The sequence below is a fragment of the Andrographis paniculata genome, unplaced genomic scaffold (genome assembly GCF_009805555.1).
Source record: "Andrographis paniculata isolate CXL003 unplaced genomic scaffold, ASM980555v1 Contig54END, whole genome shotgun sequence".
Classification (NCBI taxonomy): domain Eukaryota; kingdom Viridiplantae; phylum Streptophyta; class Magnoliopsida; order Lamiales; family Acanthaceae; genus Andrographis; species Andrographis paniculata.
The window spans coordinates 2,745,849-2,806,957 of record NW_026137589.1 but is presented as its reverse complement, the minus strand read 5'-3'; the positions used below and the strand labels follow the sequence as shown (position 1 = coordinate 2,806,957).

Genomic DNA, 61,109 nt, shown 5'->3' with positions numbered 1-61,109 from the left:
GAATAATGTCGGTAATATAAAAATAATATTTTATATTGAATGTTAATTTTGTGACAGAATAATATATATATATATATATATAGAATTGTGTTAGAAAAAAAAAAATCTTGAACTAATCTTTAAAGTTTTACTTATCCATAAAAATATTACTTTTATAATAATTTTATTTATTTAAATTAATCCAATTTTTTTAATAAACATATTATTAAAAATATATCAAAAACTTCAAACCGGGACGGCCGGAAATTGCCACCTCTAGTTAGCCTTAGCCATCCAAATAAACAAGAATCGATGGCTTTAACTTATCCCCAAAATTGCTTGGAGGTGATTATTTTATCAGTTTCTAGGATGAGATTCTATTTTAATTAATTAATTAATTAAGAATCTCTTATTGCCTTTATAATAATTTAATCACACGAATAAGCCAATGGAGCTGGTCTGCAGTGAAGACGTGAGAACATTTCTGAGATACCAATGAAAAGCAGATGACAACAATTACAAAAATCTAATCTGAAATAATCCTTATCTAATCCAATCTGAACGAAATCCAACTTCTCTGCAACAACACAATTTTTACAATGTCATTACAATGTCCGCCCGCACATTTGTCTCATTACAGCTCTTCAAATCCTAAGTGCACTTGTATAAAAAGATTTCACTTTAGGCCTATGATCTAACTTGCTTTGTTTTTCCATCTCCTCAGTCTTTCCCAATAAAATTCTAATCGAAAATCCGCCTGCGAATGGAGCATCCTACGGCCAAGAAAACAACGATGAACACGAATGGATTTAGCGCGAGCCCGGGTCATGGGACAGGCGACACTTCTATCTCCAGACATCGTAAGAAGGCAGCATCGGTCAAGTCTCAAGGCTTCTGCAGGCGGTTCAGCGACTGCATTGTAATGGGCCCGGCGCAACCCCAGAACATGAACATGGATAGAAGTGCAATAAAGCTTAGTAAACTTGCACGACAGGTATGAGCATAATGGAAACACACTTGATATTAGAGGTGGCAATTCTGAGTCGGTTCGGTTTTTTGTTCCGGCCCGTCCCGGCCTGGTTTTAAATTGGGCCTCGGATCCGAGGCCCTGACACGGCCTGGTTCAAACCATGCCCGGCCGGGCTAGTCCAATTTTTAAAAAAAATTTACTTTGAGATTTGTTTTGCATAATTTTTTTTTTCTTAAAAATAAGTTGTATTAGTGTAAATATATACAATTATGATAATAATATTATTTTTATTAATAATTAAAAATTTAAACATTAAATATATAATTATTGTGTTCTTTTTGTGTTTTTTTTATACATTCTCAATTAAATTAATACATTACATTATTCATTATTTTTATATTAATTATTCTTATACTTCACATATAAAAATATTCAATCAAAACTATTTCACAAACAAACTTACTATTTTAATATATATTTATAACATATTTAAAGAAATATTTAAATTTAAAATTAATTCAATAAATTGTGCCGATTTTTAACTGTATGAGATTGGCCCGGCCTAAAAGCTATTTGAGCCTAATTTTGATGCTCAAGTACTTATTTTTCGTACTGTGCTTATTTTTTCTGGCTATCTTAGATAGTGTAGTAATGATTCTTTATGGAAATCATGAATTTTGTGCTTGTGTTTCATTATAAGGTTGAGGAAATCGACAAAGAACTTAATAAGGAGAAAGAGATGAATGGGATGTACAAAATGAAGCTCGAAAAGACTCAAGTTTTACTAAAATACTGCCTTCAAGTTGCACAAGACCACGGTTTCTTGGACGCCATTGTTAGCAAGGACAAGGAACAACATTTGCCCCTTTCTCCCGCGATCGCGTATTCAAGCATAGGTTCAAGTAGCCCTTGTCCGAGTCAATGCCATCCGGATCTTGTTTCCGTCATGCGTCAAGCTAAAACTGGTGGATGGTACATCGAACCCGACGAGGTTAGCTTGATGATATTGTCTACATTTTCTTCATTATGTAAGGTCATTAGTGAAATATTATATGAAGATTTGAATTGTCGATATTCATAGTGATATCTCAAACCAATTTTCTTACCATGCAACCCATCGTTCCCAATAAAAATATATTATTTTCTCTGATAAAACATTACACTAAAATACTACTTAGACTCAAATTTTAAAAAATAAATAAAACTCCAACACAAACCAAACAATTTACCCAAAGTTTTAGGACGACTTTACTTGTGTTTTGAAATGTCTTTGATATTTGGGACCGTGTTTATTTGTGTTTTGGAATGCCTTTGATATTTGGAGGCGTTTTATATAATAATAATTTTTTAATTTTGGCGCTATTCAATTTTCAAATATATTGTTCTCTCACAAAATATTATATCAATTAGTAATATGTTATTATTAAAAAAAATCCAAAACCCCCCAAAATTTTGACTAAACAACTTTGAACTTTGGGGTGGAAGCGATTGGATGTGGACACTTTTATCGTTATTATTATTTTTTAAAATGAAGTCTTGGTGTTGAAAATAATTTTTTTTTGTGAACAGAAAAATCTTGTTCAAATAATTTTCTGAACACTCTTAACTACAATAAATTTGACATATTTATGCTTTGTTTACACAGCAAAATTTTAAATTTTGGCACTATTCTTTTTCTAAAATTATAGCATCAAATATATATTTTTTTTTTCATACAAAATATTACATCAAATACTAACATTTCACTATTTTCAAAATTCCAAATTCTCTCATCTAAATAAAACTTGAAAAGTTTGTTTTGTACAATTGGTTATTAGAACCAAAAGATCGATTGTTAAAAAGACAACACTGCACTAATCTTTTGGTAGCCCCAAAATCAGAATTGCCATTCCTTCAAAGGACATGGAAGGGACATCAAACCATCAATTAATTTCATTCTTTAGCAGCCTAAAGATGGCATTTTAGACTTCATTTAATAAAATTGTATCATAGTAATATATTTCCTTTACACAAACTTAATCAAAAAATAAATGCAGATCGAAATGCTTCACCTATGGGATCAAGGAAGCACAGCAGACATATACAAGGGGAAATGGCGAGGCGTCGATGTAGCCGTCAAGTGCATGTACTCTGACTTTCTTCGATCCAACGAGAATGGAATGAGCTTCTTTGCTCAAGAAGTCGAGACCCTGTCGAGGCAGCGCCACCCATTTGTTTTGCAACTTATGGGGACCTGCCTTGCGCCTCCTCATAATTGCTGGATTGTCACTGAATTTCTAAACACAAACCTTAAAGAGTGGCTGCACGGCCCGGGACCAAGGATGAAGGATAGAACGATACCACTCCCACCATTGAATGATAGGACAGAAAAGGCATTGGAGATTGCTCAAGCAATGCAGTATCTTCACGAAAGCAAACCCCGGATTCTTCATCGCGATCTCAAGCCTAGCAACATTTTCTTGGACGATGCCTTGCATGTACGAGTGGCTGATTTTGGTCATGCTCGATACTTATATGACGAAGAAAAGGCACTAACCGGAGAAACAGGTAGGCCAACTTAGTTAATGTGATTACTTGATGGATAACCATGTTAAATGAATATTTCAAGCATTTATAGGATTCAATTATTAAATGAAGTTTTCATTGATATATTAGGCTTTGTTTACAAAACACATTTTCACTCATTTGGCACTATTCATTTTTAAAAAAACATCACATTAAATACATTTTTTCTCTCACAAAACATCAAGTCAAGTACTAACTTTTTATTTTTTCAAACTTCCAAATTTTCAAAAACCTCCGAAAACCTCTATCTAAACAAAGCCTATTATTTGCAAGCTTTAATGAATCATTAGATTTGATCTAAGTCTTCATAATTAAAGTCTATCAAGTTTAACTATTCAAATTAAACTGTGTTTTATGTATAGGATATCTACCTGATTACTAACCTCCTAGATTTTTACTTTTTTTTTTTTTTGAAAAGGTACATTTGTGTATATGGCACCTGAGGTGATTCGTTGCTGTCCATACGATGAAAAGTGCGACGTCTATAGCTTTGGCGTAATATTGAATGAACTCTTGACAGGCGAATACCCTTATATCGACTCAGAATATGGTCCTTCAAAGGTTAGAATACTTACTAAGATCTTATGCTTACATAATCCAGTGAAGAAGTCCAAAGAAGCCATCATTTACCTTTTTTTTCTTGGGCATGGATCTACAGATAGCCATGGAAGTTGCGGAGAATGGGTTTAGACCAACAATCATCGCTAACCAGGACGAGGCAATAATCGAACTCATAAAGCAATCATGGGATCAAGAGCCTGAAGCCAGGCCAAACTTTGCAGAAATCACTTCTGCTTTGAGAATTATACAGAAGAGGTTAACAGGGAGCCCTGCACACTAGAATACTTTGAGATTGTTGTTGAAAAAATGAACTTGATTTATTCTTGGGATTTGGGAATAAATTTTACTATTAGCCCATTTTTCTTCCAAATGAGAATTGGTGATTCGTTTTATTTTCCAAGTATTGATGTGTTAAAACAATTTTCAAACATGATTCATGTTTAGAACTTTGTTAATTACTTTTGTGTGTTTTAATGTATTTAAGTTGTGTGGTAGGAGATTTTTTTTTTCTCGATGTAAAAATGTAAGGCATTTTAAGTGAGTCAAAATCATGAGTTTCATTTTACTGTTGCTTTTCTTCCTTCTAACGAACTTGTGTTCATAGCTCGTTTATGTAACTAATTAGTTGAATTAAGACAAAAATGCACACAACCTAGTTCAGAAAATCTACGTCTCGAGACGATCAAGTTAGATATTGTCATTAGTATGTTTTAGTCTTAAGTTTAGAGAGTGTACATTTTGCAGCTACCTCTGTTATTTTAATGTATTTGCATTTTGTTGTCGACAAAACAACTAAATTTTGCAGCTTTGAAGTCCATGAGATTGTTGTCTTTCATAAGTAAACACACATCCATATGTGTTCTTCATTATATTTTAATCGTTTCTTGATAAATCGACATCCATAAATCCAACTAACAAAGCCTTCCTTTGCTTAAGGATCAATGCCTTCTTAAGATGTGGTCCTTCTTATGAAAATGCTATGTTTAAAAAAAAAAAAAAAGAAAAGAAAGTTGCCAAAAGAATTATAAGCCACCAAATAAAAATATTTTCCTCTTAGGGAGCAAAAGTTCTAGGGAGACTTAATTCACAGTTAGCTTAGCTCAATAAAGTTCTAATAGTTTAAGGATCACTCATATTTTACTTAAGATTCACTCTTATTCACACTAGGCGAACCATATGTGGCAGGTGATACGAGGCGTCGGGGGTTTGAACCCATGACCTTACGGTCACACGTCCAACCCCCATACCAACAAGCCATCCCTTACGGGACTTAAATTATGCTTTCTTTTAATTCTACTTTACCTTGCACACCACCGGCAAAGACTCACTGTGAGTATTACATTTAATTTATTTCTCGACTTGAAACTCCCTGAATTTGACCTGAAACTGATCAGTAAAAAGAATATAAATCTATCTTTAATATCACTTAAAGCAACTAAGAGTTCAAATTTATTTTATTCTATATTTGCCACCATTTATTGGCTATAAGCGCAAGTTTATCTCTTTATATTTCCGACAACTCCCTTCCACATCAAAGGGGAAATCTTCTCTCTTATTTAATTGTTCATATACATTCTATCAATCTTCTAGTCTGCTAATCTATTGTATTTTATTTTTTTTTTACTCTATTTTCATAACAATTGGATCTTTGGGAGTTTAATTAAATTCTAATATTATCAGGGTAGGATTAGTCATAGACATGACTAGCAGGGTAGTGCAATGCTTAAATTTCCTTTTCTTTATACTTCAATTTCACCAATTTTCTTATTTGTTTCTTGCATATTTGAAATAAACAATATTGTACAAATAAAATAGAATTCGACCAAATAAACTATATATCACTTTTAATGTAAACATATATCAGGTGGTGATTTCTATCTATCATTTACCTCCAAGATTACAAACATCAACTGGACTCAGTGAAATTCATGTGTAGTAAATCTGGACAGCAGTTGTTACCTCATTGTTCTAACAACGAGTGAACAATTCTTCTATGCTTTTCTCTTGTACAATCACCACAAGTAGAACTTGCATTTTAAAAAATTTAGGTAGACCTCTGACTGTACCGATCTTACTGATCCTCGTAGACTCTAGGAATTGACATGAACTAGCCTAGTATGCCATGGCATCGGTTCATCATCCTTAAGATCAATCAATGCTTGCAATTTCGGATTCTCCAAAAATTAACAATTTTTTCTCCATCGAGTCCTAGTCATCAAACATTTTTGTTCAGCATTGTACACCTCACAAGAAGTTCACTTTCCGGACACAAAGTCACTTGGAAGATTGCTTTCTTGGGCCATTGATCGCTTGAATCCGCGTAAGTGAAACTCCCTTGAATTATATAGCTCTTTCGTGTGAATTTTTATCTTGGCATCTTCGATCATCTCAAGTGATAATGTTGTTATAATGGGCCTTAATTTAGATATTGTGATCATTTTTACATAAACACAGATAGAAGCCATATTTGATGAAGAGACTATATGCTAAATATTCAGATTATTACACTCAACATGGTGTGTTCGAACAGTGGCATGCTTAATTCAACACGTCCATATTTTGTATCTATATATATTTCACTATTTTAATTCGAAATGGGCATATTTAATTCATCATGACATAGAATTTAAATTCTCATTGTAAAATTATTTTATATGTAGTACTATGTAATCACACAAACAAAAAAATTATTCTCGACATATTTTTTCTTTATAAAAACAATAGTCCAACTAATTATTATTTTAAAGTAAAATATTGTAATACCTCGAAGTTGGGCCGATGTTAGACCAACTTCTATGTATGGATGATCATTTGCTAGGCATCTAAGAGTGAATAAAGAATATATTGATTTATTAGACTGCTCATATAAATAATCTACATTTTTTTATTTTTTTTCCGAAAACACATTTGAAAAAACTTTAAACTGGTTATCTTCTAACAAGTCTATCGGGATGCAAAAAACACACGTGGAAAGATTTCTGTTGATCTGTAAAATCAATCTACGATCTCAAAACACTGGATTTGTGTGGCTTGCGGGGCTGGAATGTTATAAATATATGATAATAAATCAAAATTTTCAACCAAATATACAAATTCATAATTAAAATATTTTAAACCACAAAATATATAGAAAAACAATAATAATAATAACAAGTATTACGTTTTGTATTTTTAAAAATTACGAAATAAAATGTCAAGGTAAATATAATTTTAAAAACTACCATTAATAATCGTATTTTTTTAATGTTATTATCATCATTCTATATCATTTTTAAAATCATAATTACATCTTGTAATTTCTTCAAAATATCTAAAAATGATAACTTATACATAATAAATATAACTTTTTTCTGAAAAATTATAGGGAAATTTTTAAAGAAAACTTTAACTTATAGTTATGATTCGATGTGTGTTGTTTTGAGTATTAAGTTCGGCCGAGAGTTTACCGAGTGCGCATTTTCGGGTAGCGGCTGCGGTTCTCACGTCATATATAAAAATAAAAAAAATAAAAAAAAAAAGAAAAAAGAAAAAAAAAAAGAGTATTAATATATAACCAATTACATTAATGATATGGGCCACTATATAAATGTCTAGAAGTATATTTCAACTAACACGTTTGTGTTGGATGAACCTATATTTCGTTCCATTTCCCTTTCACTTCATAAATACTCATTAAGGAATTTTTTTTCTATTTTTACATGGTTATCTTAAAATTCATATTTGATGACACTATAAGAAAATATTATTTTTGTAACGAGATTTTTTCGTCTTTAAATTCATTTTTTCCGTTACTAATGATATTAGAGAGACGGAATTAATAATAGAATTATGTTAGCTACGTGATCTTTAGGGATGGAATTTCATTACAAATATTTTTTTTTTGTAGTGTGAAGTAAACATAAATTACGATGAGAGAAGTAATAATGAGAATTTTTATTCTAAATCTATATATATATATATATAATTAAGCTATAGACTAAGATGGTAAATTATATAAAATTTTCGTATTTTAGTAAAAATGTATAAAATAAATACTCCCTCAGTCCCTTAACTATCTATTCAATTTTTTATTTTTTTTTGGTCTATCCTGTAAGTAAGTATTCATTTCTTTTTCTTTTTTTACGGTAACTATACTGTCTACCTAACATTATAAACACCCTTCCAATTTACAATATATTACACAAATGTCATGATCTTTGTATTATACAATACTAACCAGGTTAGTTTAGTCTTTTAACCTTTATTTCTACTACATTTCAATATAATACTAATATTTTTAAAACTCCATACAAAAAACGATCGGATAGATAGATATAAGATGGGGAGAGTATTGTTTAATTTATTGCATGAAACATCTTGTCTTAAATTAAAATATATATAAAAGATTTTATTCATTCAAATATGAAACTACCTTTGTCCGCCACTAAGGGTCACATTTACTTTTTCTATCATTGTATTTAACATTAAAAATATCTTTATATTTGTATATAAGACACTAACTTAAGTATTTTTGCAGTTTTTTCTTAATATTTTGATATAATAATTAGTATTCAAATATCAACATCCAAAAAATAAATAAGATCCTTAGAGCCAAACGAATATAATATTTTATTATAAATGCACACCTAATTATGCAAATTTTGTACAAATCAAAAAATAAAATATCTTAAATAGTGTTTTTTTTTAATCAAATAAATAATTAAATAATTTATCAGTTACTTATTTAATATTTATTTTTAGATGAATTATTATTTTATTTATTTATTTATTATTTTATTCCAATAAAGTTATTTATGATATTTTACATCTTTTATATGTATACAAATTATATAATTATATGCATATTTACGATTAACATTTAAAAAAAATAGTATATTTGTAAGGGAATTTCGTTCCTAAAGATCACGTAGCTAACATAATTCCATTATTAATTTCGTCTCTAATATCATTAATAACGAAAAAAGTAAATTTAAAGACAAAAAAATCTCGTTACAAAAATGATATTTTTTCTTATAATGTAAACATCAGCTTTAAATAAAAATAATATTTTGTGCATATTATAATTTAATACAATTAATTTTTTTGCAATAAAAATATATATATTGTAAAACACAATAAAATATTATATAATTTACACTTTAATGTATGCAAAAAGTTATTTTGTAACTCTACCTTTATTCTAAAAATAATGACTCAATGATATCGCTTCGGTTAGCTTGCTGATTATATCAAATATATAATATATTTAATAATATATTATATAATTACATATAGCTAAATATATCTTGATTTCAACAAACTATAGTATAATTTCAGTATAATAGTAATTTGATTTAATTAACAAATGTCTATATATATAAAGAAAGTAGCAAATCGTAATATAATATATAACACAACATATATATATATTTTGTGACGATTTGCTAACTGTTTCAAATTAATATGCAAATTTGGTAATACGATATTTGTCGTGTAATGATTATTTAATTATTTCATATTAGTTTACTTATTTGGTCAAAACAACACAGTGCCGATTTCTTTGACCGCCGCCTAACGATATACTCCCTTCTCCCTTGTCCGTTTCATAAAAGATGATCTCTTTTTATTTTTAATAGATTTATTCATATTAAACATACTTAACAAATATAAATCAATTTAAATTATATTTCTAACTTTTTAAATGCAGAGTCACTCAAAACCCTTATTTTCATTCATCTCCTCAATAAACAAATATTTTATCTATATTTAAAACTTTTCATTTTTAAATTAATTATAAATAAATAATATATATTTTATTTATTGTATTATATAATTTTTTATTATCTACAAATTGATATATAATCGTAAAAATATTTAATATACACAAAACACTATTTATATAAAATAATAATAAAATAATATAATAACTTAGTTATTTATACTACCTAAAATATGGTGTTTCTAACAAAATGACTAATATTCTCCGGGGGAGGAGAGAGTATTTTCTTTGTCTTAGACAACATGTAATATTTTCTTTTGGTATGTTCCAAATACCTTGTAATATTTTTAAAATAAAAAATAATTAATTATATTTAGTCTTTATTTTATATTTCATTTCATCACATCATCAAAATAAAAAATAAAAATAAAAATAAAATTTTACCTCCATCTGCCATTAAGGGTTATATTTACATTTGCGTATTTGTATTAACTTTGAAAATATTATTATATTTATATAAATATTTTTCTATTAGTATTATAAGACACTAATTGAAGTATTTTTACAATTTTTTAAATTTATATTATATTTTGATATAATAATTAATATTTAAATACTAATACGCAAAAAATAAATGAGACACTTAAAACCGAACGGAGGTAATAGTAACGGAAATTGACTAATGATGGATAGGAAGACGCATCAATTGTACCATGCACTGTTAAAAAATAATTAGATATAGATAGAGTTGTTAACGATCCAAGTCAAACCAAATTTTAAGTGTTCGTTAACGTTCGCGAACAAGGCTCGTGTTCGTTCATTAATCAAACGACTCTGTTTATATTGTTTGGTTCGACTCGTTAACGTTCGCGAACGTGCCGAACCGAGCCGAGTTCACGAACGGCTCGGTTCGTTTAACAGCTTTAGATACGTTCGCGAACAAAGCTCGGACTCGTTCGTTAACCAAACGAATCTGTTTATATTGTTCGACTCGATTCGTTAACGTTCGCAAACGAGCCGAATAGAGCCGAGTTCACGAACGGCTCGGTTCATCTACCCGCTCTAGATATAGATATACAACCTTAATTTAAAATATAGATATATATATATTTTAAATCAAACCCATCAGTCGGCTTCAATAAAACAAAATAAAATAAAATAATACTTTGAATAATCGGACAATTGGGCAAAAATCCCTCTGTCCATTTATCATTTGGGATTCAGTCCCTAAAGATAAAAACTTGCTCTGCACTCCCCCCTTTTTCCTTCTTCCTTCTTCTTCCTCCCTAATCGTATTTCTCTTCATTCTGTTTCTTTTCGCGCAAAAAATTCTTGTGAAGCCGTTGTCCTCTTCCGTGAGCTCGAAAGCCACATCCCGCACAGGTAAGCTTCTTGTCTGGTTCGATTGAAAAATTTCCTAGGGCACTCTCCGAATCCTGTTCCGGTTCCCTGTCGTCGGCAGTCGGTTGATTCGGTCGAAGAACTACCGAAGGCTGTCACCGGTTCCGTGGCCCGTATTTCTTGGTCTCCGGTGAAATTAGATGTACCAAGTGTGTTGTGTCGATTGATTCGGTCGAAGAACTACCGAAGGCTGTCACCGGTTCCCTGGCCCGTCTTTCTTGTTCTCCGGCGAAATTAGATGTACCAGGTGTGTTTTTGTATCGATATCTTAGTTGGAAAATTATTATCTGGAAGAAAATGTTTGGGTATTATCTTGGGTGATTTTGATAATAAATTTTGTTGCTATTTAGGGTTTAAGGGTAATATTTATTTTGTGAAATGGGTAATTTGTTGCTATTGAGGATCAAGACATTACTAGAATTCCGTAAGAACATATGATTTTAGTGTATTTTGTGTAAGATTATCTAATCGCCCATACGACCTAATATAGTTCATACGTTCATCGGTTGGATCGCTAGGTTCCGATGGACATGGAGCAAAGTAGTCTGAAATTATTAATTATATGTTCCTACGAAGGTGAGCATCATGTAATTCGTTTAGAAGAGGGCACCACGCTGGAGGATCTTTACCGGAATATATCGAAAAGATGGAATAAAGTGAGTATTGAGGCGGTAAAACTCCAATATATTGCACCTATTCAGAAAAGCTACGTGACGTTATTGTGTGACGATGATGTCGCAAATATGTGGAGAATGCATATCTTGTTAAAGGTAATGTTTGTGGATATGATTGCACGGTGCAGAAGCGAGCACCAGAGCATGCCTCTCCGAAGCACGGTTGGACGCAGGTACGTTACTCATCATTTGTAATTAAGTAGTCTTTATTAAACTTTGTTATAGAATGCAGTCACAATTGTTCCTTATGAAAGAATGCAGTCTGTAAGCACTTATAATGCAGTATGTAAGAATGCAGTCTGTAAGCGCTTATAATGTCATGTTCAACACATCTAAAAACATATTGTTTATAGGTTACGTTAGTAATAATTCTTTCATGATATTGGCATACAACAATACCGTGGTATATTGTTGCGATGTTGTTTGTAGGTAGTAAGTATCCACCTCCGCGATTTTGTAGTAGCGCGGTGCAGAACGAACCACTGAAGAGATTGTAAAGATATGTAGTGGGGATATAACGTCTTGAAGGTATTTAACGATTTTCACTCCTTCTTCACACGCCACTGTCAATATCCTCTAGCAATCCGGTTTAGGTAGGTGTACCATGATCGATGCGTTGAAATTTCTGTAGCCCATGGCATTTACTGCATCACGTAGCCTGCTGCGGTGAATAGATGCAGTTGTTCTTTTAAATACCCTGGATGACACGGTAGGTAACCATAGACACCGTGGACATACTCGGTCGAGTAAGATGGGTACCCATGTTTTTCCCTTTACTCTGAAAATATCTATTACCATATAAAATTAGAACTACTTACATCTGATATAATTTTCATTCTTATTATTGTATTTGCAATGTAGGGGTGAAGCCGAATGTTCTGGATTGAACGAAGATTGCGCCGATGGTATCTTTATTCCCGACGAAAGTACTAGTCTAATTGCAATGCAGAGATGCATTGTCGGGGAAGGGCAGACATTCAAGGGACCGCAGGAGTTTAGAAAGTTACTGAAGAATTATTCTATTGCCACTCAGAAACACTTCAGGTACCAAAAGAATGATTCGAGCAAAATTATTGCGGTGTGCATCGACAAAGGCTGTGGTTGGCGTATTTATGCATCCTTCCATGCTCGTGATGCATCATTCAGCATTCGTAAGTGCAATTTACATCACACATGTACTATGAGTCTATTGCAATCAAGAGATCATCCAGCAGCCGATGCGAACTGGATTTCTGAGGTGTACAAAGATAAGATACGTTCTATGCCAGCGTATAAGGCATCCGACATCCGGGAGCATATCCAAACAGATTATGGGATTGACGTGAAATATCATAAAGCATGGCGTGGCAAAGAGAATGCGATAAGGGCAATTAATGGTGGAGGTAGAGACAGTTTCTCACAACTTCCGTGGTACTGTCATGCACTTCGGGAGTCAAATCCGGGAAGTATTATAGACTGCGAAGTTGAGCAGGCAACCAAACGTTTCCAACGCCTTTTTGTTTGTTTAGGTGCATGCCGGCTGGGTTTTTTGAGGGGTTGCAGGCCCCTACTCTTTCTTGATGGGACACATATAAAAAACAAACACAAAGGGTGTCTGCTAAGTGCAATTGCAGTGGATGGGGATGATGGGATGTTTACTTTAGCATTTTCTGGTACGTAATTTGATATTAGCTACAGTTGTCATTTTGGTAGAATGCTGAGTATAGGTGTTCGTGTATGCTGTTTTCCATGCTCTCTTTAGGCACGTATGTACCCTTATACGTTGGAAACCTTTGTAGTTATTTGTGTTCTAATTTGTTGACTTGCAGCTGTGTCTACGGAAAATGATGAAAATTGGGAGTGGTTTTGCTGGAAGCTGCGATCTGTTTTAGAATGTGAGGGACGCACGGATTGGAAACAGTACACATTCTTCTCGGATCGGCACTCGGGTTTACTAAAGTCAATCTCGTGCGTCTTTCCCGGAGCACATCATGCGTACTGTCTCCGACACTTAGTGGACAACTTCCGTACCCAGGTATATGTACGTCAATAGTAATTTGTAATGAACATCACTGGTTATGATCAGCCATAAAATGTCTTTTTTTTAGGTTATGCGGAGATACCCAATGCATAATAAGAAGCGATGGACCGCTGTCTTCAATAAGGCCGCCTATGCTCCGTTGAGGAGAGATTTCGAAAACCACATTAGTTCTGTGGTCGAATCAATGCCATTGGCCAGGGACTTCATTACCCAATCACACCCAGAATGTTGGGCAAATTCACTATTCAGAGGCACTCGTTGGGGAATAATAAATAATAACATTGCTGAGTCATGGAATAGTTGGGTGAGGTCCGCGAGGTCAATGCCATTCGTTGGGATGTTGGATACCATTAGAAGGCAAGTGATGGTAATGATGAATGAACGCCGCGAAAAGTCGGAGATAATGCACGGAAGGCTCTGTCCAAAACAGGAGAGCAAGTTGGCACTATCGTACATGGCGTCTCGACGGCTACAGTGCAGTTCATCCTCTAGAACTGTATTCGAGGTAACAGATTGTAATGAAAGATACGCAGTCGATTTGGAGGCGCGCAAATGCTCTTGTCGAGAATGGCAAATGTTCCGATTGCCCTGCAAGCATGCCTGCGCTTGCATTGAAAAATGCAGTATGTCAATTTATGATTTTTGCGATCTTTACTATAGCATTGAATGCTACAGAAAAACGTACCAGGAGCCAATAAATCCCGTACCGACGCATGATATGGACGTGATTGTTGAAATTGAGGCGGACCAAATTCACCCTCCTCCGTCGTCTGTCCAACCAGGCCGGCCAAAGAAGCGAAGGTTCGAGTCCCAGCAGGTAAAGAATGCACGAAAATGTGGTCGTTGTGGGCGTCTTGGACATAATAGAAGAAGTTGCAAGCAACGAATAGATTAGCGAACCTTTTTTTCATTGTACATCTTTTTGGCTTCCAGGAGTATATATTAAGACAGTAGGTACATATTCAATAGCTATATTGTAATTGTTTTTTGTGTCTCTAGGATGTAACCGGTTGGATCCATCGACTTATTTGCAGTAGTAAGTGGTATGTAGCCCTCTCACGCAGGTATATGATGAAGTTGTGAAGGTTCATAGTTATATTCTGCAGGTATATTTTTCATGTACTGAGGCATTTGATTATGTAGCTCTGTAGGGACGGATGGTTAATGTAATATCTAATTGTTTTGAAAGTACATGCTATCCTATTTTTGGGTTATTACTAGGAGGTATAGTTGTTGTATTAAACTCGTCATACTAACCAACTGCATGTGTCATACAACTTAAGTATTTGTTGATGCCTTCTTTAACCATCAGCAGTAAATACATGCTATTTGAAGAAAAGAAAAAAAAAGACCGTTTCCCCAGCCACAGGTAACCAGGGCATACATAATTGCAACTGAAGTATAATGTCACGGTTGTTTTAAGTACGCAATAGCTTACAGAGGGTATATGAATAATGATTCCAACATATAGGGTTGCGGTCCGAGTAGTAACCATATTTTATTTTGTTTATACAGTATTCAAATTGTATTACCGTGTAATAACTTGGAGGCGTAGTATTGATTAAAATTCAGCACACAGCTACGTACCAGACTTCCATATGCCACACAACTATATTGTGGTTATATTATCGTGTCTATTCTATTGTGTTCTAATTCAATTAACGGGTAAGCGATGTAAGTATAATCTGTGGCCTAAAACACGTATGTCAAGATTATGGGGTTGACGAGAAACGCTACCATGGTTAAGCCAATACACTCTTACCATCAGTTCATGAATATTTTAAGAGAAAAGGCCGAGTCCCCACCCGCAGGGCACCAGAGCATTTGAAATGGTAACGGAAGTATAAAGGCTATTTCCGTAGGTACATAATAGATACTATAGGGTATTTTTAGTAATGACTCCGTTACTTATGCATCTGAGCTAAGTACCAGACTCGCTGAACGGGGTACACAGATTGCGTATGCGGGCATCTGTGTTGTAGTTGTAGGTATCGTAGTTGTAGGTATAGTAGCACTTATCTGTAACCACGTGTTGCTTAGCATTCCGCAGGAAATAGTTGATTGTAATCTAGACGTTGGCCCACACGCAATTACCAGACACCTATGTCCCGCACAAATATTTTGTTGTAATATTATCATGTTTTTTTAGTATTGTTTGTTTTAAATTAACGAGTAAGCCCTTGCAGTATCTCCGGTCGATTAAAACATGGCGTCCAGTAGGGTTTTATGAGAAACGCCGACACGGTTGAACTGATTCAAAGTGAACGCTATTTCAGTGATCAGTGCAAAAGAAATGACCAGTCCCACAAACGCAAATGACTGGAGCATGTAATATATAAATGGAAGTACATACTAGTTTTCCGTAGGCACATAAAAGCTATCAACGGGTATCACCACACAACGCATGTATATAATGAAGATGACAAATCAATCCACATAAAAGACATTTACCAATTCCATCACCTCGATACACAATGCAATAACTTCCCAGATCAATCCAAATTGAAGACATTAAACAAATCCATCACCTCCACACAACACAATAACTTCCCAGATCAATCCAAACTGAAGACATTCAACAAATCCATCACCTCGCCACACAACGCAAAAACTTCCCAAATCAATCCAAATTCATTACATGTGTTAACCTGCCCTATTTTTCCATCGGGGTCTACGTTTCAGAAGGGGGGACCTTTCAATATCCTCGCCGCAATCGTGCCTCGGTAGCTCTTGACATCGCCGAAGTCCTCGCCGAGGACACCAACGACATTGACATCTGGACCTGCCCGCGCATAACACTCTGCGAACATGCAGACTAAAGGTCCACAGTCCAACGTTTCACCCTGGTGTCGGCATCTAATGTACTCGGGCATGTCGCTGACCATAGGCCATAGTCGTGACGCGTTCATATACAACGATAAAAATCGCGTCTGCACAAATAACGTTACTCTTTCGTTAAGGCATTCACCCTACCCATAGGCAATTAATTATGATCATTCGAAATACGTACCAATTTCTTTGCATTCCCCTGCCCGAAGGGGTCGCGCATTGAGTTACACTCCAACACAACACGTTTGACGGTATCCAGTATGCAGAGATGCCAGTGGAACCGGGTGTGTACGGGTAGAAATATGTACCGGCACCCAGACCGGATTTTGTCCATGATTCCGGCAATCTCTTGGCCTACGGTCACTTGCAGCGAGTTGGCAAACGCGAGTACATTACCCTTATTGATGCTCGGCTTTTTCGCTCCCCTGCTTGGTCGTGATAGCGCGTCGTTCACGGCTTTCTGAAAATCGAACACAGCAATCAACGCAATAATAACAATGTGATTTGTAATACTAACCGTATAAATTCCAAACAGGATACTCACCGCTACGAACCATGGCACACAACCACACCGCACCTGCGGATTGTGTTGGAGCTGATATTCATTGCTGCATAGATGATATAGGTACGCGTCGATGACTTCGCCTTTCACAGCTTCGTCAAACAGTAGTTCTAAAACGGCATCGGCCGAGACAGACACGACGCCCTGCTGCCATACAGTGTCCCTACAACATGATAGTCGCAAACGGATAAATACATTGATTGAGAAAAATATATAAAGCCGTAAGAGTGAATAGCAATACCGGACAGCGAATGACGCGAGAAAATGTTCAATGGTGTTCGTCTCATCCTCAGATAAGGAACCCTTTCCACAGTAGCTGTCGTTATTGCGATATCCCTCCCACTTTTGTGCTCCAGGGTCTGCTACAACCTTAGCATCCGAGTCCCCGTCGTCGCCGACGACAAATGGTTCCTGAACCAACAATTAAGATAATCATGTTTCCGTAGGTATCTGTATTTATTGTACAGGTATTGACGCAGAAACACTAGGTATTTATGAATCTATCTGAAGTATTTTGAGCCAGACGACTTATATTTGTATGGAACTACGTACCTGCTCATTATTGACGTCGACCGCTGACTTTCCTTTCGCCCTCCGTGTTCTTCTCGCTTTCTCAATTCGCGGTGTCGACACGGGTGTCACGAATTCAGGCTTCTTCTTTCTCTTCCGATCCTTACGTGCCATTACACCACGTACAATCGATGAATCTGCGGCCCTGCTACAAGTCTCACGGTCGGAGTCATCGCCCTGCTACAATTTCAACAAAGCAAATAATCATTCAACAAATAGACAACTACGACCGGACAAATTGTAATTACTATATTAATTAGCTTACCTTGACATCTATCGGTGCAACATAAGGAACAATGGCCATCAATTGGTTAAACTCTAGCAGGCTACCAACCCCTTCGTCATCTGACTCGTTTATCGGATCAACTTCGGCCAAAAGGATGTCCATTTTTTTTTTGCTTCGGCGCTCGGTATTCGCTTGCTCTTCCGCTGCCTCCTCGGGATCCTCCTCAGTCTGCCTCTCCTCCTCCCCAGTTTTTTCCTCCTTCTCCTCCTCCTCCTCCTCTTCACCCTGACTCTCCTCCTCCTGACCTTGCTTCTCCTCCATGTCGGCCTGCTTCTCTTTCCTCTCAGACTCCACAGCCATCCGGTCTGCTGTCTCTTCATCCCCATAGTTTGCATCACCCTCCTCGCCATCGCTCTCGTCCTCACCCTCACCTTCACTGTCGTCATCGACAACACCGGCTCTAGATCTTTGTAATTTATGAGCAAGTCTGGCAATTGCAGTGTCTTTCTTCCGCAGCTCCACCTTCAAAGCCGCAATTTCCTGCGCTGCTTCCTGCAACATATGTTAATAATGTCATATAAGAAATTATTTTATCCATTTACAACGGTAGCAACATTGAATAATGCATTTACCTCTGAAGCATGACAAATAGCACGAACGAACTTTTCTTCCGTGCCTATCCGATAGAATTCCTGAACATCGGACCGTTTTATGGAAGTCAGTTCATCAACTGCATGAACCCTGGACATTGGACCGAGGCTATTCAGCCACCGAAAGAGACGCGGTACCTTCGGAAGGCACCGTGCCTTGTCCAGAGTTGGGACCCTCTCATTGAACCAGGCCTGCACATATTGTAATAGACATTACTGCCAACAATAATACATATTGTGCAATATACCAAAATAAGTAGAAAAAATTAACAAATCCGATATTACATTGCTTACCAACAAACCCGCGGTGCAGCCTGTCAAATATTTTTTCCCGGACTTGAAGTCGCTTATAGACTTCAACAGATAACGGTGACTCGCGGGTCCCCACGCGTAGTCACCAATCGCACTCAGGTCTTCCACATACGGTAACAAAAAAAGGGGTACAGAATAATTCGCAGAACAAAATAAAATATTTGCAAAAACAAACATAATAAAAAGACGAGCAACATCCGCAACAGAAAGAGGCTCCAGCCCCTGCAACAGAGCCTCACGCAGCTTCTGCAACACCTGCCCGCGGGTTACAGAACGTGGCTTGCTCCCAAAAATTCGAACAAACCATTCGCTTTCGACCGATGTATTTTCGGTCACGTAGACTCCTTTCGCGTGTAGTCCTATGACTACAGAATATTCTTCAACTTCAAACGGAAGCTCAATGTCACTTCCAATCTTGAAGGACATAGATTCCGAACTGAAGCTATTGACGAGGGCAACAAGTCGGTGCCATGGAAACTTCATTTTCGGGCAATCCAGAAAATGCCCGAATGGTGTCATGTTTATAGCTGCGATGTGTTGGTCTCTCATGTGTTGCTTCAGTTTGGCCAGCTCATTATGAAAAAAAGGTAATGCAAATCGGCTGATCACCGATTTGTGCTCCTTGCCTGGCCTGTAAGTAAAAACCATAAGTCCACGTTACCCAAATCTCTAATTTAGTTAAAAGTTTTTCACAATTTAGCAGGAGTAAAAACGCATTCCGAGTATACAACAGTGCCGTTCAGGTATATTAATTGGCAAATTAGACCAAACAAATGAAACTCCTGGTGCCTAATATTACCGCATTTATCAACCCACAAATATGACTATTTACCGAACAATCCACCAAAAAACCTAAAATATGCAACTTCGAGTAACTAAACAAAATATACATCTCCAAAATTAACAAAATCAAAGATAAAAACAGATAAAATCACCCAAAATCGGCCGAACCGGGTTTCCTGGCCAAAAATTCGAACAATTTCAAACCACCCGTTGAACTAACACAACACCGAACACCCAGGGCTCCTCATCACTAAACCGAGGCATACAAACACGGGACCAAGGCTTCTACCCCAAACAATCGAGTAAACTACGATATAAAATTCGATTGTCAACAAAATCATAAAACGAAAAGGGTTTCGACCAGACACTTACTTTTTTGAACTCCTCGTGGGGGATCGCGGCGGATTCGCGGTTTTTCTCACCATTTCGCTGAACAAAATGTCTTACTGCTGATCGTCGAGTTCGCGAGGGACGATTTCCTTCTCGAAGAACTAGGGCTTGAACGGAGAGTGAGTGAGGGGAGTTAGGGAATGTTTCAGTTTCTATATCGTGCATATTTTCTGTGATTTTTTTTTAAAAAAAATCACAAAATAAGGTACGCAGTATTTAAATGGAATTATCTAATCATATACTGGGGGTAGAGCGGGAGGTAATGTAGGTATATATTATAAAATTGGGAGTATTTATTAATCAATCGTAAGTACATGTTGCATATACAATGGTGATTGAGTAGAAAATACAAGAAGGGAGTTATAACATATCTAATCAATAAAGTAGGGACTGCAGATCAATTAATTTACAATGGGGACTGAATTGCAAGCAAAATACACTGACAGGGATTTTAGTCCAAGTCTCCCTTGAATAATTAGGTGCATTTCGTGTTGCGTGCACGTTATTCATTCTCCAAACAACCATAATATTTACTTGAATAATAATAATAATAATAATAATAATAATAACTGAAAGCAGAATATGTTGACTTTAAAATTCCAATATGTAAATAGTAGTAACGATCTTCAATCCAGATCTTTATAAAAATATATATATATATATATATATATTTGAATTAGTCTATTGTTGTGAGTTAATTTCATTCATTTCATAAATACAAATGATTATGTTGGTTTACTTCCATTTTGTACATAAATTAATTAATTATATGTAAATTTTAAAAATTTAAATTTTTAGATGAGACGATCATTTATATCATCTAATATGATATTTAAATTTTTAAGTGAGACCGTAATTTATATTATATAACATGGTATCAAAATTAAGAATCTTGTGTTCGAATCAAGTTTTGTATAGTGATATTTCCTTACACATGAGGGGACGTGTTGGTTATTTACATCATTTAATAATGTTACTCTACCTGATAATATATATTCCCTTTATCCTAATTTAAAGTATTCTTGTACTATTTTCGCATATCTCATCTTAAAGTATCACATTCATATTTTTTATTAAAAATTAATTATATGCTAATAAAAAAAAATCTTTAATTTATAGTTAAATTACAAATATACTATTAATATGCAATTACGTTATATATAAAATAAAATAGCAAAAATATCAAAACTTTTTAAACTACCACTATTTTTTTTTTATTTTTTTTTAGTGGGTAGTAATATAAGAAACTTGGGGTTTGTTTAGACATGGATTTTTGGAAATTTGGAAGTTCGGAAAAAATAAAAAAATTAATATTTAATTTGATATTTTATGAGAGAAAAAACATATTTGATGTGATATTTTTTTAAAAATGAATAATATCAAATGAATGAAAGTATATTATGTAAACAAAGCGCAAATGATTGATAGGAAGGTGCATCGATTGTAGCATGCAATGTTAAAATTATACTCCCTCCGTCCCACATAATTTGTTCCTATTTTCTATTTTCGTCCGTCTCACATAACTTGTCATTTTTATTTTTGGAAATATAATTATGCACTTTAATCGCATTTTAAAATTTTAAATTTTATAATTTTCTTAATTTTAATTAAACTATTTATTTATCTTAATCTTAATCTATAATTATTTTTACTAAATAATAATTATTTTTACTAATACACTTTTTAATTACTTATTAATTATACTTTACCTAAATTTTCATGTCTACTGTAATACACCCATATTACATAGGACGGAGGGAGTAAGAAAATAGAAACTGAACAAAATTTTTAGACAATTTATATAATTATAAGAATAGAAAAAAAAAATGTTTTACTTCTAAAAGTTGGAACAATAATTTTAATATAAGTTTATTCTTACACCAACAGACCATCTCGAATAGTTTTAATTTTGATATCTATATAGATATATATATATATATATACATATATTTTGTATTCGGACACTCACTCATTTTCACCCTTTCTTTCTTGCGTTTGCACACGCAAGTATATTGTATTCTTTTTTTTTGTCCGGTCATATTTAGTTTTTTTGCGCTATGCATGACATTAAAAAAATAAATATTTAATTAAAAAAATAAGAAAAAAAAAAGAAAAAAGTTAAATGTATTTTTTAAAATTTAATTAATAATTAAAAAATATAATAAAATTAATGATATTTGTGATAAGTAATTATTAAATAAAGAGTAATAAATAAATATTTATTTTTTTATTTTTTTAAATATAATAATATGATAAATTTACTAGAGGAATGGGATAGAAAAAAAAAAAGCAGAAATTGAATTTGAGGAAGGAATAAAATATACTTCCACCTTCCCATATCTATATATCCATTTGTTTTTTACACAGAGTTTTAGAAATATTAGTATTATATTAGGATAAAGTAGAAATAAAAGTAAAAAGACTAAATTAACCATATTAGTATTGTATGACATATTTGTAACGTTAGGTAGATAGTACAATTACTAAAAAAAATAGATATTTTGTTATGGGACGATCAAAATAAAAAAAAATGAATAAATTATTAAAGGACGGAGAAAGTATATATCTCTTAATTAATAGCGCAACACGATTTTATTTTATTTTATTTTTGGCGCACTACACTTTCAATTCATATGTTTCACGTCAAGAAACGGAAGACCATGATAAATTATGGGTGAGAATAATTATCTTTAATTAGTAAAATGATTAAAATTAAATATAAAATTAGATTGGATACATAAAATTATCGATTTTAATTAGGGATGATAATGGGTCGAGTTCGGTCAAACCCGAGACCGATCTAAATATACATTATTAAACTCGAGATTCGAATTGGACTGGGTTATATTTGGACTCAATCATACAGATCCGACCCGAGAAGACATGATGGACTCGACAAACTCGCAAAAAGCTTTTACAATTTTTAAATTTTAATTTAAAATTAGATCCAAATACAGGTCCAACATATATTAAAATTTATGTATTTTATTTAAAAATATTATAATATAATAATAAATAATAAATAAATTAAACTAAAAAATATTTTTAAATATAATACTCTATTCGTTCTATTTATTTTGTCATTTTCTATTTTGGAAAAAAATTATATGCTGTTAATCTCATTTTAAATTTTTAAATTTTAATTAAATTAATTAATTATCTTAATATATAATTATTTTTATCGTATGATAATTATTTTTACTAATACATTTTTAATTATTTAGTAACTATACGCCTTCCAAATTACCTACTGTAAATGAACACCATAGCCCAAACAAAAGGAATATTATAAATTACTTTATATATATAATAAAATATTATTAATAAATTAATCGAGTCCATATCAGAATTCGAGTAGGATCTACCGTTGGATCCACCCGACTTGGACTCGATAAAGATACACAATATTGATCCGATATCCGAATATTTGAATTTGATCTAAAATAAATGAATCCAATTCGAGTCGAATTTCATGTCTACTCGAAAACACACGTAATTACACAAAATAATAATAATAATAATAATAATAAATAAATAAATAAATAAATGGAAAGGTGGTAGTTGGAGCAAAATTGACTAACAACTACCCTTAGCATTATTTAAACATAAAACCCTAAAACACAAGTCATCTTTATTTAAAAAACAATAATAAAATAATGTTGTGGAGAGGGGCAAAAGCGCCTCTCTAGACAACTATTCAAAAGAGCCGTTGTCTATTTTTCTTTTTACAATCTATCGCAATAAAAATAAAAAATAGGTATTTTAATTAAAAATAAATAATTTTTTTATTAATGATAAAATATTTAAAAAATAATAATTAATAAATAATAATAAATTATGTATTTTATTATTTTGTATATAATTAAAAAAAAGGTAAACTGTAAATAATAATATACTTTTTATTATAATAATTATACAATAAATTTAATATATAATTTAAAAATTAAAATATATATTTAAATATTTTAAAATTATAAAATATGAATATTATTTTATGGAGAATAAAATTTTCTATCGTACAAGTAAATAAATAATAATTTAATTTGTTTATAATTAATTAACATATACTATTAACTTTATATAAAAATAGAGTTTTAAATTAAGATAAAAATATTTAATTTTTTATGAGAGAGATAAAAATTAAGAGGTTTTGAATGGGTCTGTGTATGATGTATATGTATTGTACAGATAAATTAATTTATATTTATTAAATATATTTTGATTTAATAATTTTTATTTAAAATTAAAAAAAATATCAATTTTTACAGGACGGGAAGAGCAATAAATATTTTGAAATTTAGAAAATTAAAATTTTAATATTATTAAAAATATTTATACAAAAATTATAATAATTTAAATTTAATATAAATAATTATAATTATTTTATCATAATTAATTAACTATAACTATCAATAAACATAATAAATCAATAAATATATAATTTATTATAAATATTATTACAAAATTTAAATATACCACCAAAATTGAATACTTTCTACTTAATTTGATTATTTTTTCAATATAAATTGTTTTTCTAAAATATAATCATACATTCTAATCACATTTTACAATTTAATATTTATAATTATTTTTACTAATATATTTTTTAATTACTTATTAATTATATAATATATAAAATTTTGTGCCTAGCTAAAATTGATAAATTAGCTGAAACGGATGAAGTAAAAAACATATTTTATCCGAGAGGAAAAATTATTTTTGGTCTTATTCAATATCATAATTATTAATTTTGGTCTTATTCAATATCATAATTATCAATTTTGGTCTTATTTAATTTTTTCTTATCAATTTTGGTCTCACTCAAATGAAAGTTTATTACTTTAGTCCCAAGATAGTTGACTGGATTGAACACAACCGTGTTGGAGGATTCAAAAGGTGAATGGGCGTCCCAACAGTCAACAATATTTTTTTTTGCAGTAATTTTTTAAAAATATTAAAAATTGATTATTTTTTATATTATGAAATAATTGTAAAAAATATTTTTGATGACTTATAAATATATATATTAAATAATTTTAACTAATAAGTGAAAATAATAATAAAATGACCTACAATATAATTATATTGAAAATATTATCGTGAACATAACCTAAAACATGGTTGTGTTGATAACATGGTTGTGAACATGGCCTATAACATAGTTGTGTTGAGCACAGAGCAGTGAACATAAACATGACCTGACTGTGTTGAGAACATGACAGAAATATAGCTGTGTTCAGAAGACGGGCAGGAATACGGCCGTGTTCAGAAGTGAAGAGTAATCAACACGACCGTGTTGACTTCCTGGGACATCCAGTCACCTTCTTCCGAGTAATCCAAAACGGCCGTGTTCAGTCCCAATCAACCATCTCTGAATTAAAATTTATAAATTTTTTTTTGAGTGGGATCAAAATTGATAAAAAATTTATTTTAAAAAAATCAAAAATTGATAATTATGATATTGAATAAATAATAACTTTTGTTCTTTATTCCACCACACTTGTGTCTTGTCCCAATCAAATTAAATATTAGAAAATTCTAACTCTCCCTTTAATACGGAGTGGGTCTCACAAACACACCCAATTATTCATGTCGCATCACCTTTTTCTCTGGACCATCACTAGACAACAACAGCAAATAATAATTATGAAATTCTTAAATTGAACAATCAAAAGAAAATTTATGTGTATGGTAGTATTATCTAACAGAGCAGCCAATTAATAATAGGTTCTATTTAATTTGGGATTTTTAAATTTATTTACTGTGAAATTTCTTTTTTATAAAAAATAAAAAAATTACATTGTATTGATCGTTAAAATAAGAGGTCTATATATATAGACAATACAAAGTTGAGACATAAATTTAAATAGTCTAATATATGATAAGACCAAATCTAAATATACTGAATCTAAAACTGAATTTCTAAAATATGAACAGAAACCAATTTGAGTTTAAAAAGAAAGTTGAATACAGACACAAAAGACGCAAATAAAAATAATAATTACTTGTTTGCAGTTTCTGTCGCCGTTCCACCGTGTCAAAGCTAGAAATAATATTTTTAACTGAATTAGAGTCGAAAACAATAAGACTCACAACGGAGTCAGAAACGACAGAACTTTCACTGGAGCCGGAAACGACGAGAGTACTCTCCATAAAGTCGAAAACAACGAGACTCTAAACAAAATTAGAAACAACGAAATTCTCAATGCAATTGGACATATGACTATAGAGAAACATGGCAAACCGATTGCAGACAAATACGGAGACAAAATTCTCAAATGGAAAAATAAGCAAACAAAACATTCAAATCGAAATGCAGACAGAAACTAAGACTCTAAACAAAAAAATTAATGACGAAATCTCAATTTTTTTAGACCTTAGGTACATTTCAAGTTGACAACATAAAACAAACTCGATACACAAAATAAAACAGATTGGATAAACTTAAATTTAAATATTGATAAGACCAAATTTAAATCTACTAAATTTGAAACGGAATATATAAAATATCTACTATCTAATCCTCCGATTAATTATTAATAAAAATACATATTATTATCTTATGGAGCATCGTATTGGACTATTATTATTTAAATGAAGATGCCAAATACAAAAAGTAAACAAACCCAAATTGGTCCAACACTCAACTTAAAACCTTTATGTTCAAATTGTTTAATTTAGAAAATGGCCAACCTAATTTGAATGCAAAAGAATGTATTTGATTTTTTGTTTATTACATTGATATTGTTGTATTTTTTGTTCCATTCAATGATTGATGGCCTTTTTTAACGATCCTTTGTAAATACAAAAATACACGAGTTAGTTAGAAAATAAAAATAAAAGTTCCAAATCAATAATGTCTAATCAAAACTTATACTTCTTTTTTCTTAACAAATTATTTATTTTTTCACGTTAAAAAACTCTTACAATTTATAATATATTATATAAATGTCATTATTTTTATATCATAAAGGTTAAGTTTGTCATTTTATCTTAATTTATACTCCCTCCGTCCGGCTCGTCTCATTTACATTTTGTGTATTAATATTTGAATATTAATTATTATATAAAAACGTAATACAAATCAAGAGAAAATAAGTACTTCTTATAATACTATTATAATGATATTTAAACAAAAAAATTATACAAATACAAAAATATTTTTAATATTAATTAAAATTATGCAAAAGATAATTGGACCCTCCGGATGAGAAAATACTATATATTAATGTTATACTAATATTAAATAGTTTAAGAAACGGATGAAATATTTATTACTCCCACTGTCCCATAAATATAGTATTAATTAGATTGGATACGAAATTTAAGGATATTGATATTATATTGATAGTTGGTAAAAAATATTCTCCTTGCAAGCGTGTTAGTGTAAAAAGTAACGACAATTGTGTAATAAAAATGAAAAAATAGAATTAGTTTTATGATGATATGGTTATTTATGAAAATAAGATTATTGTTTTGAGACCGAAAAAAATAATAAATAAGACTATTGTATTAAGACGGAAAGAATATTAAAAATAAATTAAGGTTAAAAGGTATGAACACATACACTGAAAATTAGAAAAATAACCAAACAAACAGATAGATAAACCAAACACTCTCTGCTTTGTGGTTTACGGGTGAGACGAACAGATTCAATTATCTTTTCATCATGCCGATGGAAGAGCAGTAGTAGATCGCGGCTTCGGCAACATTTTCCTACCCGGCGACAGACTCCTTCGAGACAAATTCGAACAGCTTCGGATAACATTGTTCGTGTCCCCCGAACAGCAGCTGTCTTTTCTTGCGGATCATTCTTGGTCAAGAATTTGGCATACCACTTGGCTGATTGTTTAAGGTATCGTTTTTGGTTGTCCAAATAGTCGACGTAAACCATGCCCATTCTAACGGTGTATCCACTATTCCATTCGAAGTTGTCGCACCAAGACCATACGAAATATCCCTTTACATTGACTCTATCCCTACATGAAAGAAAAACAATCTTAAGGTTGTTTTTTCTTTGTTCTTTTAATGACGTAGGAATCAGTAGTCGCTACTTTTTTTTAGTGCACTTTGAATAAATTTTCAGCCGAATATAATAGTCTGGCGTAGAGGGATTTTGAATCCATGACCTCATGGCCCCTCACAGTACTACTAGGTCACCCTTACAAGACATATTGTTATGGCTGCGAATCAGGTATGCTGATTTGATCAGATCAATATATCAAATAAAGATATATTTATGATATAACATATGCTATATTATAATTTAGCATATGATATTTTATAACACATCAAATGCAGTGTTATGTAAAAATATATGTTGTATATCTTTATGTGATATGCTAACTCGGTCAAATTAGCACCATGCTGATTTAATTGGATCAACACCTGGTCCGCGCCCTATTGTTATTACTTGATAAAAGAGTGAATATATGTAGTGATAACTTACTCTTTGATTGCTAGGAGTACATTTTGAATATGGTCACGGAAATAATTCTCACGCCACGGATCATTGCACGCCTCCTCTGCAGTGAGCCTTCCATCATTCGGTTGAGTCACACCTGAAAAAAAATGTCAAAAATATGAAAACACAGTCGAAGTTACAGATAAATTTTATTAAAGCTAGAATTACCATTTTCGGTAATGTAGATAGTCGGGAGGTTGTATGTGGAGTTTTCATATTTATTCTTCATGTAATTCAACAGTTTTCGGATTCCCCATGGGACTATGTAAAGCCAGATCGAACCTGGAGCCTGAAGCACAGATCAAGACATAAAGAATTAAAGATTATATCGATCTTCATCAAAGTATTAATTATTCCATTAATTGGTAGCTTACCAATGGACCAATTTGCTGACATCCATCTCTTTCAACTGAGAGCAGAATATTTAGATCAATTATTCATATCTAAAATGTAATAAACAACAGAGTCTGCAAGAATTGTGTCGAAAACTTACTTAAAGTCGAGACTTTCTGATCGAAATCGAAGGGAGTTGCCTTTGTAGGGTGTGGATTATCAGCTACATAGTAGGATGTGTAATAATTTAATCCTAAAAAGTCGATGGAGCCTTTGAGCAGCTTCGATTCTTCTTCAGTAAACGGCTTCAAATTTTCAGGTGAAACAAGTTCTAACATTGATGCTGGGTACTGACCCCCCAACACTGGCTCCAAGAACCTACATCAATTTAATTTAATAATATGATTTTTTTTTAAAAAAAAAAAGTATTTAATTATAATTAGAGAAATTAAAGGTTAATCACCATCCAATTTGGAAGTCGGTTGCTCTTTGGTTAGCTGCAATGTCTTCTGGTTTATCAGAGTAAGGCTCATTCCAGTTGCTGCTAATGATCATTCCTATAATACCTTTTTGCTGTTTCTGTTATAGTTAACCAATAATTTGAGTCCCCCCAAAAAAAAATAAAAAATAATATGATGATGTTAATTGAAAAAATTAATATACTAACTTGAAATTTGGTTCTGTAAGATTGAACTGCCTTTCCATGAGCAAGGAGCAAGTTTCTTCCCACAGTGTACACTTCTTGAATGTAATTAGAATGAATTAGAATGTCCTCTTTGGTGCCATATTGGAAAATAGGTTGGGGACGACTAGGAGCATAAATCCCAATAACATATCCAAAGGTAGCAAACATATATGCTTCGTTCAAAGTTACCCATTTCTTGACCCGATCGCCAAAATGCCGAAAGCAAAGTTCCGCATAGTCTACATAATCCTTCCTGAAATGAGGAACCAAGAATATTGTGACTAGGATCAATGATCGAATAACAATAGAAACACATAAAAAATACAGATTTACGTGGTTTACCAACAACGGTGTTGTTGGCTAAGTGAAAAGGGGACAGATTTATTGAAGATGGCTAGGTTACAAATTACATATTTCATATCTTTAAATTTATTCAAATAAACTAGGGGTAAAGGGCGTTTGGTACAGAGAAATGGAAGTATACTTCCATTTCTCTTGTTTTATTTACGAGGATTTGTATTTTTTTTTACATTTCTCAATTGAATTATCTATTTTATCAAACAAAAGAATTAATTCTCTTTCTCTATAGAATTCATTTTCTCTGTAATTATATTTTGAACTATCAGCCAACCCCCCCCCCCCACCCATGCCAAGGGGAACTTCGCCCCCAGCCAAAGGGAAATTGATCATTTTCAAGTGTTTTCATGATGTAATGAAGAAGAGAAATGGTTCACAACTTACACAATGTTTTCACTCATAAATCCACCGTACTCTTGTTGCAAAAACTGAGGAAGATCCCAGTGAAACAAAGTAACAATTGGTTCGATACCTGCACATATTTAATGGAAATGAATGCAGAGAGAGAGAGAGATTGAGGGAGAGAGAGAGACAGATATTTGTCATTAATTTGGACACCTTTGTCGATGAGGGAGTTTATCATTTTATTGTAGAAATCGACTCCTTCCTGGTTAATTCCAAGGCTAATTTTTCCCTCTAATTAACAAATAAACATCAACCAACAAACATGTGAGCTTCGATTAGAAACAAGATTGTGATTGAGCATGTGTAGCTCATAAACTAAAAATAACGTACTAGGTAAGACTCTGGACCATGAAATTGAAAATCTGTAAGAATCCAGACCCATGGCTTGCATCATCCTAAAGTCATCCTGTAATCAGCACCGCTATCAGAGAAAAAATATCTATATACATATCTATATATATACACATATATATATAGAGAGAGAGAGAGAGAGAGAGTGGACAACTTCAGAACCTCATATTTGTGATACATATCAGCAGCAACATCCCCACTGGATCCATCAACAATTCTATCTTTAACCCTTCAAGGAAATAATCAGTATACATACATACAGATAGATACAGAAAATTGGAGAGAGAGAGATGAACCAGGGGTCTGCAAGGCGAAAACATCCCAAATGCTTGGGCCTCTACCTCCTTCGCTCGCGGCTCCTTCAACCTGAAAAGTAAGAAAATATATGAATTAAAATGGAAGCCCTTGTTGAACTTGTCTGAAGAATGATTGAGAATTAAGGATGCTCCATAGCCATAGACATAGACAGACCTGGTAAGCAGAAGTTGAAGTCCCAAAAATGAAATCAGAAGGGAAATCATTGCGACTGATGTTCGTGAATTCTGATTCCACCGACACTGCAGAAACGCCATTTCCAGACATTATGATGAGAAATTCAATAAAGCAATGAAAGAGTGGGGAACAAAAATTCTTGAAAAATGCAATTGCATAAAAGTTGTGATCACTTCTATTTATAGCCTTTTTTTTGAACTAATTACGTCTAAATTTGATTACTATATAGCTAGTATTTCTTTGTCATTACTCTTTTAAAAAATCTTCTAAATCCTTTTTAAGTATGGCATGTCAAAATGCTGAAAATTGACATACAGTGAAATGATAAATTTTTACCCAATGACTATGGTGGGCAAAAAAATTTAATCAAACTGTAAACCGAATCGAATTTTCGGTTAATCGAATAAATTCGGTTCGAATATAAATACTGCATATTTGATATTTGTTCGATTTAGTTTGGTTTTTATTTTTGATATTTTTTCGGTTCGATTTCGGTTCGGATATTTGAAGTATTTGTAAATATTTTGATTTAATTAGAATTTTAATATATATATTTTTTTAATTTCGAATTATTTGCAATATTACAAATATTTTTGGTTAATCGAAAATTCAATTAACCAAAATTTTCGGTTCGAATATGATTTGCAATTTGGGATATTTGTTCGATTCGAATATCAAATATCTGCATATTTGCAGATACACGCGTATAACCAAACCGCGACCACTCCTACTAATGACTTCATATGTATGAAAAGAAAAATGTGAGAAAGAGAAAGAAAGAGAGCATAGAGACAAGAAGAAGAGAAAGAACAACAATAAATACAAAACCGCAAAAGAGAGAGAGGAGCTTTTTTTGTACTGAATATTAAAGTCACTTGAATCAGATGGTGAGACCTGCCAACAATGAGCCATTACAATTGCTTTAAAATATATATTTATCCGTTCAATAACAAAATATTAATTTTTTTATTTTAATCCATTTTATAAAAAAATATTTATTTATTTTTTTAATAATTTTACTATCTATCTAACATTACAAATACCTTCACAACTTACAATATATTACACAAATATTATTACATTTATATCACACGTACTAATAAGGTTATTTTAGTTATTTATACTTTATTCATACTATATCCTGGGACGGAGGAGTATATATATTGAATTTGCTTTTCTTTTTTTCATAAAAAAAAATTATTCTCTTTCATCCTGGTGCAAAGTAATCATTTATTTTTTCACGTAGATTTTTTAATATTAATATTATAATAAATTGTAGTAAGAAAACAAAAATAATCCTATTACTATTGTATAATATAAAAGTAATGGCATTTGTGTAATATAGTAGAAGTTGGAAAAATATTTATTATGTTAGGGTGGTAGTATAATTACTAAATTAGGAAATAATAATACAAAAATAAAAAATGACAATATTTCAATAGGACGAAGGTAGTATACATCTTTTTATCTAAAATAAATAGAGAATCCTATTTAATAGTATTAAAAATAATACTCTCTTCGTCCACCTCTAAGGGTCACAATTACTTTTTGCGTAATTGTCCTTAAAATTTAAAATATTCTTATATTTGAATAATTTTTTTGTACAATATCTTTTTATTAGTATTATAAGACACTGATGAAAGTATTTTTACAATTTTTTCTTAATTTATACTACGATTTTGATATAATAATTAATATATAAAAATCAATACGTAACAAAGTAAATGAGACCTTTAAAGCTGGACGGAAGTAGTATTTAATGTTAAATATTGATTTTCTTTTCTTTCGTGAGATGTAGGATAGAAGAGGATGGGGCAAACAAACTGATCATATCGGGAATGTTTTTTTTTTTTTATTGGTTTTGATGGAGAAAGTATTAAAAATAATATTTTATGTTAAATATTAAAAAACCGTGAGGTGTCATATAAAAGAGGATGGGGCAAACAAAATTGATCATATCGGGAATATTTCTTTTTATTGATTTGAAAAAAAAAAAAATTGGTTTAAGTTTGATACTAAATGAGATATTTTATAATAAGAAAAAATATATTTTTTTTGGATTAGAAACTTGGGATTTCGTGGCAAAAGAAACAAATTCATTATTTACGTTAGAGTAAATTATATAAGACTCTCTTATGTTTTTAGTAAAAATGCATAAACAAATTTTGCTTTATTTATTAAGTGAAATTTTATTTTTTTTAAATGTAAAATTTGCACAAAATATCTTCTTCATCCAAAACTAATGTTTGGTTTTAAATAAAGACTAAAATTATACAAATTTTATACAAATAAAAAAAATATATTTAATAATTATTTTGAAATAAAATAAATAAATAATTGATTGTTTTTAAAAAAAAACCTATAAAGATAAATAATTCATCAATTATTCATTTATTTATTCAAAAAAATTAATAAAATATTTTATTTTTTTTATTTGTATAAAACTGCGTAATAACTAAATATGAATGTTGAACAGAAATGATGTTTCGTATCATTTTTACATTAACAAAAAAAAAAGATTTCATATAATAAATAAAATATAAAATATTTTGTATATTTTTCTTAAAAATATAAGGAAGTGTATATAATTTACTTTTACATTAATGTAAATTGGCGTACTATTTCTATCATGTAAATTAGTATATTTTTTGCATGCCTGGTATCTATGTTATGGTAAAGATATAAATTTAAATAAAATATAATTAGTAAGTAATTAAAAAATTTATTAGTATAAATAATTATTATATAATAAAAATAATTATAAATTAAAATTAAAATAATTAGATAGTTTAATTAAGATTAAAAAAATTATATATTATAATATTTAAATGTAATTAAAATATATAATCATATTTTTAAAAAACAAAAATGACATTATATAAAACAATCGTAAATAAAAAAAATGGATACTTCATGTGGGACGGGCGGAGTATACAATAAAAAATAATTTAAAAATATTAAAATTTTGGTATATAAAAAGTTTTTGGTATCAAATTTTTTTAATTATTTATTTTTTTGTTATAAAAAATACAAAATTGTTGGTAATTCAAAATTTACAATAAATATTTAAATATTCAACATATACCAAGTCATCCCCACACAACCAGATTGGATAGGAAGATGCATGTATTGTAACATGCATCCTTAAAATCTTTACTTTATTATTATTATTATTGCTATTATTTATAACGTGGGAATCGCAACTGCTATTTTTCGAGTGTATTTTGAGTAAATCATCAAATTTAATAGCTTGTAAAATAGATTCGACAAAGCAAGTTGTACTAGGTGAATCATTTATGATAGACAAATATTATTGAAATCATGAAGGCAAATAAAATCGATAAAGACTTTTAGAGATTTATTTAATTATGAAAAGATACTTCATCCGTCTGTCTCTAAGGGTCATATTTATTTTTTACGTTATTATACTTAATATAAAAAATATTCTTATATTTGTATAATTTTTTGTACAAATATCTTTCTATTAGTATTATAGATATTTTTGTAACTTTGTCTTAATTTGTACTATTTTGATATAATAATTAATACTCAGATATCAACATACAAACAGTAAATGAGACTCCTATAACCGGACGGAAGCAGTGATATAATATTGAAACGAAAAAGACATTTTATACAACTCATGGCTGGTCCCATAACCCAATCAAATTAATTAAATATTTAGAAAATTCTAAGTTTAAATAATTAAGGTGAGTCTCACAAACACACCAATTCATGTTATTCCCCTGCCGACACGACAAGAGGTTTATATATTGGTGCATTGTATCTCCTCTATGAACCATAATAATTAACAATAATAAAAAGAACAACAACAACAATAATAATAATGAAATTCTTAAATTGATTAATCAAAAGAAAATTGTGTGAATGATACTCCTTCGGTCTCAAACAAGGTGCAATATTTGTTTTTGGCACGGATTTTTAGATGAGTAGCATTAAGTAGAATAATTTAGAAATTAGGTGATGTGATGGAGAGAGAAATATATATTTTCTTTTTTTATTTGTATGATGTAAGGGGATAATGTGTGGGGTAAAAATTAAATATAATTAATTATTTTTTATTTTAAAAATATTACAGGATGTTTGGGACATACAAAAAAGAAATATTGTAGAGTATTTGAGATAAAGGACTATTATCTAATTGAGCAACCAACTAATAAAAGGTTCTATTTTTATTTTGAAATTTTAAAATTTATTTACTATGTAATCTATACTTTTAGTAAACAATAAAAATATGAATTACTCAACCTCTCATCAAACTGTTATTTGAATATATATATATATATATATATATTAATAAATAAATCATACACTTCCAAAAAGTTCAAATTTCTCCGACAGGTAAGAAGTCAAAATCAATCAAAATACTTTATCTGTCCTATTGAAAAAGGGTGATATTTATTTTTTTTACGCATATTTTTTAATATTAGCATTATATTAAATTGTAGTAAAAAAAATAAAAATGTTCATATTAGTAAGATGTAATATAAAAATAATGGCATTTGTGTAATATATTGTAAGTTTAAAAAGTATTTATTATGTTAGATAAGTAGTACAATTACTAAATTAAGAAATAGTAAATCTTGTTCTGGAACAAATAAAAATAAAAAATAATAACTTTTAACGGGACGAAGAGAGTATTATTTTATTTAACAACGGTATTGAACATGAGCTAATAAAGCTATAATTTATTTGTGAATATAACGAGCTAAAATTTATACTTATGTTTAACTCATTATTTAGAAAACGATCTTTTAACGAGCATAAAAGAATTGAACTGAATTGACCTCTCGACCAACTTGGTTGTTTAAGTGTATTAGTCAAGATGATGACTTACCTCACTCTTTCTTTTTTTTTTTTTTATTATTTTTTTTTTATGGCTAATTAGTCAAACAACTAATTTTATTATCAAATTTATAATCGTACCTAATTTTTATACTCCCTTCGTCTTAAATACCGTACAATATTTGTGTTTGACACAGGAATTTAGGTGGAGAGTATTGAATAACAAACCAGCATGCAGGAAAACATTTTGGTTTCTTTTATTGCCTAGTCAATGCAGTTATATTTTCTATTATTAGTCCTATTATGTAGGAAGCAGTTGTTTCATATTTTCTTTTGCGTGTATTAAGGAACCAGTTGTAAGTCTCAGCCTATATAAAAAGGCTTCAGTTTTCAGCAATAAAAATCATCTTCCTTCTTCGATTCATCTTCGTATTAAAAACACTGTGTGTGTTCAACAGTCTGGTATCAGAGCCAAAAGGCAGTAAACAGCAACAATGAGTGATCCTCAAGTCATCGGTGGAGTCAAGAAACTCAACAACAACAACTATAACTCTTGGTCTACATGCATTATGTCTTATATGCAGGGACAAGATTTATGGGAAGTTGTCAATGGAAACGATGTGGTTTCACCAGAAGCTGAAGATGCGAACGGAGTGCTTCGGAAGTGGAAGATCAAAGCTGGAAAAGCTATGTTCGTGTTGAAGACGACGGTCGAAGAGGATATCCTGGAGCACATACGGGAATCGAAAACTCCCAAGGAAGTATGGGATACGTTTACCGAGTTGTTCTCCAAGAAAAATGATACAAAACTTCAACTTTTAGAGAGTGAGTTGCTGTCGATAGCGCAACGAGAGATGACAATCTCACAATACTTTCACAAGGTGAAGTCTTTATGCCGAGAAATCTCTGAATTGGATCCACAGGCTCCTATAGGTGAAGCCAGGATGAAACGAATCATCATCCATGGTTTGAAGTCAGAATATAGGAGCTTTGTCGCTGCAATACAAGGGTGGCAAATTCAACCATCACTTGTTGAGTTTGAGAATTTACTTGCAGGACAGGAAGCTTTAGCAAAGCAGATGGGAGGAGTCTCACTGAAGAATGAAGAGGAGGCACTCTATGCTAAGAAAGGAAAATGGAATTCCAAGAAACATGTTCGTGGGTCCAAGAAGAATGACGATAAGACAAGAAATCACCAAGACGAAAGAAGTCATTTTCTAAAAGGAGGTTCAAGGGATCCCACAATGGACAAAAAGTGGCACCGAAAATGCTACAATTGCGGGAAAATGGGTCACATAGCAAAGGACTGTTGGTCAAAGAAGAAAACTGTGGAGAGTAATGCGGCTACCTCAAAATCTGAAGAAGAATGGGATGCAGAGGCCATGGTTGCTGTCGCAAAAGAGGAGTTGGCACTCACGGCTACTGATATTAAATGTCAAGTCGATTGTGATGATGACTGGATCATTGATTCAGGCTGTTCAAACCATATGACGGGTGACAAGAAGAAATTCAAGAAGCTGTCTAAATACAAAGGAAACCATGTGGTGGTGACTGCAAATAACTCAAAATTGCCGATAGCTCACATCGGTAATACAGTAGTTTCCCTTCAAAATGACGATATCAAGATTCCACTCCAAAATGTTTTTCATGTTCCGGGTATGAAGAAAAATCTTTTATCTGTTGCACAATTGACTTCGTCTGGCCTCTATGTTTTGTTTGGTCCACAAGATGTTTGGGCATTTCAGCATATTGAAGTTCCAAAAGAGCATGTGATGAAGGGACAAAGAAAAGAGTCGGTCTATGTGATGTCTGCAGAAGCTGCATATGTGGATAAGGCGAGACAAAATGAAACGGCAGACTTGTGGCACATGCGACTAGGTCATGTTAGTTATTCGAAGCTGGACATAATGATGAAGAAGTCTATGCTAAAGGGGCTTCCACAGCTTGAAGTAAGAAAAGACACTGTATGTGCTGGATGTCAGTACGGGAAAGCACACCAGCTGCCATTTGGAGACTCTACTTCCCGAGCAAATGAGCCACTAGAGCTGATTCATTCTGATGTTTTCGGTCCGATCAAGGAGGCCTCAACTAGTGGAATGAAGTACATGGTGACCTTCATTGATGATTTCTCAAGGTATGTATGGATTTATTTTATGAAAGATAAATCTGAGACATTTTCAAAATTTAGAGAATTCAAAAGGACAGCAGAAGGAGAAATTGGTAAGTGTGTTCGTTGCCTTCGTACCGACAATGGAGGAGAATACCCTTCAGATGAATTTTCAGATTTCCTTCGGAGTTGCAAAGTGCGACGACAATTTACATGTGCTAATACCCCACAACAAAATGGAGCATCTGAAAGAAAGAACAGACACCTAGCAGAGGTGTGTCGGAGTATGCTTCATGCGAAAAATGTCCCTGGACGTTTCTGGGCGGAAGCAATGAATACAGCAGCCTTTGTCATCAACCGGCTTCCACAACAAAGGCTAAGTTTTCTCTCACCTTTTGAGAAAGTATGGAATTTGAAACCTACAGTTGGTCATTTTCGTGTCTTTGGATGTGTATGCTATGTATTTGTTCCTAACCACCTACACAGCAAAATGGAAAAGAAAGCTGTAAGATGTATCTTTGTAGGATATGACAGCAATAGGAAAGGATGGCGTTGCTGTGATCCTACAACTAATAAGTGCTACACGTCCCGCAATGTAGTGTTTGATGAAACTTCCTCGTGGTGGTCCTCTAGCAAAGAAGAACTTCCTGATTCAAATGCTCTGCAGAAGAAACTTGAAGTCCCCCAAATTCAGTTGCGCTTAAATGATGCTGAAATCGATAATGGTGATGAAAAAGACTTGGTTCAAAATTCTTGGCAGACTGGTGTACATCAAAGACTAGTGGAAGAGAGCGATTCCACTGAAGAAGTAGTACCAACTCCATTAAGAAGGTCGACTAGAATAATGTATCCAAATCCCAAGTATGTTAACGCTGCCATAGCGGAAGAAATCGATGCAAAAGAACCTGAGACATTTGAAGAAGCATCCAAAAATCCTGAGTGGATTAAAGCTATGGAGGAAGAAATTGCCGCGCTGAAGCATAATCAAACTTGGGAGCTCATGCCAAAGCCAGAAGATGTGAAACCCATTTCTTGCAAATGGGTATACAAACTAAAGCGCCGCACAGATGGATCAATAGAGCGACATAAAGCTCGACTGGTGGCTCGCGGATTCTCTCAACAGTATGGGCTGGACTATGAAGAAACATTCAGCCCTGTTGCAAAGCTTACAACAGTGAGAGTTTTATTAGCACTTGCTGCAAGCAACAATTGGGATTTGTGGCAGATGGACGTAAAGAATGCATTTCTGCACGGGGAGTTAGATCGAGATATCTACATGATACAACCGATGGGTTTCTATAGCCACAACCATCCTGAGTATGTTTGCAAGCTTCGAAAGGCACTTTACGGATTGAAACAGGCACCACGGGCATGGTATGGTAAGATAGCTGAATTTCTTACACATAGTGGTTATTTAGTGACATGTGCAGATCCTAGTTTGTTTGTCAAAACTAATGAAGAGAAGCTAGCTGTTATGCTAGTATATGTGGATGACTTGATCATGACAGGAGACTGGGAAGAAGAAATACAACAAACCAAAAAAAATCTCTCTGTTCGTTTTCAAATGAAGGAGCTTGGACAACTGAAGCACTTTCTTGGCTTAGAAGTAAATCATACTCATGAAGGAATATTTCTTCATCAACACAAGTATTCCACAGAATTATTGAAAAAATTCGGAATGCTTGAATGCAAGCCAATCTCAACACCAATGGAGCAAAATGCCAAATTGTGTGCACATGAAGGGAAAGATCTAGAAGATGCCATGATGTATCGGCAATTAGTGGGCAGTCTCATCTACTTAACGATAACAAGGCCAGACATCTCCTTTGCAGTTAGTGTGATGAGTCGCTATATGCAAAATCCAAAGAAGTCTCACATAGAAGCAGTCCGACGAATCCTAAGATATGTCAAGAGTACACTTGACTTTGGAATTAAGTTCAGAAGAGACGAAGATTGCAAGCTACTTGGCTACTGTGATGCTGATTATGCAGGAGACCACGATACCCGACGCTCAACTACTGGATACGCTGTCATGTTTGGGTCTGGAATTGTATCTTGGTGTAGCAAAAGGCAACCAACTGTGTCATTATCGACGACAGAAGCGGAGTATCGAGCAGCAACTATGGCAGCTCAAGAAATCATTTGGCTTGTGCAATTGTTGAAAGAGCTGCATCAACAAGTCAAGTATGATATCTTATTATATTGCGATAACCTATCAGCAATACGTCTTGCCGAAAATCCAGTTTTTCATGCAAGAACTAAGCATGTAGAGGTGCACTACCACTTTATCGGAGAAAAAGTCTTACAAGATGAGATTAAACTGGAACATATTGGGACAGAAAACCAAGTTGCAGACTTATTCACAAAAGGATTAAGCAGCAACAAATTGGAAAACTTCCGTCAACAACTTGGGTTAGTAAAACGGACTGAAGCTGGTATTGAGGGGGAGTATTGAATAACAAACCAGCATGCAGGAAAACATTTTGGTTTCTTTTATTGCCTAGTCAATGCAGTTATATTTTCTATTATTAGTCCTATTATGTAGGAAGCAGTTGTTTCATTTTTTCTTTTGCGTGTATTAAGGAACCAGTTGTAAGTCTCAGCCTATATAAAAAGGCTTCAGTTTTCAGCAATAAAAATCATCTTCCTTCTTCGATTCATCTTCGTATTAAAAACACTGTGTGTGTTCAACAGAGAGTATTAAGAATGGTAATTTAAGATAATTTGGATATTAAATGATGTGATTAGAGAGAAAAATGATTATTTATTTTTTTTATTTGAGTGATGTGATGAGATAAAGTAAAATGTATATTAATATATGTATATAAATATTATTAATTATTTCTAAATTTAGAAATATTACAGTGAGTTTGGGATAAAAAAAAATATTGCAGGATATTTGGGACAGATGGAGTACAAACTATGGAATGCTTTGGTCGTAGAATTGGCCCCAATCAAAATACAATTATTACAAGATTCGTATGTTGTACTTTTTAATATACAATTTTGTGTATTTTCTCTGTCCCATATATTTCGGGATTATTACGGTAGACACGAGAGTTTAGGTAAAATATTTAGTAAAAATAATTATAAATTAAGATTATAACTACATGCTATAATTAAGATTAGAAAAATTATAAAATTTAAAATGTGATTAAAGTGTATAATCATATTTTCAAAAAAAATAAATAAATAAATTATATAGGACGGACAAAAATAAAAAATAGAAAAAAATTATATAAGACGAATAGAGTATAATATATTGAAAGATATCATATCTTTTCTATTATTTGTTAAATGATATGAGAATATGTTAAATAATCATCTTACTAAAAATTTAAAGTAGTAAAAAAATATATATCATTAATTTACATATTATATGTCAACAAACAAATCTCATTTTTGAGTTCCACCATCCTCACAAGATTTTTGTGACGCGTAAAATTCAGTTACTGATTTGCATGTGAGAGGGCGTGTTGATAAATTAATATAGTAATATAATAAAAAAATTATATTTTAATATTAGTTTAAAATTTTAAATGAAATGATATTTTACATTATTAATGATTATTATTACTCTTTACATATACAGTTATAGCCACCTAATATATGTGATTGTTTTACATTAAAAATAATGAAATAAAAAATAAAAAATCCACGTGTCCGCCAGATGTCGCTGATTTGGCGGACACGTCACCTCCGGCGAGCCACGCGGGCGTCTCCGGCGCCGGATGATTAAAACAGCGAAAAATTTTCACTTATGAAACTAGTTTGCGATAGGTAAGGGATCCAATTATGGGACTAAAAAAATCAGTTTACTCTTAAATAAAAATAATAATAATAATAATAATGGTATTATTTTTATTCTTTCGATTTTTTATTTTGTTCATGAAATTGCTTGGTAGTTTCATTCCCTATGAACATAATATTTATTTATTTATTTATGTTATATTTTATTGTTTCGTGTAGTAAAACCAAGAAAAATATTTTGTTTGATTGTGTTTGGGTGTTAAAGATTATTTAGAAATAAAAATACTCTTTCCGAGTTTTTTAAGATTTTATAATAGATTAAAAAATAATAATAATTTATTATTTAGTGAAAATGTGTAAACGTTTTGATATTTTTATCATTTGACTATATATATAAAATAATTGTATATGTTATAATATATTTGTAATTTAGATAAAATTTAAAAATATTTTTGATAATAATATATGATTGTTTTTGTTAAAATAAAAAGAAAAATATCTTTGGAGTAAAAAAGAAAAAAGAAAAAAGAAAAAAAAAAAACTATTTTTGAATTTGAAAGGTGAAGAAGAGAGTACACATTTAAATTGTGTGATGAAAAGGCATTTAATACGATTGTCTTTAATCATGTGATATTGATTGACCATATTTTGTCTTTTTATGAATGTAATACATCAAGAGAAGTATAAAATGGGCTATTATTTTATTATATTTTTTTTTAAACCATCAACAGTCAAATATTGATGAGAGTGTATTTTATACTCAATCCGTTATTGACAATTTATCTATTTTTTTTTTTTATTTAGATTTGTCTCCTAACAAAATATTTACATTTAATAATTGTATAATCTATTTAATATTATAAATATTTTTTTTTTAATTTATAATATATTACACAAATATCATTATATTTATATGACACAAATTTAATAAAGGTAGTTTAGTCTTTTTACTTTTATTTATACAATATTCCAATACAACACTAATGCTTTTAAAACTCCGTATAAAAAGTAAACAGATAGATAGACATATGATGAAGGAATTACTTTTTTTTTTGTAGCTATAAATAACTTATTTTTCTTAAATATACTGTAGACAAAAAATTATGTCATTTTTACTAAATACAAAATTTGTACAAATTATATTTAGTTTGGATTTAAAGCGTGTCATATTCTCTAAATGGGTCATTTGATTCTCTTTTCGGGTCGATTTATTTTTCAACTTGGTTTTCAATGGTTTCTTTGATCCGAAGAGATTTGGTCTTCGGTTTGACTTTGCCGGTCTTTGGAGGGCTTTGGTCTCCGTACGGGCGATTTGATCGTCGGATTTGGATTTGATGTCCTCTTTAGATGATCCGATGCTTTGATCTTTGGTTTGGCTTTGCCGCTTTTTGGAGAGCTTTGATCTCCGTATGGGCTATTTGATCATCGGCTTTGGATTTGATGTCTTCTTTAGATGATCCGAGACTTTGGTCTTTGTTTTAGCTTTGCTGCCATTTGGAGAGCTTTGGCCTTTGTGTGGGTGATTCAATCGTCAGCTTTGAATTTGATATCTTTTTTGGACAATCCGCGGCTTTGATCTTTGATTTGACTTTGCCGTCATTTGAAGAGTTTTGGTATCCGTATGAGCGATTTTATAATCGACTTTGGATTTTATGGCTTCTTTGGACGATCCACGACTTTGATATTTGGTTTGGCTTTGACAACTTTTGGAGAGTTTTGGTCTCCGTGTGAGTGATTCGATCGTCGGCTTTGGATTTAGTGTCTTCTTTGGACGATCCACGGCTTTGATCTTTGAAAATGTGGATTTGGTACTCCATTACACTTTTGGCGGCGTGTCCCTTTGACTTTTGGATCAAAGAGGGCCTGGTTGATGCTTTTGACAAAGAACGCGACGACCACCTTGAAGCTTTGAGATGAACTTGGGAAGCTCTTTATTGGCTTTGACGAATCCTTCAACGGCTTTTGGAGCTTTGATCCTTCATTCGGCTTGGGCATATGACGAAGAACGTTAACTCCATCGATTCATCAACCAATATTGGATCATTTGTCCAAATCAGTGATTTTCGACAAAAAACGCTTCGAATGACACGAAGAACATGAAGAACAATATAGAGAGAGTTTAGAGATTTACCCATTTACTTGAATTCTCGATGTAACTTCGGTGTCTCAAATGAATTTATCATGACTCTTATTTATAGGGAAGGGGTGACCCCGGCTTCCTTTTTGAATGATTCCACATGGCGCGTACTGATTGACCAATAGGAAGATTTTATAATCTTTCATTTTTCATAAGATATTTTCCATTCTTGATGGATTTGATTGTGCACCTTCCTTTCTCGCCAAGATCTTTATATCATTGTCTTTTTCGGAAGATATTAATTTATATGCTTCTTTTATTGACAAGATTAATTTATTTTGATGTCAAATTTATTATGCCTCTATTTATGCATATAATATTTGTACGGTATCTTTCATTTTAAACAGATTTTTTCATTAATTGTTGATATTTATTGTACAAAATTAACATATGTGCATAATTAATAACTATATATTTATTTTATTGAAATTTTATATTCTTCCAACATACATGATATTTAATTTAATTTAATTTACATATGTAATTTTTAATGCCTACATATACTTAATAAATATAAATTAATTTAATTAAATTTCAAATTTTTTATATATGAGATCCATTCAAAATATCTTTATTTCTATCTCTATTCAATAAACAAATATTTATATCTATATTAATTATAGATAAATAAATATATTTTTTAGTTATTTAATTACATTATATTAAAATTTATTCTCTACAAAATTATTCATATTATATATATTATATTGAGATATAATATTTAAAATATTTAAACACAACACCACTTATATAAAAAAATAATAATAAAAGAATATTATATTCCGATCAAAAAACATATAAAAGAATATTATAACTACTATAGATTAATATATTAAATTATGTTAAAAAAATACCATGTCTCTAACTATAGGAGTAAGATAGAAAGAGTATTTGATATTTTTAATATTATAAATCAAATTTATTTTAAATATAAACAAAAATATGGTTATATTCCGAACATGAATAGGAATGTAGCCGTGTTTAAAACATACCATGAACGTGAGTATGAACACGGCCATGTTCAACGATAATGAACACAACAATAATAAATATTTTATTTAATGTTTTTTTTATGAAAAAAAAATATAAACAGTAAAAATTTAATCATATGTTGATGAATTATATACTATAAATTTTGAATTTTGGATCATATGTTGACTTTTATTAATAATTTTTAAATCAGGAGTTACGAAAATTAAGGGTTATGATTAAAATTGAGCTTTGCTGAATTAATAGTTTCAGAATATGATCTATCTTGATCAATATTTAGCTATGGATTTTACCATATAAGAAAACGGAAACTTAAAGCAAGGTAACAATAGTAATGATCTTCACGATAGTGATTATTCCTTATTTACTACATAACTCACAATCTTATTCATTACACAGATTAGAAGCTCATAAGGAGATGCAAAGATACTTAAACAAGGTTCCGCGATGCAAGAGAATCGAAAAAAACACACGTACCCATAATGCGATAATTATTCCAAAGCTTACACTCCCATACATAGCAGTGCAAGTTATGTCGCGGTAGCTGTTTCATTGTCTTCTTTCTTGGTCAGGAATGTGGCGAACCACTGGGCTGATTGTTACGGGTGACGGTTCAAATTGTTCATATAGTCGACGTAAATCATGCCCATTCTAATAGTGTATCCACTACTCCATTCGTAGTTGTCGCAGTAAGACCATACGAAATATCCCTTTACATTAACTTTATCCCTATACATGAATGCAACCATTGCCAAATTAAATTAAACCCCAATCTTCGGGTCGACGTTAATTATTTAATACTCTCTCTCATCCATATTTATTTTCATTTTTTTTTGGTTTCATCTAAATTTATTCTCATTTTTTTTTTTAGTAAAAAGTACTATTTCCGTCCGGCTTTAAGGGTATCATTCAATTTTTGCGTGTTAATCTGTGAATATTAATTATTATATAAAAACGTAGTACAAATTAAGAGAAAAGAACAAAAATACTTCTATTAATGTCTTATAATACTATTATAATGACATTTGTGCAAAAAATTATACAAATATAAAGATATTTTTAATGTTAAGTACAATGACGCAAAAGGTAAATGTGACCTTAGAGGCGGATGGACGGATTATTATTCTTCTGATTTTTCAGGAAATTTTTTTTATTTTTACCGACTTTTATTAAAATTTGTGCTCGATCAAATGGGCATAATTTTACATGACGGATGGAGTAAAAAGAATGAATATTTGTAGTGATAACTTACTCATTGATTGCTAGGAGCACATATCCAATATGGTCGCGGCAATAATTCACGCGCCATGGATCCTTGCACGCCTCCTCGGCGGTGAGCTTGAAGTCATTCGCTTGAGTCACTCCTATAAAAATGTCGAAATATGAAAATACCATTGAATTTATATAGATATATATGTATATATATATTTGGTTACCATTTTCAGTGATGTATATAACTGGGAGGTTGTATGAATCGTTTTCGTATTTAGTCTTCATGTATTTCAACAGGCTGCGGATTCCCCATGGGATTTTGTAGAGCCAAATTGAACCTGGAGCCTGAAGCATCAAGCCATATATATTAATTAATTAAGTTTTTTGATATCAGTGGTTTGATATCAAGCACATAAATTTATTGGACATGGATGCAAAGTTAGCTCAGGAATAATAATATAGAGAGAGACAGAGACAGAGAGAGATTTGCGTCATTGGTTTGGACAACATTGTCGAGGAGGGAATCTTTCATTCTATTGTAGAAATCACTCCTTCCTGGTTAACTCCAAGGATTCTTCCCTTGAATTAACAAATAAACATCAAACAACAAACACTTAAGCTTAGAGTAAAAGGAAGATTATGATTGACAACTGAAGCTCATTTACTAAAAGTAACACACGAGTTTACGGTGCCGATTTGGAAAAATCAGTATCGTGATTTGCTTTCAAATCACCACCCGCAAAATACACAAGCAGTACAAGTTTTTATTAAAAACAGCACGTGCAGTTTGTAATAATGACATGTATTGTTTGTTTATAATTACACGTGTGCTAGCTGTATACGTGTATATCATGTGCTGAAATGAACTGCTGCATGTGTTGTATGAAACTATATGATGTGTTGTTAATTCATATGTTGTGTTTATATTATATGAATATAAATGATGTGTTGTCAGTAATATTACTGTGTCTTGTTTGCTAGCTATACGTGTGTCGTTAGTTCATGTGTTGTGCTTATATTATATTAATATAAATGATATGTTGTTACTAACATTAGCGTGTGTTATTTGCTAGCTATATGTGTACTGCTAAACGGAGTACTGAATTTGAAGCCGCCACCATATATATATATATATAGAGAGAGAGAGAGAGAGAAACATCAGAACCTCATATCTGTGATACGTGTCAGCAACATTGCCATTGGATCCACCAGTAACTTTATCTTTAACCCTCGATAGAAATAATCAGCATATGCATACAGACGAATACAGAAAAATGGAGAGAGAGGGAGGTGGGGAGAGATGAACCAGTGGTCTTCAAGACCAAATTGTTTGTTTTTTTGGACTATTATTACTTTAGTACTTTAAATGAAACTATATGGAAATTGTCCGAATCCAATTTTTTTTTTTTTTTTGGCCCTCGGTCATTGAAAATGGTAATAATAAACGTAAACAAACACATCTCAAAATTTTTCAATTTCTCCGAGAGGTTAGAAAGTCAAATGTTATCGAAATATTATTTTATTTATTTTAACAACAATGGGTTGGTTTCGTTTTACTTTGTGATTGAAATTGACTTAGGTTTTGATTTTATATATAATATTTTGATGTAATATTTTGTAAAAAAAAAAAAAACTGTTATGTTCTAATCCAAGATCGAATAAGCTATATTCTTACAAAATCAAATCGATATCGAACAAAATTTAAAGCAATTTTTATTACTACGGAGCAGAATTTATTCAAACTCAGTTTACCCTCAAATCGAACAAAGCGACATCGAAAACACATCCATGACCCCGACACAAATGACATGCCATGGAATCGCAACTAACTCACAAACCCGAACTCTAATCTAAAGAAACATTGGCGAAATTAAGCCTAAACAACATCGCAGGCAAATTATACGGCGAACAACTAAGAAGGCATAAACGAGCAAAACCAAACCGTAGAACCATCAAGGTTCGAGTCGCGCATCGACAGAGAAGAAGGGCCTCCCAACTCGCCGGACAGATTCACCGGAATCGCAAGGAGAAATCGCACTAGAATCACCTAGGGCCTGTTCTGTTTTGTTTGTGTTTAATTTCTAAATTCCAGAAATTTAATATTGCCTTTTTATTAATTCTAGTTTCGTTTCGATTCGGTAGTATAATAATTTGGGTTTATTCGATAATTCGTTTCCGCTAATTCATATTCGTATTTTGTATATGAGATTTGTTCGATAAATCCAAAAGATTCGGAAACAAATTCATAACAATATCAGTATTTTTGAAAAATATGCACATTGAATTGTGTTAATTTTGCTTTGAATTCCAAATAAAAAACACCTAATATTGAGCATTCGTCAACAAAAATCAACTTTATTCATGAACAAAAAGAGCTAAATTTGGCCCCAACTCCCTACTATTTACATTGTTGTTTAATTCTCGCTATAAGTATAATAAATCAAGAAAAAAGGGTAGATAGTGTTTGTTTGATAGTGTTGGAAGTTAAAGATCATGTTGAAATAAAAAAATTAATTAAAATTAAAATAATTGTATGTGAAAAAGTATTTTGAACGATGGATGTTTTCTTATTCCTATGATTTTGTACATCACAAATGCTTCCATGAGTAACCTTGAACTATATGCAACATATTCTAGCCTCGAGAGATCTCGAGGCATTTCAGAAGTGTATTGTATTTGTGCCTTACCCCTAAGTTGTTCAAATTATTGGCTGAGACCCGACAGTGGTACGCTGAAGAGACTAGAAAAATACATTCATTCGAACATAAGATATTCATAACATATACTATGATTTTGATTCAGATGTTTGTCTTATGAGCAAAACATTTATAAGATAATTAAGATTTGTTTGGTTTTGAGCATGTTTGTCTTTTGAGCAAGACACTTATATGAGAATTAAGATTTTGTTGATTGTAGGTTCTGAAGTGTGTTTGAAATTTTCAATTGAAATGATTATTTGATATGATATAAAATGATATTCATTTGATATTTTAGATATAAAATTAAATTTTAATTTCATATAAAAAAATAAAAATAATAAGTATTTTATTTAATCTTCTTTTGAGAAAAAAAAAAAAAAAAATTATGAACAATGAAAATTTTATCAAAAACCTACGAACAAGGACATTCTAGTTTCTCCCACTCAAGCACATTATTGGATACTTGTCATATATATATGAATCATATACTATGTTGACTTGTATTACAAGTCAGCATATGTTGAAATATATATAAACTATTAATCTTATATTAATAATTTTTAAATCAAGAGTTATGATTAAAATTCAGCTTTGTTGAATTAATAGTTTCAGCATATGATCCACCTTGATCAATTTTTAGCTATGGACTTTACATACATAAAAGAAAATGGAAATTTAAAGGAATGCAATAATAGTAATGATCTTCACACGAAAGTGATTCTTCCTTATTTATTACATAACTCACAATCTTATTCATTACACAGCTTAGAAGCTCATAAAGAAATGCAAAGATACTTAAACAAGGTTCCGCAATCCAAGAGAATCGAAAAAAACACACGTACTGATAATGCGATAACTATTCCAAAGCTTACACTCCCATAAATAGCAGTGCAAGTTATGTCGCGGTCGCTGTTTCATTGTCTTCTTTCTTGGTCAGGAATTTGGCGTACCACTGGGCTGATTGTTTCGGGTGACGGTTCAAATTGTTCATATAGTCGACGTAAATCATGCCCATTCTAATAGTGTATCCACTACTCCATTCGTAGTTGTCGCAGTAAGACCATACGAAATATCCCTTTACATTAACTTTATCCCTACATGAATACAATCATTGCCAAATTAAATTAAACAACAATCTTAAGGTCGATATTAATTATTTGATACTCTCTCTGTCATTCAAACTTATTTTTACTTTCTTTTTATTTTTTTTTTGTAAAAAGTACTCTCTCCGTCCGGTCCTAAGGGTTCCATTTACCTTTTGCTATTGTACTTAATTATTAAAAATATCTATATATTTGTATAATTTTTTGCATAAATATCGTTATAATAGTATTATAAGTCATTTTTTTCTTAATTTGTACTATATATAGATATAATAATTAATAATTAAAAATAAATGAGATGCTTAGAGGTAGTATTAGTTTTTTGTTTTTTTTAGAAAAAAGTTTCTATTTTTACTTACTTTTCTTAAGCTCATGCTGGATCAAATGGGCATAATTTTACATGACGGATGGAGTAATAAAAAATGAATATTTGTAGTGATAACTTACTCCCTGAGTGCTAGGAGCACATTTCCAATATGGTCGCGGTAATAATTCACGCGCCATGGATCCTTGCACGCCTCCTCGGCGGTGAGCTTGAAGTCATTCGCTTGAGTCACTCCTATAAAAATGTCGAAATATGAAAATACCATTGAATTTATATATATATATATATATATATTTGTTTGTGGATATGGTGTTATTAGAGGTAGAATTTGGTTACCATTTTCAGTGATGTATATAACTGGGAGGTTGTATGTATCGTTTTCGTATTTAGTCTTCATGTATTTCAACAGGCTGCGGATTCCCCATGGGACTATGTAGAGCCAAACTGAACCTGGAGCCTGAAGCATCAAGCCATATATATATATATGTTATAATAAAATCGATATATATCGAAGTAGTTGCAAATTTCAAATTAATCCTTTAATTCCCCAACAGATCATTGGTAAAAAGAAATTGGTACTTTGAGTTGCGATTAAGGAAGTATAAATTTTTATGTTTTAGATAATTACTCGTTCCTATTAATTTAATAAAAAGAAATTATTAATATTCAATCTAATTATCTAAATATAATTATTCTTAAGCTTATAGTTTTTTTTTCCATATCTAAAAAGGTTTAAATGAGAAAAGCAAACTGAAAATTTGAATGTTTGTAAGTTTCTTAAAATTCTAATCATATTTTATAGTTTTAAAATATATAATATATAAAATAAGATTTATAAATATATGTATAATCTTAAAAAATGCTATAAACTAAAATTTATTTAATTGTTTAAATTTTGATTTAAATATGTTAAATATGATATTTATTAAAAAAGTAATATATTTTTCTTGAAGACAGAACCGAACAAATTAAAAAAATAAAATCATAAAGTAAATAATTAAAAAATAGATTTTATATTAATTATATATAAAACATTAAATAAAGGCCCTCTTTTATTTTATATTTTTTTATTTTTTCTGCATTGGGTTGACTTACCAATGGACCTATTGGCTTCCATCCATCTCTTTGAGCTGAGAAAAGTGCATCAAAAACACAAACAGTTATGTCAATTTTCCACATCTAAAGTGTAATTAAATAATAGGGTTGGCAATAATCAATTGGGATCCTTAATTACTTAGAGTTGCGATTTTCTGATCGAAATCGAAGGGAGTTGTGTTGACAGGGTGTGGATTGTCAGCAACATAGTAGGATGTGTAATAGTTTAATCCCAAAAAGTCAATGGACCCTTTAAGCATCTTCGATTCTTCTTCAGTAAATGGCTTCAAATTCTCAGGAGAAACAAGTTCTAACATCGATGCTGGGTACTGACCCCCCAACACAGGCTCCAAAAACCTACACCAATTTAATTCAATAATATAAAATTTACAAATACATATATATATATATATATATATATATAAAATTATAATTAGAGAAATTAAAATTTAATTACCATCCAATTTGGAAGTCAGTTGCTCTTTGGTTAGCTGCAACATCTTCTGGTTTATCAGAGTAAGCCTCATTCCAGTTGCTGCTAAGAACAATTCCTATCTGACCTTTCTGGAATTCCTGTTATAGTTAAAAGTCCTTTTTACATCTTTTCTTTAAAAAAACAAAAATTAAATTAAATCACTATGTTTATGTTGATTGAAAAAAAAAAAAAATGTTTACTTGAAATTTGGTTCTGTAAATTTCAACAGCTTTGGCATGACCTAGGAGCAAGTTTCTTCCGACAGTGTAGACTTCTTGTTTGTAATTAGAATGGCTTAGAATGTCTTCTTCAGTGTCATATGGGAAAATAGGTTGAGGACGACTAGGTGCATAACTTCCAGAAACATATCCCATGGTGGAAAATATATATGGTTCATTGAAAGTAGCCCACATCTTAACCCTATCTCCAAATCTCCAAAAGCAAAATTCGACATAGTCTGCATAATCCTTCCTGAAATTGGACAAAGGGTTATAATCGATTTGTTATATATATGACAATGTAATGAAGAAAACAAGTTTTTATGTTGGACAACTTACACAAATTCTTCACTCAAAAAGCCACCATACTCTTGTTGCAAAAACTGAGGAAGATCCCAGTGAAACAAAGTAACATTTGGTGTGATACCTATACATATTTGTCGGACATGAATGCAAAGTCACGAAATTTATATTTATCTGAACATAATATGAATTTTAATAAATATAATATTATATTAGTTAATTGAAACAGGTATTTTTCGAAAGTATAAAAGTAGGTCAATGAAGTGAAAGAAAGTTTTTGATAAATTGAATGTATACCTACTACCTATTTGTGGTATATTTGCAAATAAGTGTATTGTTGAATAATAGAAATTAAAGAATTTGTAAGAATTATTTAGTATAAATGAAAAGTGTATATTTTTTTTATGAACATTAAATATATATATATATATATAAATTCGATAAAAGATGAGAATAAAGTATATATATATTTTTTTATAAATTGGAACCCACAATTTTTCTTATGAAATGAAAATCTACAGTAGTTATATTTCGAGTAAATTCTTCTTGGTTAACTCATATTTTGAGAGAGAGAGAGAGAGAGAGAGATATTTTAGTGTGGACACCTTTTTCGATGAGGGAGTCTATCACTCTATTGTAGTAGTCAACTCCTTCTTGGTTAACTCCAAGGCTAATTCTTCCCTCTAATCAAATGACAAAGACATGAGCTTCGACTAAAATTAAACCAAGATTGTGATTGGTCCAACAAATGTAGCTCATTAACTAAAATTTACGTACGAGGCAACACTCTGGACCATGAAATCGAAAATCTGTAGGCATCCAAACCCATTGCTTTCATTGTTCTAAAGTCCTCCTGTACATTATATTAAAGCAAGTCAGACATATACATACATATATATATATATATAGAGAGAGAGAGAGAGAGCAAGATCAGAACCTCATATCTGTGATACATGTCGACAGAAACATTGCCATTGGTTCCATCAAGAATTTTAGCTGAAACCCTCACAATTACAAATCATCAGCATATACATACACATGAATAGAGAGAGAGAGACAAATGTAGAGAGAGAGAGAGAGAGGTGAACCAGGGCTCCCCAAGGCGAAGACATCCCACATGCTGGGGCCTCTCCCCCCTTCACTCGCACCCCCTTCAACCTAAAAAATAATAATAATAATTAACATCGAAACCCTAAAACTCCTCTGAAGAACAATTGAGAAATGGGATCGCCATAGCCATGCCTGGTAAGCTGCAGTCGAGGTCCCGAAGAGGAAGTCGGGAGGAAAGTCATTGCGACTGATGTTACTGAAATTCGGCTCGACCGGCGTGATAGGAACCTCGATATTTCCCGACATTATGAGGAGAAATTAAAATGTAGGTTGTAAGAATTATTTATTAGGGTTTGGTTGTGAATGAAAGAGTGTGAATTACCCCTTCTATTTATAGCCAGCCGTATATGTGAATCAATAATATCTTTAAAGATTTGCTAAATACGTATTGTTCTACTTGCTATTTGTATATATATATATATATATGTATATGTATATATTAACTAATGTAATCGATCTGGAGGATGGATCAAATTCATAGATCATGCACATTTACAATTAGGTCCCCATCCCCACCAAACCCCAATGGGATTCACGTGGATATGATACAAGATCTATATATATATATATACATATATATATGTGTGTATATATATTATTGTAGCAAATTATTGAATGTGATTGAATTAATGTGCAGTTGAAAGCTGGGAAAAATAAATATTGTGCTAAATAAAACGACAACCATTATCAACAATTATTGAAATGTGGGATTGAGTTGTTGAATTATAGGGCATAAAGTTGATACTTTCGAGATATTGAATTATATATAAAAGAAATATGAATAACACGATAAGCCATATAAAATATAAGTAATTATTGAGTGGTGGTCGAATTTTCACGTTATAAAAAATAAAATATATTGAGCATAGTAAAAAATTGTTGAACTAGAGTACCAATTTGGTTATAATATATACATGCGCGCAATGTTTATATTTTTTAGAACATAAAATAGTCAAATTATGTCTAAACTAAAAATATATTTTTTAGAACATAAAATAGTCACATGAAATACTAAATTTTAATAATTTCTCACTCTTTAAAAACAAAAAAAAAAAAAAAAAAAAAAACTCAACTCCAAAAAATTATGTCTAAACTAAAAATATATATCACATAATATGGCAAACTATAGCATAAATAATTTGATTATTAAATTAATCTAAAAGCCTTTCCACTTCCTTCATAATTCAATACGAATCAATATATTTTTATTTTTTTCAAGAGAAAAAGAAAATCCATTCTTCTAGAGTGTGACTATCTTCTTTATTATTTGAATAATAACATAAAAGTAAGGCTCTTTTTACTTTATATCTTCCAGATGTTGCATTATATATATATATATATTTGTATATATGTATTATTGAGTTATTATGAGTTATAGGCTTCCTTTAGACATTAATTTTTAGAGATTTTTGAAATTTTGAAAATTTAAAAAAAAAAAATAGTATTTGATTAAATATCTTGTCAGAATATATATATATATATTTGATAGTGATATTTTTCTAAAAAAATGAAGAGTATCAAATGAGTAAAAGTTTGTTATGAAAATAAAGCTGAGTATATATTTATAGTTGTTGGTTATGAAAAAAATAGAGGTTAAGTGAGGGATTCAAATATTCCTTTTCGACGGTAATTAACAGAAACATTTACTAGGGGCGAAAGTCCTATCATGGTAAATCTGCTAAGCTTGCTCGATCGTCTAGATGACCATTTGAAAAAAAGTGCGTTTGGTAGAGAGAATAGAATTGTATAGAAATAATAGTAGATAATGGAATTGCAGATAGTAAAAAATTTGCTAAAATAAAGAATTCAATTGAAAAACGTAAAATATATATATATATACAATGCATAAATAGAATATGCTATAGTGCTTGTTGAAAAAAATACATCGATTATTATAAAATGAGAAATTAGGTAAGAAAAATATTATTGTATTTTTAGTTACATTTTTAGTTTGATAATTTATTTTAGTAATAATTTAGATATGATATTTTTATGAGATTTTGAATAATAGAAAATTTATAAAAATTAGATAATAGTAAGAAAAATAAAATAAAAAATAAACAAAAATTAAATCGTAAAAGTTAAATATAAAAAAATAAAATAAATAAATATATAAATACGACTCTTTTCATTTCATTTTTCTCAATTTCTCTGCATACAGGAGAATAATGAAGTTTTAGATAATATAAAATAATTTATTTCTTAAATCTTGAATTCTCTTCATTTCACGGTCTCTATTTCTATGTACCAAACACCCCCTCGGGGGTACTCATAGTGCACTTGATGAGTAATAGTTGCGGATTTCCATGTTATCAAATATATATATATATATATAATATACACACATTGCTACGATATATTTAATATATATTATTTATTTTAAAAAATCAACAATTCAACATAAAATTTTATTTTTTTTATTACTAACATAATTTCTAATACTTATAAAAATACATTCATCCAAAAATATAAAGTAAACAAACGTTATGTATCTATATATGTATTGCTATTTTAATCCAACTTGAACATGTTCCATTCAACCTAAGCATGTTGCATAACATAATGTTTAAATTCCAATTATTTTAGTTATTTTATCTATAGTGATATATATAATCATGAGCACAATTTTCTTATAAAAACAATAGTTGCTAATATTATTATTGTTAAGTAACAAATATATAATAATAAATATTAATATATATATCAACAAAATACACATCTATTATTAAAATTATTTTCACCACAAATTGAAACTATAAAAATTTTCATTAACTTTTTTTATTATAATTTAGAAAATGCAGTTAATAGTTGGATTTTTTCAGTTTATTATCATCATTGTATATGATTTTCTTTTTCAAGCCATAATTGCAATTTTTCAATAATGCAAATATTATAAATTATAATTGGAATTTATTGGGAATTTTGAAAAGAAATATATAACTTAAAATTATGATTTGATGAATGAACACACATGGCGTAAATTAAATTCTTAATATATATATATATAAATATAATTAATTACAGGTCTCATATTTGAATATCTCGAAAGATCTTATCAATATATAATTCAACTAATACGTATGCATTTCTTCAAACATCCGTCGACATTATGTCCATGTCGACCGTCAAACTAGAAACCAACATGGCCGTGTTGTGTTTACGTCAACTGCCATGTCATTACTAATGAGAAGTTAACATCATATTGGTATGAAATAAGATTAGTTTTATTTTCAATAAGACAAAACTTTATTAAAAAAAAAAAATTTAAATGAGACAAAATATATGATCAATCTTATCTACCAAAGACAAGAAATAACATTTTTCCTTAATAATTGCAAGCTCTATGTTAACTTTAAATACCAATATTTAAATAACGGTATGGATCTTCAATACAAATCTTAAAAATATAACAATAATAAAAAATAAGGGTGTGTTTGTTTGGGGGTTTGAATTTTGAGTTGGGATTTAAATAGTAAAAGTTTTGAATTTGAATAATTGTATGATGTGATATAAATATGTGTTGATTTGATGTTTTGAATATAAAACTGACTTTTAGTATAATATAAAAAATAAAAAACAAGTGTTTGATTTAATATTTTTAGATGAAAAAAATGGGATAAATAGTGGATTGAAAATCCAATCCCCCAACCAAACATACCCTAAATGTATTAATTTATAATTTTAATCTTTTTCCTTTCGTTTCGTATAGTAAAAGTTAGTACGTAAGGCCATCTCCAATCTATCAACTTCATTTATCCAATTTTAACTCCAAATATGTCGTTGCTACAGTAATTTTACTCCAACCATAACTTCATTTTTCACTATTATTCTTCAAATATTCAATTTTTTCTATTATTTTAAACAACTTTTTACTTTTATAATTTAAAATAAAATTTTTAAAAATTTAAAAAATAAAATCTAAATTTAAAAATCAAATTTATAATTTTAAATATTAAAAAATAAATAAATAAAGCAACGCCAAAACTGTGCAACATTAAAAATTAGCGTTGAATCCAAATAAGCCAACTCAACGCCGTTAATAGCGCTGGGTTAGAGATGCTCTAACTCTTTGCCTTTCATTTTACAACTTATAAAACAATGATTTATAAAATAATGTATCAATTGTATAGACATGGAGAATTAGAAACTATATGGACTTATAAGACAATTTGTGGTATAATCATACAGATATATAAAATTAATACTTCCTCCGTCCCAAAATTAGTTTGGGTTGTGTTCGACACAGGATTTAAGAAATATTGATATTATATTGGTAGTGGGTAAAAGATTTTTTTGCTCTAGTAAGTGTCTTAATGTAAAAAGTAGTGACAATTGTGTAATAATAATGAAAAAATAATAATAGTTTTATAGTTATATGGTTATTTATGGAAATGAGACTATTGTTTTGGGACGAACAAAAATAGTAAACAAGACTATTGTATTGAGACTGGAGAAGTAATATATTCATAGGGCATGCTTCTCGTGCGAATCCGTTCACATCAGTATAATGCTAATTTTATCAGATCAGTATATATAATATGTGTAAACAGTATATATATTATCTATTATGATATATTATAACATAGTATATGATGTTATAGAAATATATATTCTTTGATTTTAAAATATATGTTAATTCGATCAAATTAACGGTCATATTAATATTTAAAGCCTATATGTACCCTTTTTTTTATTATTATCATTAAACCCATGCCTTGTCTTAAATCCAAAAAAAAAAAATTAAATCTTAAAAGCATTCATTTCAAGAACAGAGACAGAGCAGCATATCTCATTGCCATTCCTACTGCAAAAATGATGAGTCCATACTGAGGGATGAGTTTGTTCATTTAATGTTCTTTAGATAAAATAATTTTACATTAATATTATTAAATAAATTCAATATATACATTAAGTCGATAACATAATATATATTTTTTTCTGTTAGTTAACATTAAAAATATTCTTATATTCATATAATTTTATTTTTTTTTACAAATGTCATCCTATTAGTATTATAAGACATTAATGAAGTACTTTTGCAATTTTTTCTTAATTTGTATTACGCTTTGATATAATAATTAATATTCAAAAATCAACATGTAAAAATAAACAATTAACGAAAAATATGAAAAATTGATACTCCACATAAGTACGTCTGGTGCTTTACAGTGCGGTGCTCTATAGAATATATATTGTGTTCGTATACAAATATATTTTGTTCTATTTGAACTTTGAATTGGTGGGTGTGTCTGAAAGTTTGAATGGTGTTATATGAAAGAATCAACACGATGCTAACCTTTTTGGATCAGCACCATATCAGCCGTTTTTTTATTTCTATAATTTTTAAATATTTTTTTTGAATGATATATATAATTATGGTATTTTTTTATATTTTTTCTTAATTTTTATAATTTTACATAGAAGATACCTAAGCTGTGTTTTTTTATTTTAAATAAAAGAAATTGTATTAAATTTTAATAAAAATATACTATTATTTCTCATCAACAAATTTTGATATTTTCTCTATATTTATACGATGGTCAATCATAAAATGTTTGAATTACAACAATACATATTATGTAGGACTTTGGTATTTTATTTTATTTTTTTCAATTTTCATTTATTTATTTATCAAATATATATATATTTGATTTATTTTACACATATTCTAATATCAACTCTTCTAAAAATATACATTACCCACTATATATATATATATATATATATATATTCTTTTCATATTTTTCGTTAAATGTTTAAAATTTTCTCTAATATTTGAATTTTACACTAGTAAACATTTATTTCAATTCATATAAGAATGTTAGCATACAATACTCATATCTAAATATATTATATAATATATTTTATATTATTTTATTCTAATTGAAAATACTTATAAGTTTATTTTATATTTAATTTACTCTAATTTTTTTATTTTATTTCAATTAAAAAAATAATTAAATTATTATTATTGAAATGAAGAGTTACTTTAATTTATTGCAATAGCTACCTATACAAATAATTTGCTTTTATATAATTTTTATTAATCATCATAATTTTTAATGTATATTAAATTAATAATTTATGAATATAATTTATTTATAAATTATATTAATGTATAATAACTATGATAAAAATTTGTAATTAGAATACATTAAAATGTCTATAATATAATAATTCAATTTTCTTAAAATTATTATATTTATTATATTTAAAATTTAAATATTTCATAATTTGTCCATATTTTTTATTTTCGTCCGTCCCATGTAATTTTTCTTTCCCCTTTTTGAAAATATGATTATCACTTTAATCACATTTTAAATTTTAAATTTTATAATTTTCTTAATTTTAATTAAATTATTTATGTATCTTAATCTTAATTTATAATTATTTTTACTAATATACTTTTTAATTATTTATTAATTATACTTTACCTAAATTCTCGTATTTACAATAATAAACTCAAAATATATGTGAGGGAGGGAGTAATATATTAGAAATAGTCAAATTGTGGGGAAAATTGCAAAAAATATCCCACACGTATACCTCATTATCAGTTTTGTCCTGTATTTATCTCTCTGGCAAAATATATCCCATATGTTTTCAAAAGTCGCTATTACTATCCTTTGACCGCGCGTGGCCGCACGTGATTGCGCGTAAGGGCGCGTGGTGTGAATTTCACGCGCGAGAAAATGACATAAATAACGACTTTTGTAAACATGTGAAATATATTTTGCGAGGGAGATAAATACAGGATCAAAGTGATAATATGGTATAAGTATGGGATATTTTTTTGCAATTTACTCGTCAAATTGTGACTATTGATAAACAAATAAGAAGAAAATTAAATATTAAATGATTTACAATTTGTTTTATATTTCTAATACATTTAAATAATTGAATAGTTGAATATGTATATTTTATTTTGATATATTTTGCTATGTTGCTTCAATATTATTTTTTAAATATTTTTTATTATTTTTAATTAACAATAAAATTAATATTATAATTTATTTATAATATTTTTTTAATATTTATTGTTTTTAATTATTTGAATTTATCTCTATGGTATAAAAGTAGATATGGAGGTAACAATCTATAAACGAAGATTAGAAAATTATAATTCAGTTATAAATATACAATAATATAATTATTTTTCATATTTTTTATTAAAAGTATTTTATAAATATTATTTTATATTTAATTTAATATTTTCTTGTATGTTAAAGAGAGAGTTTAAATAATTATTATGAAATATTAAAAATTGCATGTTTACTCTAATTATTTAATTTTATTTATTTTTTCGCTTTTATTTTATTATTAGTTTTGCTAAATTATCATTATATTTATATTTATTTTAATATTATATATATTTATTTAAAATTAAAATTGATTTATAAATTACCTTTATGCTTATATATTATTATAAATTTTATAAATTAATGTACTTTTACAATTGAAAAGTAAGAAATAATTTTTTATGAAATTTTATTTTGATATAA

General features: G+C 30.4%; 5 protein-coding genes across 7 annotated transcripts; 2 read left to right on the top strand and 3 right to left on the bottom strand.

Moving 5' to 3' along the window:
- The first annotated feature begins 742 nt into the window (after positions 1-742).
- Positions 743-6,486, top strand: LOC127255468 (serine/threonine-protein kinase STY46-like). The gene is made up of 7 exons (XM_051280999.1): positions 743-973; positions 1,650-1,940; positions 2,986-3,496; positions 3,933-4,075; positions 4,173-4,330; positions 5,261-5,404; positions 6,309-6,486. The coding sequence occupies exons 1-6, from the start codon at positions 743-745 to the stop codon at positions 5,262-5,264; spliced, it is 1,338 nt and encodes a 445-aa protein (XP_051136956.1). The 3' UTR covers positions 5,265-5,404; positions 6,309-6,486.
- Positions 6,487-12,736: 6,250 nt separating this feature from the next.
- Positions 12,737-15,006, top strand: LOC127255904 (uncharacterized). The gene is made up of 3 exons (XM_051281674.1): positions 12,737-13,500; positions 13,657-13,862; positions 13,936-15,006. The coding sequence occupies exons 1-3, from the start codon at positions 12,792-12,794 to the stop codon at positions 14,761-14,763; spliced, it is 1,743 nt and encodes a 580-aa protein (XP_051137631.1). The 5' UTR covers positions 12,737-12,791; the 3' UTR covers positions 14,764-15,006.
- A 1,328-nt stretch (positions 15,007-16,334) lies between these two features.
- LOC127255466 (uncharacterized) lies at positions 16,335-18,616 on the bottom strand. The gene is made up of 6 exons (XM_051280998.1): positions 18,095-18,616; positions 17,812-18,009; positions 17,501-17,670; positions 17,242-17,422; positions 16,879-17,157; positions 16,335-16,798 (listed from the first exon to the last, which is right to left on the bottom strand). The coding sequence occupies exons 1-6, from the start codon at positions 18,614-18,616 to the stop codon at positions 16,547-16,549; spliced, it is 1,602 nt and encodes a 533-aa protein (XP_051136955.1). The 3' UTR covers positions 16,335-16,546.
- A 9,066-nt stretch (positions 18,617-27,682) lies between these two features.
- On the bottom strand, positions 27,683-31,458 carry LOC127255551 (beta-glucosidase 13-like). Of its 2 annotated transcripts, none has more exons than XM_051281128.1 (13): positions 31,257-31,458; positions 31,082-31,151; positions 30,948-31,006; positions 30,765-30,840; positions 30,588-30,665; positions 30,414-30,501; positions 29,655-29,925; positions 29,451-29,566; positions 29,148-29,365; positions 29,029-29,063; positions 28,823-28,943; positions 28,640-28,751; positions 27,683-28,169 (listed from the first exon to the last, which is right to left on the bottom strand). In XM_051281128.1, exons 1-13 carry the CDS (start codon positions 31,365-31,367, stop codon positions 27,737-27,739), a joined length of 1,788 nt encoding a protein of 595 aa, XP_051137085.1. In that variant the 5' UTR covers positions 31,368-31,458; the 3' UTR covers positions 27,683-27,736. The 2 variants fall into 2 exon arrangements, with proteins under 2 accessions (XP_051137085.1, XP_051137086.1); XM_051281129.1 differs by having other exon boundaries at positions 30,948-31,014; positions 31,257-31,314.
- A 14,184-nt stretch (positions 31,459-45,642) lies between these two features.
- Positions 45,643-53,929, bottom strand: LOC127255550 (raucaffricine-O-beta-D-glucosidase-like). Of its 2 annotated transcripts, none has more exons than XM_051281127.1 (13): positions 53,740-53,929; positions 53,586-53,655; positions 53,435-53,493; positions 53,275-53,350; positions 53,103-53,180; positions 52,534-52,621; positions 52,177-52,447; positions 51,959-52,074; positions 51,641-51,858; positions 51,502-51,536; positions 50,743-50,863; positions 50,529-50,640; positions 45,643-45,796 (listed from the first exon to the last, which is right to left on the bottom strand). In XM_051281127.1, exons 1-13 carry the CDS (start codon positions 53,851-53,853, stop codon positions 45,667-45,669), a joined length of 1,488 nt encoding a protein of 495 aa, XP_051137084.1. In that variant the 5' UTR covers positions 53,854-53,929; the 3' UTR covers positions 45,643-45,666. The 2 variants fall into 2 exon arrangements, with proteins under 2 accessions (XP_051137084.1, XP_051137083.1); XM_051281126.1 differs by lacking the exon at positions 45,643-45,796 and adding an exon at positions 49,682-50,072 and having other exon boundaries at positions 53,740-53,928.
- Positions 53,930-61,109: the final 7,180 nt, after the last annotated feature.

Bases quoted from the DNA above. Each gene is read 5' to 3' on its own strand.
- LOC127255468 (XM_051280999.1), top strand. From the start codon at position 743: ATGGAGCATCCTACGGCCAAGAAAACAACGATGAACACGAATGGATTT. The intron at 974-1,649 runs GTATGAGCATAA...TTTCATTATAAG, and splicing joins TTAGTAAACTTGCACGACAG to GTTGAGGAAATCGACAAAGA. The intron at 1,941-2,985 runs GTTAGCTTGATG...AAATAAATGCAG, and splicing joins GGTACATCGAACCCGACGAG to ATCGAAATGCTTCACCTATG.
- LOC127255550 (XM_051281126.1), bottom strand. From the start codon at position 53,853: ATGTCGGGAAATATCGAGGTTCCTATCACGCCGGTCGAGCCGAATTTC. The intron at 52,622-53,102 runs GTGTCCACACTA...AAATATGTATAG, and splicing joins AGACTCCCTCATCGAAAAAG to GTATCACACCAAATGTTACT. The intron at 50,641-50,742 runs GTAACCAAATTC...ACATTTTTATAG, and splicing joins TATATACATCACTGAAAATG to GAGTGACTCAAGCGAATGAC.
- LOC127255904 (XM_051281674.1), top strand. From the start codon at position 12,792: ATGCAGAGATGCATTGTCGGGGAAGGGCAGACATTCAAGGGACCGCAG. The intron at 13,501-13,656 runs GTACGTAATTTG...GTTGACTTGCAG, and splicing joins GTTTACTTTAGCATTTTCTG to CTGTGTCTACGGAAAATGAT. The intron at 13,863-13,935 runs GTATATGTACGT...TCTTTTTTTTAG, and splicing joins TGGACAACTTCCGTACCCAG to GTTATGCGGAGATACCCAAT.
- LOC127255466 (XM_051280998.1), bottom strand. From the start codon at position 18,616: ATGTTGCAGGAAGCAGCGCAGGAAATTGCGGCTTTGAAGGTGGAGCTG. The intron at 18,010-18,094 runs GTAAGCTAATTA...TTGAAATTGTAG, and splicing joins TTGCACCGATAGATGTCAAG to CAGGGCGATGACTCCGACCG. The intron at 17,158-17,241 runs GTGAGTATCCTG...TTCGATTTTCAG, and splicing joins GTGTGCCATGGTTCGTAGCG to AAAGCCGTGAACGACGCGCT.
- LOC127255551 (XM_051281128.1), bottom strand. From the start codon at position 31,367: ATGTCTGGAAATGGCGTTTCTGCAGTGTCGGTGGAATCAGAATTCACG. The intron at 29,926-30,413 runs GTAAGTTGTGAA...TCCTCATTTCAG, and splicing joins TTTATGAGTGAAAACATTGT to GAAGGATTATGTAGACTATG. The intron at 28,752-28,822 runs GTAATTCTAGCT...ATTTTTTTTCAG, and splicing joins TATCTACATTACCGAAAATG to GTGTGACTCAACCGAATGAT.